Source organism: Parasteatoda tepidariorum, chromosome 9 (assembly GCF_982258835.1).
Source record: "Parasteatoda tepidariorum strain Cologne lab strain chromosome 9, Ptep-v5.0, whole genome shotgun sequence".
Classification (NCBI taxonomy): domain Eukaryota; kingdom Metazoa; phylum Arthropoda; class Arachnida; order Araneae; family Theridiidae; genus Parasteatoda; species Parasteatoda tepidariorum.
In genome coordinates this window covers 69,882,819-69,954,907 of record NC_141763.1, presented here as the reverse complement: position 1 = coordinate 69,954,907, position 72,089 = coordinate 69,882,819, and the positions used below count along the sequence as shown (strand labels likewise).

General features: G+C 30.5%; 3 protein-coding genes across 3 annotated transcripts; 2 read left to right on the top strand and 1 right to left on the bottom strand.

Moving 5' to 3' along the window:
- Window positions 1-29,411: 29,411 nt before the first annotated feature.
- On the top strand, window positions 29,412-38,322 carry LOC147804232 (protein SSXT-like). Its single transcript, XM_087152084.1, has 4 exons — window positions 29,412-29,684; window positions 32,471-32,547; window positions 34,775-34,850; window positions 38,076-38,322. The coding sequence occupies exons 1-4, from the start codon at window positions 29,619-29,621 to the stop codon at window positions 38,169-38,171; spliced, it is 315 nt and encodes a 104-aa protein (XP_087008210.1). The 5' UTR covers window positions 29,412-29,618; the 3' UTR covers window positions 38,172-38,322.
- A 10,678-nt stretch (window positions 38,323-49,000) lies between these two features.
- On the bottom strand, window positions 49,001-71,792 carry LOC107444779 (tektin-4). The gene is made up of 8 exons (XM_043052435.3): window positions 71,627-71,792; window positions 60,583-60,685; window positions 58,256-58,562; window positions 56,877-56,947; window positions 55,883-56,029; window positions 54,320-54,542; window positions 53,101-53,255; window positions 49,001-49,398 (listed from the first exon to the last, which is right to left on the bottom strand). The coding sequence occupies exons 2-8, from the start codon at window positions 60,681-60,683 to the stop codon at window positions 49,185-49,187; spliced, it is 1,218 nt and encodes a 405-aa protein (XP_042908369.2). The 5' UTR covers window positions 60,684-60,685; window positions 71,627-71,792; the 3' UTR covers window positions 49,001-49,184.
- Window positions 61,369-66,625, top strand: LOC147804231 (uncharacterized). The gene is made up of 2 exons (XM_087151463.1): window positions 61,369-61,392; window positions 61,685-66,625. Exons 1-2 carry the CDS (start codon window positions 61,369-61,371, stop codon window positions 66,623-66,625), a joined length of 4,965 nt encoding a protein of 1,654 aa, XP_087007589.1.
- Window positions 71,793-72,089: the final 297 nt, after the last annotated feature.

The window sequence follows — 72,089 nt, the reverse complement described above, 5'->3', positions numbered from 1 at the left end:
TTTAGATTATCAATTAATATTACCATTTAACTTAGGAATCTAAAACTTAAATTTATGCTTGGGACGACACAACCTAAGGGACATTGATTATTATGCTCTCTCCCTAATTTCAATAAATTTTAAGTGAACACTGAAACTATAATTTAAATTTAACTATCAATATTTTAATTTATTACTGTTATTATTATTTGACATTAAATTTTTTTGGATGTACGCGTTGCCTGAAGATTCATGTAAACAGTTCCAGAGACATTGCAAAAAAAAGCAAAAAGTACAATTTAAATAACTATTAAAAATGAAATTAATACTAGCGTTAATTAAACTTGCATTAATATGAAAATATAGCTCAACTATTAAAAATTATATTTCCCCAATTGGAGATTTATCCTTATTAAAATTTTTATGACGCTTCAGACTACTTATCAGGATTTTAAAATCCAAACTGTGTATTACTATAGTTTGAATCTGAGTTTTGCCAAAACGTAGCATTTATAATGCTTTCTTCAAGCACTTTCGAGTTTATTTAAGGCTAGAAGATTGTAATTTAAATTTCGGCAACTTTCCAATTAGCTTAAGCTCATTAATTTCTAGACAGAATAATATGTGTTTTATTCGTTTTCTTACCACTATAAGTAGAATTCATTGCTTATAGGAATAATCTTCTATCGAAGATTTGACTTTTTTCCTAGTAGCTGGAATGTTCAATTTAGAATTGGAACTCTGTGCTATATGCCAAAACAAATTTTAATCGCTTTCTGTCCACTATTAGCACAATTTATTACCATATTATTGGCTGATAGGAAGTCATCATAAACCGAAATGTTAACCCCTTCCCGACTAGCTAGTGCGCGAATTCAGACTAAACGTCTTATCGGGATGCATACACACCGTCGCTTAAATTAATTATGTTTATTAAATGGGTATTTAGATTGCATAACTAACAACTCAGAAACTTTTCGACCGTTATTAATTTAAAAAAAAATAATTATAAATTTTTTTTGCCAGAATTATTTTTGGTTAAATGAATTTTATAATTTTGCGTAAAATGTTTTGATTTATTTGAACGTGAAATACGCAAAGAATTAAATTGACATTAAAGGTTGACCCAAACTTTCGATCCCTCTCCTACCTAAACTATTGGAACCATATTTTTCATATTGTGACGACAACCAATTTAAAGGCAGGAATGGAAATATTACGAAAAGGAGGCATGTTTTTTCAGCGAAACACTTTTTTATTGTTGTGTGATTTTATAATTTAAAATGTAGTCTACAATAATAAATTAGCATATTTAAGATAAGGCTCTTGAACCAAGTTTAGGTAGCGGTTTAGAACAACAGATTTATAATTTTAGGGAACTACCCTTTTTAATCATGTTTTAAGTGGTTTATAATAATACTCTGTTATTATAAACCACTAATCATTACCATGTAATAAAATCCTAATCATCACCGTGCAATCAGTCAGGTGCAGTTTCTGCGATCATTAGTAAAATACCACGGACAACTCCAACTGTATCTAAGTATTAGATAGTATTGAATTTGTCTGTAATCGGCAATTTAATGCCCTGTTTTCATATTTATTTAAATACATAAAATTTTATTTAACCTTCTGATTCTGAAAAATTGTCAATTGTTTCCTGTATTTTTGAAGAAAAAACAAAATTTTAAAACAAAACGAGATATAACATTATATTTCTACGCTAATTTTCTGATACAATGTTGAATTTTTTTCAAAAATTAAAAAAGTGTCAAAGATTTTGTTTTTTGTAAATTGAAGGGCAATTCTTGAGTCAATATTTTGCATACTTTTAAAGGACTTTCTTTTTGGTTTCACTAGGTGTTTGACGATGTCTCGAAAATCTTATGAGGATTTGACGAGACAAGGCAAATTTAAAAGACTAAAATCTGTTTCCACAAATCCCAGATTAACTGTGAGTAATTGTCCAGATTTAAATAAATCAGATTCAGGATTAAAAAGTTTTGATCATGGTATTGAAGTTCCTGAAATAATTCAGATACAGGATCAGGACGAATTTCAAAGACAACAAGGAAGCAATTTACAAATCAATATAGAACCTACTTTCGAAGAAATTTTAAAACTTGATCCATCTGACGACGAAGATGATTTCGACCACAGCTTAGCTTTAACAGAATTAATCTCAGTGAAGGAAAAAATAAAGTTATGGGCGAATTCTTTTCGAATTAATCTTGTTGCAGTAAGTGCATTGCTCTCTTTTCTCCGTGAACATTCGTGTTTTTCGGATATACCGTTAGATGCTAGAACTTTTCTCGAGACTCCTCCTTGCGTCATTACAAGGGCAGTTCAACCAGGCCAGTATTTCCATATTGGAATAAAGAAAAATATCAACAGATTGTTGAAGACTGTGACAAAAAATATTTCAAATATTCAACTACTAATAAATATTAATGGTCTGCCTTTATTCAAAAGCACTTCCACAGAAATTTGGCCTGTTTTAGGTCTTGTAGCAAATATCCCTTCTTTGAAATCCATTGTATTCCCTATAGGCATATACGGTGGGAAAGGATAGCCAAATAATTGTTCTGTTTATTTAAAGGAATTCATAGAAGAGAGTATAAAATTAATAACAGAAGGATTCAGCGCAGCCGGAAAAAAATATCATTAACTATTAAAGGTTTCATTTGTGATGCACCCGCTAAGTCTAGGGCATACCGGGTATAGTCCATGCACAAAATGCCAACAAATTGGTGAATGGGTAAATAATTGTGTAGTATTTACTGCAGCTGAAAGGACCCACGATAAATTTTTTAATGATGAAGACTTTTATGTTTCAGAGTGCTGCTTATTACCCATCCCCAATATTAATTTTGTTCATAGTTTTCCTTTAGATTATATGCACCTAATTTGTCTAAGTGTGTTTATCTATGGATTTTTGGACCCGTACCAATTAAATTTTCCTCATGTATAATAGAAAGCATTTCTTCTGAATTAAATACCTTGAAATTTGTCAGAAAGATTAGAATTTGTCAGAAAGCCCCGCCATTTAAATGATATAAAGAGATGGAAGGCAACTGAGTTTAGACAATTTTTATTCTATACAGGGCCAGTTATATTAAAAAAAATATTTAAAAATGAGTACCTACCAAGATATGACCACTTTCTAAGCCTTTCTACTTCAATTTCAATCTTGCTTTGCCCAGGAATTTGCAGGCCAGAAAATTTAAATTACGCCAATGATTTACTCCAGCATTTTGTCAAGACTACAATCGCATTATATGGTCCACAGTATATTACACATAATTTCCAAAACTTAATCCATCTTTCCAGAAATAGAATTTATTTTGATTCCCTTGATTCTTGTAAATCATTTCCTTTTGAAAACTTTTTACAATCCCTAAAAAAAATTAGTAAGAAAGGGCAACAAGCCTTTGCAACAAATAGTTAAAAGAATTCTTGTTTCGCGTGCGGGTCGTTGGGCTACAGCAGCGAGGGTGCCATCCCCTCTGCAGAGGATCTAAATTGTGATGGCATGTCTTCGGATCATCCTCAGGGATGTTTCCCAGACCGTCGCCAATAGCCCATTCTGCAGCTCCAGTGCGACGTAAATGAACAACAACAACAACAAAAGAATTCTTGAGCAAAATAGATTAAAACCATTTATTTCAACAGCTAATAATTTTCCTCAATACACAAATCCTCATTTCCATGGTTCAGTGTTTTCACCTTCAGATACTAAAGATCAGTTTGGCACAGTAAAATTTCCTAATTTTACTCTTCGAACTGATTATCCTGATAATTGTTGTTACCTGAAATCTGGAAACATTATTGAAGTACAAAATATTGTTTCATCTAGAAGTGGAAAAAAAATGATGATGGTCGCAGAGAATTTTTAAACAGGGAAGACTGTTATTCATTTCCTTTCATTAATAGCTCTAAATTAAGGTAATATTCAACTTAAGATAGGCTTTATTTAAGGATTTTTTTCAATCTTGAAAACCTTAAGACGACCTCGAATTACTGTTGTTAAAAAAAAGCTTGTTTCCCAAGGTTTTGGATTAGGGTAATGTGCGTAGAATAGAGCAGATTGTCACTGACCTCGTTTTAAGGTTAGGCGGTTTACACGTAAACCGCATGAAAAACCTTTTTAGGTTTACATGAAAAGGTTTTTGTCTAAGTGAAAATAAACCTTACTTTGCTATCTGGGATGGCCTCTTATGATATGCTCGACTCCAAATGTTCACTGTATGCAGCTCCCGTCGCAATTTTCTCACACTAACAGGTTGGGATGGATCTTCATTCATTAACTGAAGCGATTCCTGTCGACCAGTCCTGTTGATTCCTGTCGAAGCGATTCCTGAATCCAGTTTAGAAGCGATTTTGATTGACAAGTCGAGAAAAAAGTCTCCGGTCCCTTTCATGCAGGATCTTTTTCCGATCACAATTCTGGCGTCGTCTTTCGTGACCACGTGTATAACATCATTGCTTGTAGACACGTTGAGCAGTCCACATCGAAACACCAACAAATCCAGCGACTTCATTCACCATGGGCACGGCCAAACACAATTGCTCCTTTCTGCCACTCTATCACATCCTTACACTTATCCATAATAACACGCAATTTCTCTTCAAACAAAAATTTTTCTCTGATAGCTACTTGCCTTTGATCACGTTGAAGCAGTGTGCACGTAGTTGAACACGTTACTTCATCACTGCGTCATCTAACGAAATTTAACGACTCGTCGGTGCTTGCGCACTTAGGGTGACTAATTTTTTAGCTTATAAAGAAAGTAATTATAAATTTACCAAAAATGTATGAATGATTTCCAATTTTAAAAAGGACAAATAAATTCTATTAAAGTTCAATTTGTTTTTTTCCTTTGCAGGTATCAGTTTAATTCAACAGATATATTTTTCAGAATAATTTATTGACATTAAATTAATAATTTATTTTTCTTGAAATTAAAAATACATAATATTTCAGTTTAAATTAAAAAATTATTTTAATAATTTTTCCAAACACATGTTTGATAAGTACACGTTTCATAAGTTTGAAAGTTTAAACAGCAATAATTCAATTCGCGATCGCAACGAACTATAGGGGGCGTTGTTGTATGAGACTAATACCTGCGATTTCTATATGAACAGTCATTCAGTTACTCTAGAGACGTCGTTAATGTAGCACGTAGCATTAAAAAAGAAAAATGCTTGATATTCTTTCTTATGCAAACGAAAACAAAATGGTAGGGGAGAGGGGGGCACATGTGAACAGGGGGCACATGTGAACATGGTATGTTTTACCAATATGATTTGAAATAAAAAATCTCGAAAAATTTTCAATTGATGGCAGTACTAGTCCTACCTCTCTGAAAAACTTTCAGAACAATGAGACATTTTGTTGATCTATTCTGATAATTTCTTTGTATCAGCTGGTGTTGCATATATTATAATCACTCGCTTCTTCAAGTGAAAGCATAATATAAATCAACTAATAAACTAAAATTAACTATTGCAGATCATTATATGAACATTCAGGTGAGTTTATGACAATTATTCTTTTTTTTTACTCAATTAAAAGTTCTTTATTTTTCAAGTTAGGTTTAAGAAGGATGATGGGGGCACTTGTGAACAAAACATCTGGGGCAGATATGAACAGTTCACAAGTGCCCCTACATAGTATTAAGATTATTATCCTCATGATATTATAAGTTTAAAAAATATGCATGCATTTAAAATTATCATTATTTAATTTTCCATAATTAATTTATTAATTTTTCCTTCAAAGAAAAATTATTTTTTTATTAAATGGTTGATCGCGCATCACGCATATTAACTGATACACCTGAGAAAATAGAATTGCTAAAGCTAAAAATGAAAAGATAGAAAAAATGAAAAAAAAGTATGAAAGAGTATTAGCGAAGAAAGAAAAAGGCCCATTACAACACTCGTGGAACATGAAGTTGCGAAAAACCCAATTACGGAAAAATTATTGTACAGCTGAAAAATTATTTTCTTATTGACAGTACTGTTGTACAATTTAAATTCACATAGTAAGCTACAACCCCCTCAGTATAATGCGTATCTATATCTGTTATATTAAAGATTTTTTTCTTTGAAATATGATGATTGCTTTGTGTTTTTAATCTTGTTCATATGTGCCCCAGGCCTGTTCACATGTGCCCCCAATAGGGGCACATGTGAACAATTGAAGTCATTTTTCTAAAATATTATAAAGTAAAGAAATATTTTATTGAAAAATCTCAAAAAATTCCACGGGACAAAGAAAAGACTATTTAAACATATGGACTTTTTTACTATGAAAAATTGATGATATTTTTCGAAAAGTGAAGAAATAAAAAAATTTGTTCACATGTGCCCCCCTCTCCCCTATCTCTTTTTATTAGAGAAGGAATATCCAAAACACATCGGAAAAATATTTGTACATTAACAGAAAAAAATTTGTATATTCTTATAAGAGTTAAAACCTAATGCCCGAGAAATAGTTGTACTAAATTTAATGATATAACATGAAAGGCCCATTTAAACTTTACATTCTATAGTTTTAAGAATCTTATTACTTCAACAATTAAAATGAACAAAAAGTATACATAAGCCTCATAATTTTATGAAATTTAATTTTGTAAACAAAGTTTTTTGACAACAATTTTTATCAAAAAATTTCAAGTTTCAATAAAAATCATTATTTAGAAACTAAGAAACGTAAAATAAAGAATGCTGACGAAACAAAAACAAACAATTCTTTTTTGTCGCCATTTTTAGTGCTACGAAAATTCGTCTTTGGGATTTGCCAAAAACAAAACAAGATGCAATTTTATTTTTTTCAGGAGGGAAATATTTGACCGAAAAAACGAAAATGTACCAATTCCCACAACATAAAACTTTATCTTGGTAAACGTACGTTTTGTAAATGTTATTTCATTTGGAATCTTATTTATCAGAGTTCATATGGCGATATGATTGTTTTGAATCTATGCTAAACTCTATATCGGCTCATTTTCCACCGAAATCCGATTGACTATTTTTATTTTAAATAAAGTGTTTTATTTAATGAATTTGCGCAAAAATTTTAAGTGTAGATTGGCGGCACTTAAAAACCGCCAAATCTGTAGCGGCGGTGGCGTTAATACGTCATAAGTACCGAATTTTTATTCCATACTTTTCTGAATCATATTATTTCAAACATTGGAATATACAAGAAGTATACATAAACACATAATGTTATACCATTAAATTTTTCAAAAAAAGTATCTTGAGAACAATTTTTATCAAAAAATTATAAACTAAAAAACGGAAAATAAAGAATTCTTAGGATAAAAAAACGATTTTAAGAATTCTTTACATTAAAATAAGAACTTTCATATTGTTTCTTTTTTTTATTATTCTTATAGTTCTTAATCAGACGTAAAAAACCATTCTGTAGAGAACCATCATCAAATGAAAAAAAAATATTTACAAGCAAATTTTTTATTGTAAAAATCATTTCACTTACCTGATTTATAATTCCCGGAGAATTCCAAAATGATAAGTTCCTTGTTTGAAAACTTTATTCTCAAATAAAAGATACATAGTTTATCCCTTCATTACTTTTAGATAACATACTACACAGCAAAATTTTATAATTGATATGAATTTGAATATGTAGCTAACAACAGAATAGCTGAATTCTAGTTGAACTTATTCTTTCAAAACTAAAAAATACTTACCAAGAAAACGATTAAAATTAATTAAGAATCAGCACAAATGGCACTATTTCAAGTAACTTGGATAATTTTTTATTGTTGTTTTCCGAATTATATGGATACAGAAATATATACTATTCTATAACGAAGAAGAATATGCTATAACTATTACAATTCTGTATGTTCTGAATCCATATTTATTCACTGGAATGACGAAAGCAATGTTGACTTCACTTTAATTCGTAATACTAGCCCTTGATTCCCACATTGACTCTGATTGAGACTGGATCATTCCATTTATTTCAAAGGTGGGGAAAGTAGAAATTGCTGCGCATCGTTTCGGCGCACGTGCTATACAGTGAATCCGATTGCAATATCTTCTTTGAAGACACATAGGCTCCTATTCTTTCTGTAAGCAGATTTTTAAAATTAAAATGACGGCGCCATTTACCAATTTCGGACTTAAATATACATTAACTTATACATTTCTGATAAGTTTTAAATTAATCTGATGTTTTTAAATATCATATTTTTTACACTCTGATTACATTTTTTTAAATCGTAACTAATTTTATATAGTGTCTGAAATATTATTTTATATATCTTCTTGTATTTTTATTAAGTTGAGGTAAGAAAATCTAAGTAAAATATAGAAAGAGCTTAATGAAATTAAAGATTTATCATAATATAGAATTTTTTAAAAATAAAGATGATAAAAACGCATGGGCGGAAATTATTTTATTTTATAAGCATATTTGTATATTTCTCTGTTCGCAAAAGATGTATTTTATTTTTTTATATATATTCCAATCTCTATGAATGGATAATCGTGACTATTCTACAAAAAATAAATAAATAAATAATCAAAATTTATTCTTTAAAATTTAATTTCTTATGCAATTAACAGATATATTTAATTACATAAAAATGCTAAATTAAACGTTATTTCTATCTTCATTTTGTTCAGAAGAAGTTTTAAATACATATTATTGCATTGCCATATGCTAATAATGTAGAGAACCACCAACAGGAATAAGATGAATAAAACATGAAATCCCATTATCCTTATGCGCATACAAAGTGTAAAGCCCAAAAGTTATTTTGGTACTAATTGATTTTAGGAACTATGTGTTGGCGACTTTTTTTCACATATTTTCGTCTATATGAACATTGATATATATATATATATATATATATATATATATATATATATATATATATATATATATATATATATATATATATATATATATATATATATATATGGAAAACATCACAGCTGTCCAGTTTGTGAGGAAACAAAAATTTAAAAATGCAGAATAGTTCTTTAATTTTAAGAATAAAAAAAAAAATTTTCCCACCTTCTATTAAATATCTGCTAAAATATTATTTTTTAAAAGCACCTTTTAGTTAGCTATTAAATATCACAATTTCTATTTAGAGGGAAATAAAACACACACCGTGATGGCGAACATGGCTACATGGTCCCTTTAATTGATAAGTACTTTTATAAAATAATAATTTTATCTTATGAAAGAAATTATACTTTTATATTATAATTTTATTTTATGAAAGAAAAATATCAAAAGAGTTCAAATACATTTATTTAGTGAGATTACCTCAAGAAAATGAAAATAACGCCACAAAAGTTTATAAATGGATAATTTTCACCAACAATCTGAAATGATATAGTAAATATGAAGAATATTATAATTTTCCAATAGAAACAATAAGTTATTTGTTTGACACACAGATTAAAGATGGCGCTATCACATTAAATTATGAATTTGAAGCGTAAGTAAAATAAATATTTTTACTTGTAACTAAAATACATAACATATACTTTTCTTATCTAAGTTTTAATTAATTATTCTACTGCACCAAGTTTTGAAAAAAAAGATCAGGAAAAAAAATCATCACCATTCATGGAATATCTGAGTTTTAAAACCTATTAAAATTATTTCACCAGGAGCAAAAAAGAGCCATAATTACTTTTATGCATTATCCGCCGACGATTTTCGCCAATTTAAAAAAATAATTTTGTCTGTCGTTAAAATTTAAATATTTTCTCATTTTTTGTATGAATAAGTTATATTTGTATTTTCTTTATTTCTTTATGATCAATTACTATGAAAAATAAATTTGAAATATACCAAATAACTTCACCAAATAATGGCGAATATGTATCTTTTTTTGGTAGAATTTCCGCAATAGCACTGATACTAAAATGGCTGGCTGTTTCATATTGTCAACAGCTGAACCGTGTCATGTTAGAAACTAAAAAAATAATCACAAAAATTGGCTAACTTAAAGCCTACAAGGAGGAAACAGCTATTTTTTATTTTTAAATTAATTGCCAGTACAGAAACCGTGCAGTTTCGCTTGGTAATTGGCCAATTTCACTGACTTACTGAAATATATACTGAAATTATATATTTCATATTATATGAATGAAAATCATAAATACCGAAATGAAAATATTCTCATCTTTTGTTTGAAAGATGAAAGTAATAGGCTATGTGCTAAATGAAAAAAAAATGTATTGCAAGAAATAAGCCAAGAATAAAAAAGATTAAGCATGAATGCTACATTAAATTTGCATAAAAAATTTCGAACCAAAATATTTACTTCAAAAATTGAGAAATTTGTGTAATGATTTCATTTCTTTTTACTATCATAAGAAAATAGCCTATTTGCAGAAAATTCGGGGAGAGTTTCATCAGGATACAAGCTTGAAGAAATTAAGGTTTAAGATTAAGGTCATACAATTGTTTAATGATGAGTATTATAAAAGTAGTTTAAATGTATGCAAATAAAATTAAGCATATAGTAGAAAGGAATTGCGTTAAAAATATTGAATTCTGAGTTCATTTATCCTTTTATCTATTTTTTTTGTTGTTTTCTTTTAGGAATTTTGAATTTCCTTTGAGGATATATTTTTTTATTGGAAGGAATAGCTTTCCATTCTTCAGAAGTGGGTAATTCTGAATTGTTAAACGCTTGCATTAGAGCACGAATATTTTTTAAACCATCTTCAATTTGTTGTAAATTTTCAAATGACTGAATGGATTGGGCATCACTAGATATATCCTTGCAATATTGTTCTATAGCTAATTTTTTCTCATTCATGTCTTTCCGAGGTTTTTTATTCATCTGCTTCAAAATAATGTTCTTTTCAGTATTCTTAGAAATTTCGTCATCAGTAACGTCAATAACCAGCATATTCTCCTCTGATGTACTAGGGCAAATATCCTCTTCGACTTTTTTACACACGTTTTTAAATTTTTGGCATACAAAGTGAATATGCTTGCAGATTACGTATCTTATACTAAAGTCTACACAGCTGCACGACATAGTGTGAATGCATATATTGCAATCTATGCATGCAGTAGTGCAACTACAGCTACTGCTCTCTTTTTCCACTTCATATGTAAAAATTTTTCCATCTTCCTCTTTTGATACGATATATTGTCCATCATTCATCTGCATAGCTGAATACATACTGGCATCCATTTTAGTGCTTTCCAAATGGCGTTTCATAATAAGTTTGACGCGATTCGTCAGCTTACCGCTTTCAATAGCGATAACCCTATTGATAAGTTTTTTTGCCATTGCCTTCATTACTGTCTGTAAGGATTTGTCCAGTCTTTTCATAACTACACCGCCAGATTCCTCATATTTGATTTGGCGGTGCCACCGTTCTAACTTCATATTCGTATTTATTTTTAAACCCTTTCTGAAGCAATATGCCCATTTTTCTACTCTGGACATGTAATACTCCTGAAAATAGCTGAGAAAAGCTTCTTCCTCTTTGTATTGTACAAAAAAGTTTTCAGCTAACTTTGAAAAAATAATTTCATCCAATTCATGTATTATCAGCTTCATGTCCTTTTTCATGTTTTCTCGAACCACTTCATTTTTTACTTTGGAGTTGAGGTTTTTATTTAAACTTTTCATAACATGCCAGGAACATAGCAAATGTCGCGGTTCGTCTTTAAAAGATTTCACCCAGGCATTCAAAAATGTTGTTGTGTCATCGGTCATCATGACACGGGTTACAAAACTTGACAATCTTTGTTTGATAGCATCAAAAAATGGTTCTAAACTCTCAGAAGCAATTCTCTTAGAGAAGAAAATTGCTACTGGCAAACCCTCGTGGTTTTCATCATGGACTAAAATTGTAGTTAGGTGAAACCCATACTGGTTAGTGCCATGGGTGTCATCTAACATGATGCACTCTTTTCCATAAAAATCCATTAACTCAATTTGAGATTCAGTGGCTATTCCTAGCAAAAATTCTTCTTCTTCAATTCCTGGATATTGATTTAGTTTTTCACCGATCGGCTTGTACTATAGTGTTCGAATTAATTGGGACAAGCAAGATTTTCTCATTCGAGTTGGTATTGGATTGCCAGTGATGTCCCGAACCGCTTCCTACCAGTTATATCTGCCTTGAGCTGCGGTGACGGATAGACCTTCACTATAATTTACTCGTCTGACTGGTTTTAGTGTATTTGTAGTTAAGTTGTGAGCATTTCAGTGTGGAAACTGGTGGTTATGATTTTGAGTTTAGTCTAACACAAGTTATGTGCTTATAAAAGATTGATATTAGTCCGAGGAAGCGCTCTAAAATTATTGCTCTTAATGAACACACTTCTATGACTGTTAGAGACATCGCTACAGCAGTTGGTGTAGGGAAATCTAGTGTTTCCAGAATTCTTAGAACATTTTAAGATTCCGGTTCATCCTCTCCAAAAAGAAAAGGAAAATGCGGACGCAAACGGAAAACTACTCCAAGAACTGATAAAAGTCTAATAAGAAATAGTAAAATTAATCCAAGAAAGACGAGCACAGACCTCCGAAGGGATTTATTGGATTGTGGTGTTGATGTGAGTACTTCAACTGTACGAAAAAGGCTTCTAGAAGTTGGACGTAAGGCAAGAAGACCAAGGAAAAAACAATTTCTAACTCAGAAAATGATGAAAAAACGTTTAGCATGGGCCAGAAAATACCAAAAATGGACTGTAAATGACCGGAAGAAAGTGGTTTTCAGTGATGAAACACATTTATTTGTGCAGGGACACAAATCAAGTGTAGTTAGACGAAGTGAAGGTGAAAGTCTGAGACCAGATCATATCCAACAGACTGTAAAACACCCTTCTAAACAAATGTTTTGGGGTTTCTTCACAACAAATAGCACTGGAAGCTTAGTGCCTCTCAAAGGCATGATGAATTCAGCCAAATACATCGATATATTACATAGTAGGATTGTTCCATTCATGGAAACATTCGACGGAACATTTCAACATGATTTGGCCTCTTGTCACAATTCCAAACTGGTCCAGAATTTTATGCGAGAAAACAAAATAAAAGTTCTTGATTGGCCTGATAATTCACCAGACCTAAATCCCATTCAGAACCTATGGAATATTCTAAAAAATCGCTTAGCCAAGATGAATTGCACGACAGCAGAACAAATGATAAAAAGTGCTATTCAAGTATGGTTCCACGATGATGAAGTCAAGAACATGTACGCTACACTAGTGGAATCAATGCCAAAACGTGTTCTTGAAGTCATATCTGCTGAAGGAGGACATACTTCATATTAATACAGACATGTATCAATGTAACTTAAGGTATGTAATGATTAAAAGCTAAAGTTTCAATAAATCACTTTTTTTTTCATTTGTCCCAATTAATTCGAACAGTATAGTATATTAGAACAGGATTACTTTCTTCCTGCATCATTTTCTTCACAGTTATATCAACTGCCATAGCATCATCGTTATGCATAATATTGCTAACATTAAAACCTTGAGCAACATTGTAAATATCCTGACGTGTAGTAAGTCCTAATCGCTTCGTTGGCGAGAACTTGGCTTGAATTTTGTCCATCACAACACTTATTGGTATCCCAACACCAAGCATATTAGCCAACGTTGCACGGTCTTCTTTTTGCAAGGGAAGTTCTCCTACTTCGCATTTATGACCTGCATGAGTTGATTGATATTGCACAGTTATTTGAGTAGCTTCGTGAACAGTTTCTTTAGTAGCAGTGATCATTGCTGGACAAGTGATGCTAGTTTTTATAGATCCTGCATACTTCGAACGTCTTTTCCTTTCTATTTCACAAGGTTTGTAAATACCACTTCTGTGACATCTGTAATACCGAGTTTCTGAATTTTCCTTTAGTAATGAGTTTTTTAAGATAAAAGAAGAGACAGTTTGCTGCTCGATGTCACTTTTCCACTGGTCAAAATCAGATTGACAAAAAAATACCTTATCATGAAAAGTTAATTTAATTTCAGGATGTTCCGTTTTTATATGATTATGGAGATCTATAATTGTTCGGGTTTTTAAACTGCATAGACCATAAACTTGGTTGCAAGTTGCATTGTTTATAGAGTGAACATTTCTTTCATGCCGGCGTAGATTACTGTTTTTGGAAAAAGTTTGAACACAATGTGCACAGGAAAATTTATTCACTTTTTGCGAGTTCATGTTGTCAATATTATTTTCGGAAGGCAATACTTTATCCTTATCCATGTGATCATTAACCAAGTTCTGTTCCGAGTCGTCAACATTATTTTCCAAAATCAATACTTTATCCGTATCCATAAATTCATTACCTAAGTTCTGTTCCGTGTCGTCAACATAGTTTTCCGAAGGTGGCCCTAAAAAGGGCTTTTTGTTTTAAAATCATTGGACATAGCACAATGTTAGCAATCAAACCAACGCGTTATGTATAAACTTGATAGCCAAGGATGAGAACACGAGAGTCAGGGTTGCCAGACTTTGAAATTAAAAAGTACTACAACTTTATCTGAAAAAATACCATAAAATACTACATATTTTTGAACGCCATCTGCTGCAGTAATTTAGAAGTATAAATAATATTAAAAGGATAAAATGCTATTAAATGGATAATAATACTATTTGAAAGATAAAATAAAAGGATATATTACTAAGAATAAAATAATTTTAAAATAGAAAAACAATTATATTTTCCCTTTTGTGCACTTTAACTTCAGGTGAACGCGTAGTAACAAAGATTTAAATCAACAATTTTGTCTAAAAAGAATTGTGTGTATCATAAATGTCTCTTGTGCATTGTAAATGATTTATAACAAATTTATAGAAAATCAAACATTAAAAAAAATCCCATTTTCATAACATATTCTACATAGGAAGAAAAAGCGTAAAGTCTGTTTTGGTTGCACAAAAAGCAAGTTATATTACATCATAATCTACAAACTAGGAATAAATCAACTTTTATTTCTTACAACCATCACTAGATAAAGTGACTAGTACCAGAGGCGTATCTAGAGAAAATGGCGCCTATGGCAATCCTCCTATCGGCGCCCTTTTTAAGATATTTTTATTCTCTATTGTTTCACACACACATGTATATATATATATATATATATACATATATATATATATATATATATATATATATATATATATATATATATATATATATATATATATATATATATATATATATATATATATATATTGTGTTTGTATCAATAAAATGCTAAAAATTCATTTATATAAGCAAAAAAATATTATAAAGTGTTACAAATATAATTTTGAACAAAAATACGCGCACACAAATGTTGCTCTGAGTTAAAGAAAACCGTAACATAACTGGATGCTGAAAATTAAAACTGAAAGAAGTTGATTTTTTAAGAGTAATTATGTTTTATTATCATCAAAGCAGTAAAATTATCGTGATATTATAAATTTATTAAAGATCACAGAGTAAATAATTACGTTTTGTTATGGCAATTATAAATTAAATAATTGTTATTAAATTATTCATTTTGATATATTTATTATTTACAAGTCATTAGAAACAATACGCTTTCAATGTAGGTCAGATAAGTTTGACAACCATATTATACTAAGTTATAATAATAAAAATGTCTGCTCATAATTACATACTCTAGATTATATAATGACAATAATACATTATTTGATACGATAAATAAGTCCCGCAGTGGACTGATCGATAAGACACGGTTCCCAGCAGATCACCGAAGTCAAGCATCACTGGCGGCGGTCAGTGTGCGGGTGGGTGACCACTTGGATCAGTCTGCGTAGGGACCGAGGGTGTGCGGTATTGGATCCTCGTTAAACTGTGCTACAGTAAAGTGCTCGACTTCGCGCGCAGGTCGTCGGGCTACCAAAGCGGGGGTGCCATTCCCTCCGCAGAGGATCAAAATTGTGATGGCATGTCTTCGTATCATCCTCCGGGATGTTTCCCAGACCGTCGCCAATAGCCCATTGTGCAGCTCTGGTGCGACGTAAATTAACAACAACAACAACGATACGATAAATATTGCAAGAAGTTTCTAAAAATAATTGATCCAAGTAATCAATTTAGTTAATTTATTTACAATTCATTAAAGAAAACGATGCTCTTAATATAACTAAATTTGGCAAACATTACATACTAGCAGATAATAAATTAAAAACATTATCTACTCATAATTATATACGAAACTCTTGATTAAATATTGACAATAATACATTCTTTCATGCAAAGAATATTGCAGGATGTTTCTAAAAATAAATGAACCAAATAATCAATTTAGTTAATTTATTTACAATTCATTGGGAAAAAAAACGACGCTCTTAATGTAATTAAATTTTGCAAACATTACATACTTATAAATAATAACAAAAAAGCATCTACACATAATTACATACGAAACTCTTGATTAAATAGTGACAATAATACATTATTTGATACAAAAAATATTGCAGGATCAATACAATAGTGCGAGGAACACTCAAAAAAAATTTTTGAAACAAAATAGAACACATTAAGTAATAAATATCACGCAAAAAGCAGAAAATGAAATGTAAAGAAAAAACTGAACAAAACACACAACAAAATCTATAAAGCGAGTAGCTAATTCAAATGAACTTACATGTACGGGAAAATTTTGAAAGAATGATTTAAAATATTTCCGTAATAAAATTGTCAGATTGTAAAATATAAAAACAGAAACGCAAATTGAGGTAAAAGCGTAAATAGAGGGATTTGTTTTAAAGCGCGTTCTTACTGAAGCGCGTTTAATTTGTTAGTTACCAAAGATTGGCTTGAAAATGGATGTGCGCAAGGTGATATTATACTGGATAATTAAAGAAGTTTATGATAATTAAGGTTGATATTTAGTCATACAATTTTAATGATTTTAGAAAAATAACATTTATATAACAGGGAAAGGAACATGATTTGCCGCTTTGCACATATTTTTAGCTATGAAATTGCCCGAAATGGATTTGCACATTATATAAATTATAAAATTATATAAATTAACCAAGAAGTTTTGAATAAACTTATTTATAATGACATACAATTAACTCAATAATTTCACATAGAATATTATTACTTAAGTTGGGTATCCATTGTTTTTTATCAAATTTTTAAAGAGTTTGCCACTTTAAAAAAAAAAAAAAAAAAAAAAAAAAAAAAAAAAAACTTTTTTTTTAATAAATAAACATTACTACATGTTCTTTTAATTCTATTAATTTGATTAAAAATGGTATTTAAATAGATATTTTTAGAAATATTAGAATTCTAAGAAATTTGTTTATTTATATTAAAATTGAAATCATTTCTGTTATCGTTCAAATCAACAAAGCAGATATTTTCTTCTTCTATAATAACCAAATCTAAAAAATTTAAATTAATATTATCATCATGATTACGAATCAAGATGAATTCTTCGGGGTAAATATTATTTAATAAAATTGTATAACCTTGAAAATTAAAGATAATTACATCATAAATAAATCTAAAACTAAATTTAATATTAAGAGTATATTTTTTTTTCCTTTCATAATAGTGCAAAAATAAGTTAGCTAAGAGAGATAAAAAATTAAATCCTTGTGATATTCCATCGATATTCTAAACTCGGGTGATTATAAGTGACAATTCAGGAAAAACCTTCTTTAATAATATTGTTAATAATTAATATTAAAGTAGTTAGAGAAAATGGAAACCACTATGTACATATTTTTCCGGCATTGTGCTTGAAATTTTTAAAAGGAAAATAAAGGCAGTTAAAGTCTAGACATTTCAGTTTCGTTTCGCATTTTTTCTTCTTTTTTAGGATAATAAAACTTTTTTTAAAAATCGTATTGTAGACTTGGAACTATTCAAAAGAATTATATGTTTAATAAAAAGTTTGTATATTTAAATTAAAAATTCTTATCTTTAATTCTTGTTTGTTCATTTTATACACTTAAGTCTGAAGGTGGTAGGAACCCATCAAGCAAATTAGAAAAAGAATTAATTTTGATAATCCTAATTATTAGTATCAGATAATCATGCATTATTACAATTTTAATGGTTCGATAGGAAAACGTTAAATCTTTTATTTTAAATTACAAAATATTACGATAAAATTGTAAGTTACTTTATTTTTCTTTAAACCCATAGAAATAAGCTGAAAAATTAGTACATACAGTAACGTGAGCAATAAAATCAAATATGAAAACGTAAACATACTTCCCCTTAATAAACACATTTTTTATCGAATTTAGGTTTTTGATCTTCAAAATATTCCCCAGAAGGTTAGATTAGAAAACAGGTCGAAATTCTGTGCATCGTAATGATGATACTCCTCCCCCCTAATATATTTCCCTTAAATTTGAACTAAATAGAATATTATTTTTATGTAAATAAACAAAAAACAAACAAAAGTACAATAATAACTGAAAACACATTTAGAAAATCTGCACTAATATTAAAATGTTAAAAACACACATTAATTTCTCTTGCTCATATTTGTCACACAATTTTCGCATATTTCACAAAATAAATAAATAAATAAAATGAAGGATAAAAACTTAAATTCTAAGCAGAAATATTCTGAATTAATATAATAAATAAAAACTGTTTTACAATAATCTTATTTTTCCAAATATAGCCATGGCTACTGTACCAAGGGTATTGTTAAAAAAATCCATAAAAGATATGATAAAAAAATTACTAAAAGAATTACCTAAAAAAATATATATTATTTTTCGTGGGGACAAAATGTTTTTTTAAAGGAAGGTAATGTAATATTATTATTAAATATTTTGAATAGTTCAAAGAAATTTCTATAATTACTGTTTATTAAAACCAAAGTAGGCTGTTATGTGACCAAATTACTACGTTAAACCTTAGTTAAAAAAAATGTCGTTTCTTAAATTTTGCACTCAAGCGGCAATTAGGTGAAAATATATTTAAAAAAAAAAAAAAAAAAAAAAAGATAGAGACGAAATGCACGTTTACAGAAATAACTATTTAAAATTCATATGATCAAATTTAATCCAAACACATAGATGGTCAAATACATAATTATTAATAACGTACATTTTTGTCTTAGCGGTTATTCGTTTAAACAATTAATGATGCACACACATTTTTCTAAAATTTAAATATTGTCTGGGGTGATAAGTAAGTTTAAAATTTTAAGCGGTTAAAAATTTACCCAATCGAAAACCTTTACATTAAAATACAACTTCAGTTTACAAGCAACAAATAATTAATATATAAAATAAAGGATTTAACCATCGATATTTTTTTTCACAAAGCCATTATCCGAATAAACTTGAGCCTAAGTTATTAATTTAAAATTAAAATTATGTGTGAATAATATTTCTGTGACTTGAAAGCAAAAAAGAAAATCAGTTTGAGCAATTAACAGATACGTTCCTTAATCCATTCATTCAATAAATAAATACATTAAAAAATAAATTAATTAGTTAAAAATAAATAAATTGAACTTTTATGAGTGTTTAAACCTAAAATCTTTTAATGAATGAAAAGAAATTTATTTTTTTGTAGTTGGCACTCTTAACAGAGCCAATGCTACTTAATTTACGCAAAAATGTTTACTTATTGCAATAATTTTTCAGGAAACTTGAAAAATTATGTTTCCAACATTTATAACATGTATAACATTCGTTTTTTTTTTCCATTAAGACTTTGTTTTTAATAATAATAATACAATAACGAGCATTTAATTACACAAAGTTCACTTTTTGCTACCAAAATATCATTGGACATATTAAATGATTTTTTTAATAAAATAATTATATACAAAAACAAAATATTATAATGTAGTAAACGCCCCTCTCAATCTACATATACAGAGATGCAAACTTGCTCTGCTCCGTGTAGTTATATTTATTGTATGATTCTTTGTTTATTTAATGTAAAACCATTTTCCCTTTCTACGTATAATTAATAAATAATTAAAAAAAATCATGTGAAACATAATTTTTTTCCAGGTTAAAATTATAAATTTTTCCAGAATTATCTTAAATTGTGCATGGTTTCGTTTTTAATTACCACTCAATAAAATATTTTAAAGAAAGTTGAGCATTGCTAGAAAATATATCGATCGCTACAAAATATAACGTGAAATAATAAAGTGAGCATTATTCATAATAAGAAATTCATATTCATAAATAAGAAATGATTACTTACAATTTAATCCCTGATAATAAGAAAATCCTAACACTTCGTTTAAAATACACTTATGACTGTCTTTTTTTTTTCATAAAAAAAGAATAGATGGGGTGTATTCATTGTTAAGTATTACCATTGGTTTAAGCAACAGAGGCACATCCTATTTTTAGTATTTAAATGTTTTGTGACAGTCATTCCCACCGTGTGTGGCAAAACCTCCCTTTTTGGAAGGATTTACGCCAATTTACAGCAAGGGTTCTATAAACTGGACAGGGACACCCCATGGTTTTCACATTTCTTTGCCCTCTGTCACCACCAAAGGGCTATTCTCTGCCTGCAGGTGTTCTATTCATACCCGGATAATTGCCCTTTTACATCCTGGTAATGTGATATGAAGAGATGTTTATCTTGTCTTTTTGCTTGTGGTACTGGAAAAATAAAGATTTATCTGAGGATCGGATCATTGGAAGTTTTTATTCTGCATTCTGGAGAGTTTTCTAAATGATTTTTTTCAATGTTTTATTTATTTTTTTAAAATTTGTATTATTGTTTTTAAAATTTTTATTTGTATGTATGTAAATTTTTTTTTTTTTAAACAAACAAAATATCAAAATATTTCGAAAAATTGAAAAAAAAAAAAAAAAAAAGAAGCGTTGGTGTTGGTTGATTTTGCGCCCTTTTCAAATATTGCGCCCTTTTCAAATATTGCGCCCATGGCTCTCGCCATACCTGCCATACCCTAGATACGCCACTGACTAGTACAAAACGAACGGTTAGTGGTACAGCTTGATTTCCAAGGCGACTGCTATTTAAAACATCGCCAAGCTTGAATAATTTGCATTTAGTTTGTGGCTTCCATATCTAACAGTTTATCATGGTCACTGTAAAAATCGAGATGTATCCAGTAGGCTTATTTCAAAAATCGCTTTTTACTTTAAAAAAACTAGAGGGGCACTTCTATTTGACATAAAAATTAATTTAAAAAAAAAAACATTTGTACAACACTTTTTAAAAAAAATACTATATAGAAATGTTATTTTATATTTTATTACTAAAATTATTTATCTTTAATTTTTAGTGAAACAATACTTACCATACGTATTATTGAAAATACTACTTATGGCAACCCTGGTGAGAGTAAATCCGGCGCATGCGCAGCAATTTCTACTTTCCCCACCTTTGAAATAAATGGAATGATCCAGTCTCAATCAGAGTCAATGTGGGAATCAAGGGCTAGTATTCGTAATGAATTGAAGACAGAAGAAATGCATTTTACCTTAATACACACATCTGTAACAATATCCGAAATCGGAAGTCATCAGTTGCAAGTTTGTTGATAATAGAAATTAAAAATTATTGAGGAATTTTTCTTCAAATGTTGGGCGTGTTCTGTTCCTGAAAGATTTACTAATATTCCGGAGATTTTTTTCAAGTTCTTCGGCCTTTTCCTTAGGGAAATTTTGTTTCGTATTTGCTGCTAAAAAATGGCGTCTGATTCAGTCAATGATTTTGATGGAACTAAATGAAAACGTGATAAATTAATGTCTGATATTTACAGGCTCCCGCTAGACGGCGTACTCGAGCGTTGCGATCGCGAATATTAAAAAACAGTTCAATTGATATTTCATTTTCTAAGAAAAAATTGCTTTTACGAACAGAAAATAAGAAGAGAAAAAACGCTAAGTGCTTCTTGGTAAAACGACAAAGGTTGTTAAAATAAAAATGGCAACCAATAAAAGTGGCATTTAACAACTTGAAAATCTTCAACCTTTGGTTCAGCCGTTCAATGTGAACTCTAGCGGAAGCAATCACTTTAGTCATTGAAACTTGATTTTCTGCAAGCTGTGTCTTTTGCTTCAAAAACGGGGGCCTAAAAAGAGTTATATTATTCTCTTTGCATACGTCTTCAATTTTAAAACCTTTATCCACCATCACAGCATCCACCAGGGGCTCTAACATGTGAAGCACGTTGCTTTGGCGAATGATGCAACTGTCACTGGTTCGCCCACCATATGCCTGGCTAGCAAAGCAGATTACGCCTCCTGGTGAACAGCCAACCAGAAGCTTAACTGTGTGGTCCGAACAATAATTTGAATCAGTCCTAACCCTACAATTCAGACAGCTTGGTTTATCAACAACAATCTCCGTGCAATCAAACACTACACGTACATTTTGAAAATGTTTAAAACAGTTTGGCATGTTCTCCAATACATGTTCTTTCGTTGGCCAAAATATGAAATTCTGAAAATGATCAGCTAAAGCAGTGATAACCTGTTAGGGATAAAAAATTTAAAAAATTACAAATTTGAAAATACAACAAACAGTCCCTGTATATGAAAAGCCATAAATTGATCCACGTCTTACCTCCTTAAAAATAATTTTAACCAAATTCGGTGTACAACCAAACAGAATAGCAGCATAGCTGTAGGACTGATTCTGCTTGATGATTTGAAAAGTTAAAAATATCTGATGTGTGGCATCAATCTTCCTTTTAGTCAAACGAGGCCCCACGTCAGCAACAATCTGATAAAGCAGTTGGAATGACGTTAAACCAGTAGCAGTATTTAGTTGTTTCTCCGTGAAACTTGCAACATTGACTAAAATAGGAGAAGCCAAATCTCCACTATATATTTGTACACTTTTATCCAACTTCAAAGGTGGTATATCAGGTAGCAAGCCACTGTCAGCCTCTCCTTCCAGTTGACATTCTTCCTCGGGAAGTGAAGGAGCCTCAACAAGGGGAGCAGCTTGTTTCTTCCTAAAAATAAAAAACCTTTAAGACTCTTGTATGGAATCTAATGAAAATCCCTTCTGCCCTGTAATACCACATTACTAATTATTAAAAGTCTTACATCTTTTAGGTCAACTTAATTTTCAATACATTTCAGGATTCCAATTATAAAGTTAGACATTTTAAAATTGCCAAGTACTATCTTGCAATTTAAAATAGACTGTAAAAGAAAAATTTGATATTAACTTAACAGTATAGTTGACAGTTGATAAAAACCTAATATACTTACGGCATTCACCAATCAATATAGAAAAAAATATTAAATAATTTAACAGTTCTAGTCCATTATTTTAACTTTGATTGAAAGTGATAATGTTAAAGTGTATTAAATAAAAAAAATTTTAAGAAGAGAGACTGATAAAATTTTGATAAGTGATAGCTTAATTTTCTCGTTAAAATTACAAAATTTATCATAAACATTTAAAAAGAAATTTATTATAGACACCTGCACCAAAATATTCATTAAGTTATGGTAATATTAAAAGCAGCATGCAATTTTTTAAAAAATAAAACAAACAAAACTTAATGAGGATAACTCATAACCACCACCAACATACATAATTCTTCATAAATACAAAAAAAATACTTGCTACTTTGGCAATTGTAGTTAACAGATGAAAAGGGACCTAAATACAAAAATATTTCCACTTAACATTTTGAAAGCACTTACAGTTCAAGAGCTTTTCGGCGCCTAGCACGCTCTATGGCAATCTTCTTCGCTCTTTCAACATAGGTGTTAATTACAGTAGAAGGCGGCAGATTTACAGAAGGAATCGCATCCTTTTTTAAATTAGGCCTCCGCGTAGGAATATCTGAAAGCAAGGACAGATCATTAATCAGAAGAAGAGCAAGGAATTTTAACTAATTTTTTTCTTGTAGAAACAGTTCTGTAATTCTAAGTGTAAATTAAAATTTCACCATTCAAATAATTTCTGGTTTTTATTTCAAAATACTGAAAACCTTTTAACATTCTCGCATGAAAACATGAATTACTTTGGTTGGTAGTATGTGATTGAATATACACATAATTGCTAAAAACATACACAGTTTCAGAAATTAAATTACACAATGAATTGATTTAAAAAAATATATAGTATACACTTATGATAAACACAATGATAAAACTAATAATTAATCTAGTTTGATTAAAATTAACCCTGAAGAATTCAAAATTGATTATATAATCGTAGTCAAAAGAAAATTATAAAAATCAAACACTTCTTCCAAAAAGTAGCTTCTTAAAATATGGAAATGTGTTTCACAATTTATTAAAAAAACTTGCATGGAAGACACATGTAAAACGTGGTATGATTGCATTTGCATATACTTTGTAAATAAATTGAATTACAATAAGCTCAATCTCAATTGGTGGAACACTGGGCATGAAAGATATTTTGTCTTCCTAATACGAAATTTTATATTTATAAAATAGTAAACTTATTACTCTTTTATCAACTTAAATTACTTTTACTTATTACTTTCTTATCGACTAAATCTGTCACTTGAAAATGAATCTGTTTGATTACTGTAGTAATCAACAAATGCATAGCTGTTTACGAAGATTAAAAAACGTTCTTTCATCAAGATTTCAAAAATAGATAAATAAAAATATAACACACAAATCATGCGAACCTTGGAATGTTAAATCAATAGCCACTGCAGCACACATCTACCCTTGTTTACGAATGCATTAAATAACTTAAATTATGCTTAAAATTGAAATTAAGAAAGGGCAAGTTTATTAAAGTAATTTACTTACCAGGACATATGAAGTCTGAAGCTTTAAAGTGTTGACTACATACTCGCATTCCAGAACTCACATCCTTTCCAATGCGTAACACGTGTATCCATTGCTGGCGTCTTTTTCCGTCAGAAATCTTTGGAAATATGTGAAAACTAACAGAAGGATTTTTTAAAGCGTACGTCGAACAAAGAGGGACATAACAGTGCGATTTATCTAACTTATTCAAATTTTTTCTAACAATTATACGACTCATGATAATTTGAGATACTAAAACTAGTTAGCACGTCTTAGGCTGGGATTCAACTGAAACAGTCTTAAGACACGCCACTCGACGTATGCGACGATCTTAAGTTCGGGAAGTTACGCCTATGGTGGTTTCAATTCAACTGAAACACTTACGCTGAAAATGACAAATCGGTCTTAAGACGGGTGGTTCGACTGACTTAAGACGCCCTAATCCAATATGGCGTTTGTGTTGTTTTGATATGATGATCCGTTGGTGTTCATGAAACAAAACTTACTTGTTAATTCTTAAATATTAGTGATTTAATCGTTCTCATTTATCAGTCTGCACTTGTTATTAGTAATAATGTCTACAAAATTTGTTTTAAAAAGATAAATAAATACGAACCTAACACCTTATTTTTACTCTTATTCCTGTAAACAAAAAAGTATGTTTAATTTTATTTTTCCTGAACTGAAGTAAAACGTAAGAGTTCTATTGTTTAATGTGTGCATATTAAACTCTTTTGTATGTAAATTTTATTTGACTATTTTTTATATCTTCATCAAAGTTGTTATGTTTTGAACTAAAGCTATTATCGAATATAAATTTTTCTTAAAAGTACACGTTTCATACGTAAGTAATTTATTTGGTTACAAAGCGAGTAATCTTACGAAATTTAGTTAAAATTGTATCGATACACATTTTGTTATCTTTATTATTGTACAGTTATAAATTATGCTTATTTTTTATTGATATGCTTACGGATAGTCTATTTGAGTTCTTAGGTTTATAAAATTTTAAACCCCTTAATGATTCTTGGTTTATGATAATTATTATTCATTTTAATTGTTAATAACTTTTAACTCTTTATCTTTTTAGATTTAACTGTTGCTAACATTTAATACTACAAAATGCACTAAATTTTTACCTTTTAAACTAAGAATAACTTTTTCATTGTTTTTTTAAAATTATTTATTTTTGTAGAAAAGTTGGTTTTGTATAAAGATATATTTATTGAAATCCTATCATAAAACATGTTTAACAATTTTAGAAATACAATTACTGATTTTTTAGACTTATATGTTCATTAAAAATATGGGATTATTTCTGTATCATGATTTGTCATGCCAACTACAATTGCTGAAGTCCCAAATAGATTTTAAACTTGCAAATTTTTGTAAGAAAAAAACATGTAGATGTTTGCCCGTGGGTGGCTACGAGTTATTCTTTTTGTGATGTTTTTGTTTCTCGTGGGCCGCTGCCCAGAAATTGCCGAGACTTGGCAATAAATTACGATCCGAAAATCTCCCAAAAAATATTGGCTGTGTGAACTTATTTTATTACAGACATAACTGCTGTTTATGGATGTAAACTTTACAGAAATTAGGAAGTGAAATGCTTACAAGCTTGGTAATTTATGCTTTTGTGATGGTGTAATAAAAAATTGCCATACACTCTAGCAGAAATTTGTTGGCTTGTTTTAAAACATCCAGGAGTGATTGAAGATCAGGATACAATTATTGCCTGTTTCTGAAGTTGAATAGACTGTCTTTTATTGTTAGGTAAGAGTGCTTACAATTAATTCAAACAATTATTTAAATTTTTTAATTAAATCCCAATTAATAAAAACTAATTGCAGATTTGCAATTAGTTTTTATTAGTTAGGATTTATAGGTCTCTTTATTGGGTTATGTTAAATCAATAGTATTTAGTTGATGACTTGTTTTATATGTGTATCAAAAATTTTAAAAATACTGTGATCAAATTTTAAATTGCCTTATCACATATAGTATGCAAAATATATGTATTGTATTCTCTGTTACGAAGAGCATACTAATTTCCATAAATAAGTGCTGTTATGTATGAGTACTTGAAACAAATCTTGGATAATATACGAAAGGCGTTTCTCAACAGATATTTTTTTATACACATTTCATTATTTATGTTACCAATTGGTAAAATTATAAAATAAAAATAATCTTAATGATTTTTTAATGGTGAATTTTAACTCTAATGCTGAACTCTTAATGTTGAATAATAACATAAAATTTTTAAAAACGAAAAACAACGTTAATATTCTAAACTCAAAATCATGGAAAAATTTAATGAGCACTTTCAAGCGCATTTACTGTTTCATGGTATTTAATTTAAAAGATGAGACTTGAAAATTTTTAACAGAATTATTTCCATATTTTGATAGCTATTCCTCTTTGATTTTACTTGAATAAATTTGGGTTAAGAAATTAGCTCTTGTAATTCTGTTGCTAAATGTTTTTTTTTTTCTTTTAAAAAATGACAAGTGGTGAAAACCCTAATTAATATTTAAAATTACTATTAGTATTAATATTTGTAATGAAAATTTCACTAATTGAGAAAAAATTTAAAGTTATATTACGTAAATAAGATTCAGAAGTAGTCTATCTTTTACTGTTAGGTACATGTTAATAGTAAATTGAAATTTATAATTTTTTAGTTCTTGCAGATTAGCATAAAGTAGTTATCAAATATGGTTTTTAAGTCAGTTTGTTTAGATACATAAAATAACTTGTATATAGCATTTAGGCTATCGAAATACATTTTTCTCGCAAAAAAGATCAATAATATATAACCGATTTTAAAATCTATTGAGTACTAACCTACTGATTCAAAGTCTATCATAATATGATTAAATCTAAGTTTGACTAACTTCAAAATATCTGTTAAATGCAGTTTTATTCTAAACCAAAAATCAAGTTTAGAAAATAACATAAATTAAGTCAGAATTAATTAGTTAGAAATTTTACTTTTCTGAATAATGATTAGTAGTATTGAATTAAAGTCTTTTTCAATTTTATATTTATTTTCATAGTTATTTTCAATTATTTTTAATTTATTATCTGTAAAGTTAGTGGTCTAAAGTTTGTTTTTTATTTAAAAAGAAGCAAGAAGCACTGATAGCAACTTTAGAAATAAACTATAATATGGATTTTACTAAATTAAGTTCCAGCTTTTTTGTTCAATTTATAATGGTATTCATTTGAGAATAAAGTGCTTTGAATCATGTTAAAAGATAAGTTTTTTTCTTCCAAAAATTATTCCCCTTGAAGTGCATTTCTGCTAAAAGAGGGACAGGTTAACTTAATGTGATAGAAATCGATATATAAAAGGCACAAGATAAATTAAAGCATACTGATAAGCTTATACTCATGAATGTCATTCTTAAGAGTAAGAATTTGTTCTAATAAACAATTTCACACTCAACTGACATATATCTCATATTTACTTTTGGCAAATGTAGGATTCAGTGTTACGGTTTAATCTCATTAAAAGTAGCATACGACAATGCATTTATTAAAATATTAATAGTCATTAGCTTCATTGTTTTTCTTTTTTAAAGTGATTAACAACAATTAATTCAAAAGTACACTCAACAACAAACAGCACTGCATAGATAATTAAATTATTATTTGTAATTGAGTTGTATAAAAATATTGTTTTTATACATATAAAATGTGCTATGAGAAATTATTATTCTCATGTCTAGCAAACTAGTTAAATATTTTATAAAGCCTTTCTACCTTAGAATAAGCATCAGTAATTTTTGAAGTTAATATTGATATTGTTAATTATTTGAAATATGTTACTTTTCATTTATAAGACTGCATTAACCAATAGGAAACTAAAAATTAATTCAATGCACAAAATAAAGGTTCTTTTTAATTTATTTCATAAATAAATGTTTTTTCTTTCTCTTTTACTACCATCATTAAATTTATTTATTAAAATTTTTAAACACCTTAGAACTAAAACTATTAATAATAAAAATAACAATTGTTATTAGATATGTGTATGATTTTATTTAAATCTTAATTGTTTTTCTTTCGTTGGATCACATTGAAAATTTCTGCAATCACTATTGTCTTCGTAGACATTTTTCGAATTTATATTTTTATTTTCAAATAAATTTAAAACATCAACGATTAATAAACGGAAACTAATCATGGAGCTTTTAAAGAAGCTTTATTACGCGAGATGCGATATATGCTTGTAGCTTTCTTTTCTTGTTTATTCACTGTGCAAAAGAATCTGATTGGACAAAAATATTTTGACGTCACTGCTGATCGTAGGGAGAAACAGGTAACAAAATCCCCGTCTTAAGCCAGGGTACATTTAAGATACGACGCAAGTGTTTCACTTGAATAGCTATTTAAGGCGATAGGCGTAACTTCCCGAACTTAAGACCGTCGCATACGTCGAGTGGCGTGTCTTAAGACTGTTTCAGTTGAATCCCAGCCTTAAATAGCTACGACATGGAATTGGTTTTTCTCCCCAGATGGCGTATTCGAGCGTTGCGATCGCGAATTAAACAAGAACCAAAATTCAGAGAACAAATATGATTCTAATTAGACTTGTTGCCAATCCGTTTATCAAAGTATTGGCGAAATGTTCAAAAATAATATCGATACCTGCCTTAAAAATAATTATCGATTGCAAAATTTTAGTGTTTTCTCTTTAAGTTCTCTAATCGAAATTTGATTTTAGCAGAAATAAGCTGTAAATAACGTTTCTGTTAATGTTAAGTATTAAGCAGAAAACACAATTCTGCGGAAAATAAATCTAGGTCTACATCTTTTGGGATGTAATCTTTATTTGCCAAGGAATAAATATTGAAATTTAGTTTAGCGTCGAGAGCAGTTTGCAGATAAAAGAAATTTGTAATGTCTTTATTGTTTACTGGATCACCCAAAGTTCATTCAATACCTCGCCATGTATTGGTTCAAAAGGTTTGTATATGTCCAATGTGTTCCACTTCTAAATATGTTATGAAAATATTTACCCCGACCTGCCCCAATTCAGGGCATACGGGTAAATTTTTATTAAAACCAAGTAAAAACAGAAAAGAACATAAAAAGCAAAAAGTGCAAAAATACGAGAGTCATATGCCAACAGCTGGGAGGGCCCACCCTTGTACTGAGCCAAATTACAATAGTATTGAAGACCCCAACTAAGTTACAGAGAATACAGTATGTGTTACAATACATAATGAGTAGTTACAAGATATAAACATCTAAAATAAAACAAGACAAAGATATGAATACAATTATAAAAAAAAAAAAATTTCTTCTTTTTTCCTTTCCCGTCTATTTTTGTTGATAAAAACGCTAAAAGCGAATATACAAGTGAGTAAAAACATCAAGATGAATTAAAATTAGTGTTGAGGTGATAGAACAGAAGACCAACGGAGTCCCACAGGATGCTCAAGTTTGAAAAATATAAAAGGGGAATGTCGCTTTAAAATAGAAGTGGATTGGCAGTTCAGGTATTGAGGGGAGACATCAAGTCAACCTAAGTGTATAGGGTCCATCGGATCGTCCATGATAATGGTATCTTCTAGTGTGCTTTTAATAATTTCTCTAATGATTTGTTGCTGTTGTTTTGTTTTTATTACAGGTACGAAGGAGTTTTTCTGGTTGTGATTAGATAATTATACCAGTAATGGTTTTTTTCAGCATTATAGTCATAATGTGTTGAGTAGTAATTAATGCTCATTCAAAACTCTTTCTTATTTATATACAAAATAGAGCTAGCTGGCATGTGCAGAAACAATCTCAAATGCTTGTTTAAAAAAATATATGTATTAGTGTTGTAGTGCCATTGGTGAATATTTGTACTGATTTATAGTTATTTAATAAATTTTGGAATCAATGTTCAAATTTTATTTCATTTAGGCCAAAAAGAAATGTTTTCCATACTGAGGGGATATTTCCATATCGTGATCTGTCGCGCCAACTACAATCGCCAAGGTGCCAAATAGATTTTAAACTTGCATATTTTTTTAAAAAACACATGTAGATGTTCGCCCGGGGCTTTGACTACGAGTTATACCTTTCGATTTGGTCCCTTTCTGTGATGTTTTTTTTTAGAGTCTCGTGGGCCACTGCCCAGAAGTTTCCAAGACTTGGTGATAATTCTGCCACAGATCACGATACGGAAATCTCCCTATTCATATTGGTACCTGTTTTTGCCTTTTACAATCGCCAAAGCATCAAAGGATTTTTGAACTTGAAAAAGTTAAACTAGTTTGCCTGGAAGTGATTATGTGTTATGTCTCTCCTTTAGGAATATTTTTTCTAGTTTCTTTCATGCTACTGCCTGGATGTTGTCAAAACTTGGCCATTATTTTGGGACTGGTACCAATGTAGAAAACATTTTCTTTCTAATCTTGTATACATTTAAACTTAGTGGTTTTAAAAGGTTAATTTTATGCCTTTTGGCCTATGATAATAATTTGAGTTTGATTGCTTAAAAGTTAAATTTTAAAAAAGATTTTATTTTCTTATAATGCACTGTGTTTTGACTTTATTTTTAAAAATGTCCAATAGTAAATGGTAATAAAAATGTCCAATAATAATTGATAGATTTTTGACATCTAATGTTAGGAATTTTTTTTTCTTCCCGGTAATAGCCTTCAATATTTTACTTACGATTGCTAGTTTATATGTTACCAATTTTTCTAAAGATTATTGAACCCTTCTGAGTTCACAAATCTGTTGCCCTAAGAAGTAAAATGTTATTTTTATCTCAAATTCTTCTAGACTACCTTCAGGTAAGTATTACGACGTGAAGACCATCCAAAGTCAAGCTAGCATTCAAACACATGTTAATTAGTCCTCTACATCACAGGGTTATCTTTCAACTATCCGTAGTAATATTGTAAATCCAACATTACATGAAAAGATTGCTTTCGCTAGATTTTAAATAATAAATGAGGTAACTTCTATTTTCCATTCTCATGTTAATAGAGCCTGGTGATATTAAGAGAATAAATTGAACCAAATTTTTCTTTATTGCCTATTTGGATCCAGTTTGCCCAAATTTATATGACTCTAAAGAATTAAGTTGGTATTTATAAATGTTTTATTTATTTTTTGTTGACCTATTTGTAAATGGTAGAGTTATATGCAGTATGATTTAAGAGGTATTTAGTTTAAAAATATATTAGGGGTCGTTCAAAAAGTAAGTACACAAAAAATGGAGAAATTTTAACTCCCTCCCTTCATACATTACCGTACATAAGGTCTTACTTCCCTCCTCCTTAGAGTACGTACATTTTATTAGTCTACCCCTCTTTTTCATAAAAATTAAAATAATTATGCTTTAAATTAAATTAAATATATATTCAAAATAATGTACGTACTTTGTATATTACCACCCCCCCTCTCCATCGTACAAAATAGCAAATCCCCCCCCCCTTCGGGATGTATGTACTTTTTGAATGGCCCCTTATAAGTTTCGCCGTGATGTCTCAGTGGTTAAAGCACTGAATTGTCATTTTGAAGAACTAAGGCTCGATCCAGAGTGGAATGTTTTCAGATCAACCTCAGAGATGTTTCCAAGTAAGTCAGTAATAGCCTATTTTGCAGCGCTAGTACCATGTAAATAAAGTATTACAACTGCTAAATGTATGTGTAAATATTAATCCTTTTTTCTTTTCATTTTGAATGAATATATTAAGAAATTATTTGTATAATATCTCTCATGTTTTGAAGTTAATGTATTTATCTTTCAGATGCTGGAAGAAAACAATTTTCTGATCAAAATCATAAAATACTATCAAAACAGAGGAAGAGCAATAGAAGTGCACCAGTAAATTTCATTTTATTTTATAACATTAAAAATTATTCATTCCTGTATTTTGCATTTTCTTGCCTTGCTTAATTTTTAATAATTTAGATGAAAAGTATTTAATCCCTTAATGTTTGAAATATCTAATTATGAATCTATCATACTTCTGTTGCTTATAATAGTGAGGAAAAAAAACTTCATTGTGGTATTCTTTAATGTTTTTTATGAATAAAAATGAACTATTATGGTTAAGATAGCTTATATATTTTTATGAGAAATGCATATTAATTTTTCTTTTTAAATAAATTGTATAGTTTCTTATGATAATCAAATAAAGTTTGCTAGGGATTTGCCTGAATTTCCGAACTTTGGAAAAATTATTTGAATTTCTTTTCTGTATTATTAAACTTTGAACTCATCTACAATTATTAAAAATTAATAAAAGGTAATTAAAAAATTTTATTTTTCATAATGAAGTTAAAATATTTGTTATAATAAAAGTTATTATTTTGAAGAATTCTAATTTTATTTCCAAATTAAGAGAAAATAAAATTAAATCTTTTAAAACACTTTTTAAATTTACTGAATTTGTTGCACAAAATATGGGAAACCAAAATAGATACCTGAGGCCTTTTACCAGTCTTAAATATAGGCATGAAAATGCAGAAGTTTTTTTTTTTCTTCTTTTTTTTTTTAAAGGAAAAGAAATGCTGTCTTTTTTTTTTTTTTTTTTTTTGACTGGCACATCAAAAACAAAAGGGGCAATCTAAGTTAATATAATGAAAAAATTATATCATATTGTTTAGTTTTTCTAACAAATTTAATTAGTTGAAGATAATTATTATATATTTTAGCAGCATCAAAAGTTTTTTATTTATCCAGAGAAGTATCTAAAAAGCGTACAATGCAATTTCTATTCACGCGATTAAAAAATTCAATTTCTCTATAATTTGTATTTACAAGATTTTAAAGTCCAGCATTGGGATTCTTGTAAGTAGTTTTTTTTCTTGAATTTGCTAGTCTAAAGGTGCGGCATATCTTCAGAGATGATTGTGATCCGAAAATCCAAGATCCAGAAGTTTCAAGAAATTATCAATCACATTTATGTATAAAAATTCTTGTATATTTTATTTAAAAATATTAGAAATTGAATTTATACTTAGCATCTCTTTCATGTGTAAATATTTTTTCTGGTAGAACAATAAATGTAATTAGAGATAAAAGTAAACTTATACATAATTATTAATTTAAATTATGCTGCATGTAAGTTATTTAGAATTTTATGTTGTGAAAATATCAATGATTTATTTTTAACATTGATTTTTTTAAATGCGTCATTAGCACGTTGAATGCCTCGCTAATTTTACATGGCTTGCCTGTCCTGCCAAAATGATTTTCTCACTATGCATTGAAATATTATTTACAACAAAACAGTTAATTTTTGTAATCATTCGTGATGCATATAATTCACTGAGGTCATCAGTGACCCCCATGGCATTCAACATGTTAAGGTTACATGTCATATATGTATATAAATAAAACTATTTTTGTGTGTTCTATATTGCATTAATTTCTTCAAACCATTTTAGTAACGATAATATAAAAAAATTAAAAGTATTGAAAATTTACTAGAATTATGTATTTCTAATAGTCTTGGCTTTGTTAATAACCGGTGACCCCCGTGGCGCTACGAACAAACTCAGTGCCTGTCACCGCTGACCCCCATGGCATTCATTGTATTAATTTCCCTCAAATCACCCCTCACAATCACCCCTGTATTTTGTATTAGTAAGTAATTTAATTATAAATGTTAGTTAAAAAAATTGTTAAATAGGAAACATTTATGGTATATAAAATTGATATTGATCTTTCGTGCATCAGTTTTTCACTTTATGCCACAATTATTCTGGCACAATATTGTGTTATTTATTATCACTGTCTATTTTAACACAAATATTTGGCCTTTTTCTGAAAATGGAACTAAAGTTACTTTTTGTTTCATGATTTATTTCTGCAGCTCAGAATTTTGTTTAAATTTTTTTTCAACATCTGCTTTCAAAGTTTTTTTTAAACTTTGAATGCAAAGCCATAATTTAATTGAAGCTTCAAATATAATTTGCTCATTCTAAGATGTTTGTTTCTTAGGTAAACACAGGTACATATATTATATTGTATGATTTTGCTACTGTCAGTATCTACATTTATTCTAAACTAATCAAGTTTTTTATTATCTGTTTACTTTTTATAGGCTTTTGCAAGTCTTGCATCGAAATATGATTCTTTTGGGAAGCATTGCTGATGAAATATATAATATTTCCTCAAATGTATGTACAAAGATGTTTGTGAATATGTAATTTCTTGTAAAGTTGACCATACAGAATTCATGCATCTCAAAGATATCCTTGAAAGTTATGGGGAATTAAAATTAGCTTAAACTAAGTGAAAAGAAAAATTTTTACTAAAAACTAAGATAAATATAGCAAATCTAGACTCAAACTAGCACTTTCACAGACAAGTACTCAACATTGAAAAGTACGTCAATGTACCCAACAACATCCAGACGGGAGGATTGCATTTATCCAAATATATGGTTGATTACGACCTGGGTAATATTTCGAAAAAACCAACGCTTGTCACCATGTCAGTTGGGGAAAAAATCCCGTCGAATTGAAATATGCTGTTAAAAAATTTTTTTTTTACAATTACAGTGTTTTCATCGTATAAAAAAAATGGGTGAGAATTCCTCACCCTTTCTCAAAAGCAGGGTGAGATTTCAAAAAGTTAAGTGAGATTTCTAAAAACTAAAAAAACGCAAAAACTCTTGAAAAAAAAAATCATTTCTTTAATTATAATACATTTTTAACGTCTTCTATTTTTTTAAAGCATTGAATATTTTTGGTGCATCATCATAAAAGATTTTGCCTTTACAAGGTATTTGTCCATCTTACATAAGTGCATAAAAAATTTGAACGTCTTACATGAAGAAACCTTACCTACGGTAAACACGTGGCTGCAGAGAAATTTGTTCTGCAAGGGGTTCCGTGGTTGTGTTCTGTTGTTCGAAAAGGTTCTGAACAGTATACTGGTAAATAGGGAAGCTAGATAATGGGGCAGATGTTGAAAATAATGAAAGATCCAGAAAGAAAAGTGAAACAGATTTCATTCTAAATGGCGTGATTTGAAGCTTTTTCCAAAATGCGAGAAATTCATGAATTTTGAAATTGAATTATAGAATGCGCGAATTTCTCTCTAATAATTTTTTAATGCGAGAAAAGAAAAAAATATGCGAGATTCTCGTGCTGTAATGAAAACACTGAATTAATTATCCTTCATTTGTAAAGGAAGTTTAGAAACGGATGTCGCTGCCAATTCTTTTATTCCCAATAATAAAATTGCTTCCGAGATCATAAAAAAAATTTTTTTTTTATCTAAAATACTGAGGCGAGAAATATCATAACTATCTTTACAACCGGAAGAATTGGTCATTCCCAACAAAACTTTTTTAAAACATATGCCAGATATTGAATGAAAATCGGTCTGATCTATTCCTATATCCTTTCTCTCTGGTGTTAAAGCAGCATCTATTTGTTGATCCGGTTCACTGGGAGTCTGTCGAATCTCCAAGCATATTATAAAACATCCCGATAATGCCCTCGCAAAATCGGTTCGAGAGTTGCTCAGAGAAGCCTTATTCTGTGCCATGGATGAAGATTTATTGCCTGGCGTTATTAGTGACGATCCTTTGTGCATATTTCATGAAAACTTAAACATAGTTCACGAACAAATCAAAAAAGTTGAATCTATGAAAAAACGACAGTAACTCGTAGATGTATTTGAATAACTTTTATCTCTGGTCATACTCGATAAATTATGAATTTCGAAAAAATTATCTTCCAACCCCTACAAAAGAATTTTTTTTTTTTTAATTTGTATCTGAAAAATGTAGAATTGGAAAATGAGCTGTGGAAATAAAATTTAAAAACACATTTTGAACTTTGATTATTAAACTTGTATCAATTTTTTTACAATTTTCATTGTAACAAAAATGCTAGCTCTTTTTATTTTATTCTTTCAATCACATAAGTCATTCATATTCACAGGGCCCAACTTAGAGTCATTGGGGCCTAGGGCAAAAACTTCTTTCGGGGCCCCCTCTGCTTCACTACTTCAGTAATTAAGGTATTTAATATGGAGGAATTTAAAAGTATTTAATTTTAAGGTATTTAAATTTCACCTCATTATAGATAACTAGAAAATTGACTAGAATCTAAAATAGCTATGAAGTCCCTCCCCCTGCAATGGTCTGACAAAATATTGTTCTGACCATTTTATTGATTTTCTGTTAATTCTATGTCCATCATGCCGAATGCAGTTTTCTGATTGTTAACTTAGACATCTAGCAGCGAAAATATCCTTGCTGACATTATGGCTACGTTTACACTATTACAATGGCTCAATTAAGCCAATCAGAAGCCTGTATTTTTGTAAATATATTGCATTTTGCTATATGTAAAAATACAGGTTTTTGATTGGCCAAATTTGTCAATCGTAATTTTGAAAATTTATCTGAATTCCGCCTTAATAAACCATGGATTTACGTAAGATAGATTGTGTTCATACGACAGATTAATGAAGAAGCTAACATAGAACTGACTGATTTTACACTGTACTGATATATTTTTTAAAAAAGTTCATTAAAGAATGTAACGTAAAATAAACTTTCTACTGGATTTGGGGGTCCCCTGTAATGTGGGGGCCCGGTGCAACTGCCCCGTATGCCCCTGCCTTACTCAGACTCGGCATATTCAGCTTGTGTACATACATCAAAAACAAATTCATAGCTAGAATAGACATTGCTCCAAGACAACAAATTCAACTTATGAACATAAAATCTAATTTACGATTACTAATGATATAACACTGAAAAAATTTCGATCCTCTTATTTTATAAGTCTTTGGACAGCCGACCCAATTTTGGTTTTATGACTACTAATGTTCATCAACTCCGTAGGCTTGTAATTTTGAACTCAATCCAGAAGAAAAGGGAAGTATTGGGAGAAATTCGCCTTGGTGGAGGACTTTTTGATGGAACTAATAAAGTAGTCTTTTATTGGTTAATGTGTTCACAATTGTCTTGACATATTTAACATATAAAGTGGGGGATCCGACTGAAGAAAGTTTATTATTTAGGGTTCCATAACTGAAAACAATTTGGGAACTGCTGATTTATCTGACCATTTATCTATTTTTTAATTATTTATATATTTTGGTGTGAAAAAATAATTCTAATTTATTAAAATAATATTAATTTACCTTTCTTACCGTAGGTAAAAATATTTTCTGAAACAACGGGAATTCCATTGTATTTCGAGGATATAATTACATATGTGACTAGTAATACCACAGAGTTCAAGCACTGATTCATTAGAAATAATTTTTATAATAATTTTCTTAAATTTTTACAGGATGCGCCTAATAATTGTTATAATTTTTTTAAATTTTTACAGGATGTGCCTAATAATTGTTATAATTTTCTTAAATTTTTGCAGGATGCACCCAATTCTACCACTAGTTCGGATGAGCAGACTTCAGGAACCCAAGACACTGGGTCTTCTGATGACCAACAGGTCCAATCAAATACTTGAATAATACTTATTTAATTATATATTTTCTGTAACTTTATAGAAAAGGTGTAAATATATGCAGCTGTAACATATTCAATTGTATTTGAAATATCTTCATGGCATTTTTTTGTAAATAGTGTACATACATTTTAAATAAATATGTATAAAAATGTTTTAGCTTTTATTTTATGTATGATTCATATAGCATGTAAAAAGTTTTCCTTGCTCTTTTTCATAACTAGATCAATACTGTGTTGTAGACAAAATCATGGTTTACTGACCCACACAACTCTCAGGCCTCGCAGCGCTCCTATATTTCCTATTAATCTAGAAAAATTGCTATATTTCCTATTTTTTCCTATATTTTCTGTATTATTTTCCTTAATTTTCCCTTATAATCCTTTCTCAACGTCCGCTCTCCCGATTTGCGCTAGTCTGATGTCAATCATCAAACCACACCTAAAAATTCTTTAACCAATCATCCGTTTGCAATGTCTTAACCCAGCTGCACCAAGTACAAGTAAAAGGGAATCGTCAGCAAGTGAAAGAAATATATGTGAGGTTTGTGGAATAAGATTAGTGATGGGCAATAACAGGTATTTTCAAATAACAGGTTCCAGCTGTTACGATGCAAAATAATACCTGTTCCAAATACCTGTTCCAAAATAACAGGTCTTAGAAAAAAATCTTCAACTTTTTTATACTTGAAAAATAGTTTAAAATGGCAAGTATTTTTGTAACAGATACATATTTTTCTATTAATTTCACAATATTATTAGGAAAAGTATTTTTTGTTTCCATGGGTAAGGTTTTTTCTAATTAATTTTTAAACTATATGAAAGCAATTATATATTAATTTCTCTTTTATTCTCTATTGTTAAGTGTTTTTCAATAATAAAAAAAGCAATTAATCAAGCTTTTAACACGTCATTTGCCTGATAATGTTTAAAACTTCAGTCAATTTTAGAGAAGATTATGAAGTCCTTTATTTTTATCTGCTACAGATTTTGAAAAAATAATGTTGAGACATTTTTCTGTGAATTCATAAATAACATCTGTATTTCTTAAAGACAAGTGTTATAGCATATTTCAAAAGTGTGTTGTACTTCTTCAATTCAGTATCGTTTTTTTCTTCAGTAAAATATTTACTTTTATGAATTAAACTGAGGTTTACTGGGGCTTTTTTTATCATTCAAAGTATTAGTTTTGAGTTTTCGTTATATTTATTTCATCAAATTTTCAGAAAACATCGTTTGACTCACAAAAAAGTACGCATTTTCTTTTTAATGCTCAAACGTGACAAAAGAAATATAAAACATATTTGCTTTATAAGTCTAATCTACAAAATATAAATTCTATACCATTTATACATTATGTAGCCAAATGCTCTGTTTCTTGTTCTCAAAGAATTCTAATAAAAAAATTATAAATCGATCCGTGACACACTGTGTATGATTTATCACAAATGCTTTAAAATATCCAGGAGAACCTAAACATTTACAACTATATTTTTTCGTAATATTCGTCCTCTAGAATTTAAAGTTGACAAAAATTCAATTAAATATAAGCTTAAATTCTTTTACTGTGTACACTTTTTTACGAAATAGATTATACAAAAACTTGCTTTAAACAAGATGTTTATTTGATACAAATTACGTTTTGTAGAAAGCAGGGAAGTTAGTGCTTATATAGAGGTTCCAGTTGCGTAACAAAATTTGTAAGTTCAAATATATAAATAAAGCTGATTAATTTTAAATCATTTGTTAAATCGAATATCTAGTAAACAAAGTTGTGTTTAAATTACTCTTTTTTTCAACTCCTGCAATTTTGGCAGGAGCCCCTATTTGCTGCCGCTCACCAGCCCCCATGTTTACTTCGCAACCATCGTCGTTTCTTTTTGCGAAACAGATCGTTTTCCCAGATCTGAAGGTACTCGCTTAATGTAAATATATTCTCGCCTTCGTTTAACCCTCTAACTACTATTCCTCAAAGATTTGTTTTGTGATTATTATTACGATCCCTTTGTTTCCTAATCACTTCATTCTAACGCCACTTTCGTAAAATTATTTATATTTTCTGACATAATAAATTTAGTGAAATTTACTGATAGTGATTTATAATTTCATTTACTTAAATACCTAAAAGTAGTCTAACTGCATACATTGCAACCCAGTTCAATGCAACTTTTTAAATATAATTCGAATAACATCAATTTATAGTTTTAAACTAAGAAAAATATATGTTTACTAAAATTTAATTGATTCAGCTTTACCAATTTGCACGAGCTAAAACATTTAACAAATTAAATACAGCAAAAGCATAATCCGATATTTTTTTAAACATTTCTAAAACAAAATTAAATATTCAAAATAAACACCAATATACGAATTTAGCATAATTTTTAAAGAAACAAGCCTTTTTATAACAATTCGAAACTTTTCTTGGATTATATAAATAATATTTTCATTTTAAAACAATTGGCACATTAATTTAAAAATATCACATACTATGTAGCCGTTAATGATAATTTTTATATCAAGTAAAATTCAAACCATTAAGGGACAAAAATTCGCCAAATTAACTGTAACAGATTTTTTTCCTTTCCTGCAGAATATTATCATTTAAAAATATATTATTTACTTTCTTCAAAAATTCAAAATAAATAAATCTCTTAAGCAACAAAATAATAGGCAATGCCAGAGAGACATCTATTTGTATGCGAGTGGACGAAATTCAGCGAAATAACAAATCACTCTTCACGTAGAACATTGAATGAATTACCACAACAAATAACTACGACGGAAGTAAAGGACACGCCTTCATTTAAAGATATTGAGAGTCAATTCGCGACCTCGAAGGTCACGGTCGATCTCGACCTCCAAAACGAAAGCCGAAAAAGAAACCCGCAGCGAAAGCTAGGGAGGTGGGGGGCCAACGGCGTAAAGAGGTGTCTGGATTCTCCAGGTAAAACTCCTTCCCCCAAAAGACGATTGTAATTAATACAGTAAACACAGTAGGCAGCAGAAATAGCCATTAAAAAAAATGTGGAGCACTTTCAAGTAAATGCAGGCACAGTTACTCTATTGAAAACAATTCACTATTTCAAACAAAATATTCTGAATTTTTTATTAAATGTATAAAATTTATAAATTTAATTACCTAAAACTTCATTACTTAACTTCCTAAATAGGTTCCTAAAAAAATAATAGCTATGTAATTAGTTTTTGAGTCCTTAATCGCTAACTGTAGGCTTCCTTTGTTAATATAGCTTGCATGCATATAAAGAAAATATAGTGTTTAAATATGGCTTGAATAGAACATACTAAACATACTAAGATGTCTAGAACATATTAAATATAGTTTTAATAATTTTAACAACCCCTTTTTATATTGAAATAAAAAGTAAAAATATTTATTGCTTATCATATGCCCGAAAATCCAAAGAGCATGGAAGACAGGTCACCGTGCCCAGCATTGCTACAAATTAGCTTAAACTGCAAAATACTAGGAAAGGCTGTGACAAAATACTAGCTGTTCCAAAATATTCCCTGTTCCAATACTAGCCTGTGACAAAATATTCCCAGTTCCAATACTAGCGCCTGTTCCAATATTTGCGCCTGTTCCAATATTTGCGCCTGTTCCAGATACTAGCTGTTCCAAAATATTCCCTGTTCCAATACTAGCTGTGAAAAAATATTGCCTGTTTCAAAATATTCCCAGTTCCAATACTAGCGCCTGTTCCAATATTTGCGCCTGTTCCAATATTTGCCCCTGTTCCAGATACTAGCTGTTCCAAAATATTCCCTGTTCCAAAATACTAGCCTGTGATAAAAATAACAGGCTGTTCCGATATAGCATATTTAAAATATTAGGTGGTAGTTTTATTAATAATAGGTTGTTAAGACACAGAAGTAGAACCACAAGCGGGGGGGGGGGGGGGGCGAGCAGTGGACTAGCAATAATTTAAATTTTTTTTAAATTTAAACCATAGAAACTCTATTTTTTTACTAAGAAATTTAAGACACCCTAAACGTATTTTAACAATATAATTGCAGAATAATCATTTCCTTAGGAGTGAAATTAAAAAAAAAAGGCATTTAATGATTTACTTCGGGCGCAAAATAATTTTAGCGAAACGAAATTTAAGTACTATTATTAATTTATGATTGAAATTAATATTTAAGTTTATAGAACGACATCTAGTTTTATTGGAACTAAAATTTATGACTTCTATTACAGCTCTTATATTTTTTAGACTATGAAAACACAGATATTGAGATTCACCATAATTTCACATATACGTAACAAAACTTATCGTATGCTACTCACGTCCCGCAGTGGACTGATCGTTAAATTCTGCTACACGGTTCCCATCAGATCTCCGAAGTCAAGCATCACTGGCTGCCGTCAGAGTGCGGGTGGGTGACCACTTGGATCAGTCTGCGTAGGGACCGAGGGTGTGCGGTACGGGTCCTCGTTAAACTGTTTTACCGTAAAGTGCTCCAATTCGCGTGCAGGTCGTCGGGCTACCGAAGCGGGGATGCCATCCCCTCTACAAAGGATCAAAATTGTGATGGCATGTCTTCGGATCATCCTCAGGGATGCTTCACAAACCGTCGCCAATAGCCCATTGTGCAGCTCTTGTGCGACATAAGTGAACTACAACGTATGCTATTCACTCGAGAAGTTTTTAATTCTTGCTGCTGCAAGTAAACAGTTTTTAAAGTCTATAAATTGCTTTTAAGTTTAGAAATATCATGCTTACACTTACAGGGAGGGGAAAAAAAGACTGTTGAAAACATTTTGTTCTATTGATCGGATTTTCACGTTTTAAATGCTATCTATAATAAGTCAAATTCTTTGACTAAACCGATCTTTTGTTCGTTGAATTTGGGTTATTTGTTTTTCCTTTTAATTCTATTTAGGCTTGTTAATTTTACTTTTTACATATTCCATGCAACAAAAAAAAAAAAAAAAAATAATAATAATGATAATAATAAATAAAAAAATAAAATAAAAAAATTTAAACGAATTAAAAATTTTTATTCATTGTTATAAGATTTGTTTAACTAAGAGAAATACAATGTATTTTTGAAATTATTACTTAATTTATACTAATTTGTTTAATAATGGTTGACACAATTTTGAATACCAAGGCACATTAACTCATGTATCATTTTAAACTACGTAATTTTAAATGACACAATGCAAAATTCGAATGAAGTCATGTCTTTTTGAAATTTTTTAACTTAGAAACGACTTGATCAATAATGTTCAAATTTTGCATTTTAAAATTGCACAAAAATGATGTAAAATTTACATAGCTTAAATTTTAGTTTTCTTCTAATTTTAAATAACAAACAATAATAGATAATTATTTAAAATTAATTTTTACATTCAATTTTCTTTGGATAAATATATTTTTTAATTGTGTGATCAATATTTCCAACTAGCTTTAAAATTTCTTGAGATATGGCGATCTATACTCGTTAAATTATTAAATTTAAAACAGCTCTAAAAAAATTATAATACTAGAAATACAAAACTTGTATAGACTCTCGCAATGTCTGGCTACGGCCCTGTAATAATAAATAAAACGTGATTTTTTTTTCTCATTGTAAACTGTGCAAAGATTGCCAAAAAACAGTTTAGCATTTTTTTAAAAAAGTAGAAAAATAAATTTTTGCCAAGATAATTGAATTAAAATTTTTGCCTAGTATTTTGGAACAGGCCTTTGGAAGTAACCTGTTATTTTTATAACAGGTATGATTAAATAACAGGTTCCAAATACCTGTTCCAGAAAATATTGGACATCTCTAAATAAGATATAGAATAGAAAGGGTGTGAAAAGAAGGAACCCAGAACGGAGCAATATATTTTAGTGTAGTCATGCGGATTCAATAAAGTGATTTTCGTTTTCCTTTTAAAAGTTTTTTTTATTATTTTAATGTAATTAAGTGATTTTTTCTCTTTCTCGAGTTTAATTTCGAAACATATCACGCGACGAACAATCATTAGATGAATTACGAATCCGAAATCGTTAGCATTTAAGAGATTTGGTTTTCAAGAACATGATTTACGAATGTCACACTTAATGATTTTGGACTATGAATCGCGATTCCTATGTAGGTAACTTACTTAAAAATCATGATTTGCAAAATAATTTCCGAGCTATACTCGTATTATATATAATTCGGTCTTCAAATCGCTATTCATTTTTATGCAATTTAAAAATTCAATTACTTGATTAATATCCAAACAGGTAGAAAAAAAAATGCAATTCATTTTAAAGCATTTATGTTAGTTATTCTGTAGTCTAATTTTAAAGTCCACACAGGTGCAATAAAATGTTTGGGAGTTAAAATTAAACAATTTGCAGCCTACGTAGGTGAAAATTAATATTATTTCATTTTCATAAATCTTTTTTTATTTTTTTATTTAAAATCAATGTGAAACTGAAGCTTGCATTAAAAATTCTGTTCTGAAATGTAGATAATTTTTTTTCTTAAAAATATTGTTTAACATAATTTTAAAAAAATAGGGTGTCTGACTTAAAAATATCTGATATGCTTATACAAGTACAGTACAGGACCACTTATTTGGTATCTAGAACATCGGGATAAATTTTGCTCAATTTTCCCGCCGTTTTGAATTATATCGATGTGCGGAAATTCTGATTTTTGGAGTTCAGTGAAAGAAAAAACTTGTGTGGGGGGGGGGAGGTGTTTTTGAAAGAGAAAACTTCAATATATTTCTTCTGTAACCTTGAAGTTCTTCAGAGATGGAAAGAAACGGTGCTTTTCTGATAAGCTGCCGTCAATCAAACATAAAGGAGCGGCTTTCTGATTTCGCTTACTCTCTGATTTACGAGGAGGTGAACATAAGTTTTTTATTTTCTTAATTTGGCAGTTTTACTATCATAATTTATGTATTTTCTTTTATTTTTAAAAACTCTCGCAGTTGATACGATTCTTTTCTATTTTCTTTTATTTTTAAATATGATTTAGTTTTTTTTTTTAATGTGTGAATTTTTTTTTTCTTATCTTAATTTGTAAATGTTTTTATTGATTTAAATCTTGTTTTCTTCCGATTTGTTTAACTAAGGAGAACTTTCCTTATTTATTTTTCATATTTTAAACTATGTTAGTATTTTTCATTGTAATTTGGGTTCGCTGAAACATCGATCTATAATGTTTTTTAGCATATCCCGAAAACAGGCAAATTCAGACATCTGGGATAGCGATGGTCCCGAACATGCCGGGTTCTCTACTGTATTTCATTCTTAATAATTTTAAGTAACCCTTTGTTCTGTTGAGTTTTTCTGAGTTAAAAGAAAAATTTGAAGTTTATTTTTTCTTTTCTTAATTTTGGAGTTTTGCCTTCATAATTTATCTTTTTCTTTCTATTTATGCAGCTTTATTTGTGTTTAATTTTTTAATAGGCAATCTTAACATATTGCAGTTCGGAGGCATGATAATAACATTTTAAATATTCCTATAACTTTCTCATTATTGAACTCTGTAACTAAAGCACATTCAGCATATGAAGAAGATAAAGAAAAAGAAGCTTCCCAAGCTAAGATAGACGCAGAAAAACGATCTCTATCAGAATCGGAACAATTGCGGAAAAAACAAAAGAAAGATGCAAAAGAAAAGTTGCGTGATTTAGAAAATCATGTGAAATCCTTAAAAGATGAATTAAGCCTTTCCCAGAATTTACTGCAGGAGAGTAATGCCCGCCTACAAAAAGCATTAAAAACTAAAGACTTTAATGAAATGAGAATTGCTTCTGCAATCATAGAATCCGCAACTAATCAGGTTAAAATATTAACTGAAAAGCTTGCTGAAACTAATAAAAAAATAATAATTCTACGTATATGTATTGATTCTAACTGAGTTGTTCACTCTTAGTATATTCTAGTGTATTATATTCGTATAACTTTGTTCTAAATTTTAATTCCAGTTGCACTTATTATTTTCGATTGTATATATTGTTTCGATTATGTTCATGTGTTGCAAAGATGGGGAGTTAAATTTTCATATAATATTAATTAGTGTTACCAACATAATTACTAATAAACTTTTTTTCTTAACTCTAATGCTGTGTATTAATAAACTTAATTGTTTTTATTCAGATTTTCTATTTGAAACCTTTTGCTGGTCCTCAAAAAATTTTAAAAATATAATTACTTTATTAATTATTCTTTTATAAATGCATAACATTATATTCTGATATAAGTCTACGGTTTATTCAAATATATTAAGAAATATATTCCAACCTACTCCTGGACAAGAAAGCTAAAATTTGTCTACAATCTGTGTTCTTTTTTTCTCCAGTTAGATTATCTAATAAAACATTTAGTTTTAAAGCCAAGATAGGGTTTTGTAGAAATGTTTTTTCATAACATTAGTTTTGAATAACACATAAATAAAAGTTGTACATGTTCTATGCAAATTTTGAATCTATATTTTTTAAACAAAATATTAGGGATTCTTATATTATTTTCAAAACATTCCTATAAAATTCCTATAATTTCTTAAATGAATTCCTATATTTCCTATTATATTTTTGCTCTGAGTCACTTCTAGGCCTGAACTCTTTAACTCCAATTGATGAGGATGAGTCAATCCATGTGAAATTTTTAGTATTTGAATCAATCGAGGATATTTAAGTTAAAACAGGTTTTAACAGGTTGAGCTTAATCAGTTTTGAACTTTAATATATCTTAAATTTATTTGTTTCATTCACTTTTATAGATGTCTTAGTACATTCATTCATTAATATATTATAATTATCCAGTATTTGCTATTAAAATGAAGTATGAGTAAAAAAATGTCATCTGCTTTAAAAATTTGGGGACTCCCATAGGTCAGTGAGAACAGGGAAAATCTGAAATCATCAAGGAATTTTATGTTGATTTCAAAAAACTAGAAAAATAGCATTATTTTTCCTTTTTTTAAAAACCTGGAAAATTTGTGCATCATACCTGGAAAATAACCAGTCTTAAAATTGTCAGTGACAGTAATCAGTTATTGAGACTTGATTTGGTCCATGTTAATTTTGTTGAACAGGTTAATTTAACAGGTTGCGCTTAATCAGTTTTAAACTTTGATTTATCTTAAATTTATTTGTTTCATTCGCTTTTATAGATGTCATAGTACGTACATTCATTCATCAATATATTATAATTAATTAGTATTTGCTATCAAAATGAAGTATGAGTAAAAAAATGTCATCTGCTTTGAAAATTTCAGGACTCCCACAAGTCAGCAAGAATAGAAAAATCTAGAATCTTCAAGGAATTTTATGTTTACTTCAAACTGCAGAAAAATACCTTTTTTTTAAATACAAAAACGTGGAAAATTCTTTCATTATATTGGAAAATAATTTCTCATTATACTGGAAAATAACCAGCCTTTGAATTGTCAGTAACAGTAATCAGTTATTCAGATTTGTAACATCTATCACAATTATTTGTTGTAAAAATTCCACTCTTCATTCAATGATACATTTTTGCTTGCAAACTCTAACACCATTACAAATAAAATAATAAAAGTTTATCGATTAAAAATTTTATTGTATAGATAAAATGTCTGGATTTAATTTGAAATTTTCCTGATATACCTTAAAAAATCGGGGAATTTTTTTTCTAAAATTTTTTTTAAAAAGGTATTAGAACTTGTAAATTAATTTGAAATTATTTGATTTATATTTTAAAATATGAAAGGAATAATCAGGAAAACTTGTTTTAGTTTAAAAATCAATTACAAATTTTATTTGATTTTAGAATTTCTAAAGTGTTGATCTGAATGCATTAAGTTATATATTTTAAAATTTTTTCTATAATTCTCTTTAATACTAGTCAGAGATGTTTTCAGGGAAGCATTTCACAATTTATCTGTTTTGTTTGAATAAAATAATATTCTAATGTGTATTTAAAATGAGAATTGCACTGAAATATTTAAAAAAAGATATATATATATAAAGAATAATTTATTGCTGAAGGTCATTAACTTATAAGCCATACCTTGTCTATAAGTAGTATTTCTAGAATGAACTGTTTCTTGTATCGATTCCAAATTGGTGCTTATTAAGTTTCCAGAATTTTGCTAGATAAAAGCACAATACACTCTGAATGTCTTATTGATTACGTGAAAATCATTTTTTTTCGCCAAAAACATTAATAAATTGTTGCTCATTACAGGTTCATAAGAGAGCAGAGTTTGTTTATATAATTATTAAAAAAAAAACTTTATAAATTAAAAAATAGTCTAAAAAAGTTATCATTAAAAAATATTTTTAAAAAATTACCATATCTAAAATATTTAAGTCTGTGCATTGAGAGAAGAAAAATATCAAAACCAACTGGATTGCCTGAGATTTGATTGAAACAGTTGATTGCCTTTCAACTGATCTCTTGCCATCAAATAAATTTTCGTGTTCTTCGTCCCGTTTTCCTCATGCTTGTTGAAAAACAAAAAATATTCCTTATTTCCAAAACAAATCTGTTTTGCTAACAAAAAAGTGGTTTCACATTCAGGATATTATAAATTTAAATTTTTTAAAAAAAGCATTTTTGCCTTTAGTATTTACATTTGCCAGTTTTTATTCTCAAGAAATTAGTATAAAAATTATACAAGAAATTATTACATGAATACAATGATATAAAAATTAGACTGACTAGCTTTTTAGTGAAGTGGAGTACAAAAAAATGTTTTCACATTCAGGATAATTATAAATGTAAACAAAACTTTAAACATTTTTACCTTTGATACTTAAATTTACCAGTTTTTATTCTTAACAATTAGTGTTTTACTAGCTAGCATTCACAAATACAAGTTAAACTGCTTATAGTTTTATAATAGCAATCTATGCATACGAACAGTAACAATGCTAAATTAAATCAAAAGTTTTATTTTTTCTACCATTTCTAACAATAGTTCTCCTCTAAAGCATTTCTTTATTTTAGTTATGTGTATCTAAGAAGTTTTCTGGAATGAGCAACGTTTGCTCTGACATTTCTTTGAGATCTTCTTAATGGCCCAATAATTTATGCTGGGCTGGAAATTTTTTCCTCACTCCTTGAACTCTGCCTTTATCAACGGTCATGCTGTTCTCTTTGATGGCTATTTCTCGTTCTAGATCTCTCCTTGTCTCCTGTAAGTTACTCAGAGAAGCTTCTGCTCTGGCTAATTGCTCTTGTAGAGACTGAATGGTCGCTGCCAGTTCACGAGATTCTGTTATCAGACTTAAAAAATAAAACTTTATTTAAAATATCTGTGATTAATTAATTTCAAAAAATAAAAAACTAGTTAGCAAACATTCTATTCTGCTAATTTTTTAAATTCTAAAATTGTTTCTAAATTTGTCACAGTATTTCAGTATTAGTTTCTGAAATTTACGGATTTAACACACGATTTTAGTGACACTGTTAAATTCTTTAGTAACCGTCATTGAACAGCCGACCCAACCCAGAAGACAAGGGAACTCTTAGATCAAATATTGGGAGAAGTGCGTCTTCGTGGAGGACTTTTTGATGGAGCTAACCCGCATTTGCGTTACATGGAGAGGAAAGCCTCCAACGATTAGCCCGACTCTAACCCATAATGCGTCTACCACTAAGGATATTTTACGTCAACACTGTGGTCGGTACAAACAGGGTGCGGAGTTCGTATCTACAGGAAATCGTTAGGATTCGAACCTGGTTCCTGAGCCACCACTGCTCTCTGTTATATTTTTTGTAAATAAAATAGGCATCCAAAGGTTATGATTTCCTCACTTTTACCCTCTCCATTATAGTCTGTCTATGGAAAGAACTACCCTCGCCATTCTCCAAAAGCAGTGACTATGGTTACGAGGTTTGACTATTTAAAGTAAGGTTGTTGTGTCACTATTTAAGACAGGTTTTGCCACGGGTCGGTGAGAGAAGCCACTTTTTTAAAATGCGCTATTTCTTGTTTCCATGGCAGCCGACGGTCTAAGACTTTGTGACAAGAGGAGTCCTTTCTATAGACAAACTATATAATGCTTTCGAGAAATTTTGCTTTCCGCACAAGTATATTCCCACTTCTTACTGAAACGTAAAAGCAATATTTGTAGAAACTATGATTACGAAGAGGGAAAAAGTGTAAGACTTGGGAAATTGCATACATTTAGAGATATATATTCTTTGCAAATATAATAGGTAAGTTTTAAAATTTTTATCATTCTAATGAACTTAACAAATTGTTATTATCTGAATTTTATAATAAATATTTTGTTAAAGTTTTGTGCAATCGTTTAGTATTTATATACCTTCAAAACCGCTATATAATTTTCTGTACCTATTATAAAATCGATACGTAATTTATTTTGTACGTGACAGACGGAAGAATTGTATACCCAAATATTATATAATGGAGTTATGGAATATATAAACTTTTAGACCTGCTCTTATTACAAAGGAGAACTTTTTAAATATTTGAAAATGATACACGGTTAAGAATGTTTCACAAAAGAGTTAACAGAAATTATTGATTTAGTAAATGAGTCATATTAAATTATATAGTAATATTTTTCAAAGCAATATTCCATGTTTATCCGCTCCACTTTGAAAATAGGATTTCTGATAGACGTATTAGAAGTACACCTCAAAACAAACCCACAAGAATACTAATACAGTCAAACTCCGGTATAGTGAACCTTCAAGAGACCGAAATTTTGGTTCACTATATCCGTTCCGCAGGCAATTTAACTAATGGTTCCCAAACTCCTCCCTTTTATTACACATTATTTAAATAAATGACTGTAAAATATTATTTAGTAGCGAAAAATGTGTTATTTTTTATTACTCTTCGTCTTGCTTACAAAAAAAAATTAAATAAAAAATTTTTAATCTTTAGCTGATGAGCAATCCTGACAGAAAATGCATATTGATCCCACTGACACCTTACAGGTGCATTATCTGCCAGGGTTGGAAATATCTGCTTGGTTTGTTTAGGGATGGGGCAGTGAGATAAAAGAAGCTTATCGCTAAATTCCCCTCTATAGATGGGTTTAAAAAGCGGTATATGTATTTATTTTAAAATAAAAATTACAAAAAAAATCAAGAAAAAAATCAGTTGAAGACAGAAAAAAGTTCATTATATCAAACTTCCTCACTTTTTTGGTTCACTATCGCCACAAAAAATAACATTATACGTGTATAGCAAGGCACGGGACTTAACATTTCGTTCACTATAAACCGTGTTCACTATAGCGGGGTTTGACTGTATTTATTTTGTCATTTTAAAATATATAAAATCAAAATGCCAACTTAAAAAAAAAATAGTAATTTTTTTTACTTAAAATTGTAATTTTGATATTTAAAAATAAACACAAATGTTTTGCATTTATAATTTTAACTAACAATTTAGCTTATGATCTGGGAAAATAAATTGAATTCTAAATTTTTAACTTAATTTCAAGTCTTAAATCTTCAAGGCTATTCTTATCTCGTAGATAAATTTAACATTCATGTTATTTTCCTTAAGAAATATATATATGGAAGTGAGCATCTAAATTATGTGAAATTTAGAGACTATTTATGCACAACATAAATACTTTAAGGAGCTCTATTTTAAAAAAATTACGTAGGAGAATAGAATATCAATAAAAAATTATACATGCAATTTATTTACATAATGATTCGATAAGTTCAGGATTTTAAGAATTTGAAAAGAAATCAAGACACTTTTAGTAGTAAATCGTTCTACTACTATAGTTTATAAGTTGTGCAAAGTTTGAATGCTGATTTTAAGGTATCCGTCTGGGTAAAAATCGGCAATTTCAATTTTTTTTAAATTATCCATATTTGAACTTTAATTCATTAGCTTTCCAAAATTCTTTAAATTTTTGAGCTCCGATTTTTGGGAATGAAGTTTTTTCGTATGCTGAAAGACGAAACCGAAAATAAACTCCCGAAAACGAAACTGGAATTTTTTTTCCATGAAAATTTTAACCTTTTTTTTCATTTGAATAAATTATATTTTTAAGACAAATTCATTTTTAGAAATTAATTTTTGAATTATTGATTTCTTTGTTATCAGAATTTTCTTACATTTACAGAAAAACGCTGATTTTGAGAAAAATTCCTTGTACTAACACGCATTACTAAGAAAGTTTATTATAGAATTCTTTGAAATTTTGCGTCTAGATTTTGTATAAAGTTATAAAATACGTAGATTTAGAGTAAATTTGTAACAATGTACTGAACTAAAAGCTAAGGTGTGAGTGTAAATTTGTTATTTTCATTAAGCTTTAAGTAAGAATATTTAGAATTTCTCTTTAAAATTTCGATACTAAACAATGAATTTTAAAGTTTTTGTTCAAAACACAGGTAATCATATTAATGATCTACTAAAAATATTTATTTTGAAATGTATGCATTGCAATTTGTTGTAGAGCTGTTAGCGTGACAGGAAAAAAATTGTAGTTTTTAAATTCAAATCTGCCCTTATTTTGAAAAATATTTTGTCATTTTTTACACTTCACTACATTTAGGACACTCGTTTGCCGAAAATAAAATTAAAATTTTAATTAAGGCCTTTTTTTTAAAAGAAATTTGTCATTTTCCTACACGATGTATGAATGCATTTTTTTCCCCTTTGACATTATAATTATTTGGATGTGTTAGCAGGCTGTTAAAAATTTTATTGCGTGTTAAACAATAGTATTGTTCAAATTTGCTGTAAACATAATACTGCTAAGTTGCGAACGGGAATATGATTTAATTTAACCTGACTAAATTTGTAAGGTACATACAAAGAGAAATGTTACAGATTTTATGGCAAAACGAAGTGTTTCTGAGAGAGTAAGAGTCATCAAATAATGTAAAAAATGTTTGATTTTTTTTTAAACATCGTTTTTTTTCTTCTTCTTTTGATAATTTAACAATTGTGTTCTAGAAAGTAAAAAATGAAGAGCCACATACCCAAGATGTGCTTTATCTTCGCAAAGTTCAACGTTTGGGCGCTCGTTTCGTAAGTGAAGTCTAGTTTGAACTTTTTTCAAAGGCGCTTCTTTCTCTAAAATCTGTTTCTTCAAAAAAGTAATGAGTTTCTCAGCTTCAGCTATGTCTCCCATTATCTAAAAGAGAGACAGTAAATAATAATCGAGGGACTGAATGAAATGAAGGGCTCTAAGTGGCATTCTAATGAATTAGTTTTGACGCTCATACGTTGACAACAGGAAATAAAGAATATGCCTCGAATCTGTTCCTTTTTCTTGAGCCTCTCATTTACAAAATTTATGAATCTCTAACTATTTGCGTCGGTAGCATTCGTACCCGTGGCTTTTTAATTTACCGCTTTCTTAGATTATTCGTTGACTAATTGTGAAAAAATGCACTTAAAACGGTCTTCCACTCCAAAAACGCATAGAGCCTTTATCCACTAATATCTGAGAAATTGAACAACTTGGCTAAATACTGTATAGTTAAATAAAACTAAAAGAAAATATTTCTCTGAGAAATCTCAAAAAAAAAATTTTTTCCACTAAGTTCTTCAACTATTAACTTATTTCTTTAACCATCTTGAGAGCATTGTTTACATACATTTGCAAATTGATTTAGTAATTTCCTTTTCTAGCGTGCCCTTTAAAATATAATTTTGAAAATGTAATAATATGGTGAATAAATCTTAAATAGAAATTGTCTGATGTTTTTCTCTTAAAATAAATTATGGAATCATAACTTCTTCGTTTTAAATCATACACTGATAATAATTGCTAGTTGATTATCTTTTTTTTTTTAAAAAAATACATATGGATAATTTATAGATCTTAATATATTACAATTTCATGAATGCTTCCAAAATTAAGAGGAAAGGCATTTGAGAAGAACAACCAACTCTATCTAGAAAGTGAGTTTTTAGAAAGAAAAAAAAAACTTTTAAGAGTGAAGGAAGTAAACCCAGTAAATCAAATTAGAAATAGATTGATTACAGAGTAGAAAAATATTTAAATAAATAGTTAAAATATATAAAGACAAAAACGTTTTTTAAAAAATATAGAGAGAGAGTAAAATATATTTTTCCTGTCACTGAACTTCCATTGAGGAGTCGTGTTTTATTCACGAGTTAAAGATATTTCACTTCGAAGATTTTTTTAAATTTTTCGAAATTAATTCGATGAATGGCAACGCTCGCTCTTACCATTTCCAAGTGTTTCTTCAATCTGTAAAGGCTATCAGCTGTTTCATTAACGCGTCTTGCCAGAGCACTTTCAACCATATCAGCTTGGTGTCGTAGATCTCTGTACCCATTCATCAAATGAGAATTTATTTTGTCACGCAGTATTCCTGACGTTCGTATCTCGTCTCTGGCATAGAAGAGTCGGTGGCGTGTAAATTCAATCCAATCTTGAGGAGATGACCATCTGTAAAATAGAGCGATTTGTTTGTGAAGGATTTTCAACAAAAAATACAGTTGTGTTAGTCGAACCGTTTTTCTTTTCTTCCAACATTGGTTTTATACAAGGTGTTCCATAATATCCGTTTTAATCTATATTTTTAGAATCATTTCAAAAATGCCAACACACCACGATTTACAAATTTATATTAAAGCTAGGATGAAACGAAAACGTAATAGGAATTTCTGGAATCGATGGGGAAGGTGAGATTAAACATAACGAATTAAATTTGATTGCCTTATGAAGCACAGAGATGTTTCTAATTCTGAGATAATCGGCTTCTGATATTCCTAAATTCTAAAATACTCCGCTCTGCCTCCTCCGCCAATCAAGAAAGTATTTGACATTTTTCAGTTTTACTTGCCACGATAGTGATTTGTTAAATTTTTATAACTTTTTTGCTTTTCCTCTTTTAACTCTTTCATTACGAGTGCCATATTTAGCAGGCATCCACGTGATGACCTGTGTATATGAGCGCTGTATTTAGTCGGCATCCGCGTGAAGACCCGTGTGTACAAGAGCAGTATTTAGCCTGCATTCAAGTGATGACCTGCATGTACGAATGCCGTATTCAGTCGATGTCAGCGCAATACCGATTGATAATTGGCCCAATCTGCTTCAAACTGCCATTGGCTAATTTTCCATTAAACTATAGTATGTGTAAGCTAAGAACTCCTCCCGCCATGACCCGACCCGAGTCGAAACTACTCCAAAATCGTGACCCGCACCCCTACTTGAAATAGCCATACCTCGTTACCATAGTCACCGCCACAGATCCAGACGAATGTCTGGGGGAGTTCTTAATTTAGACAAACTATATATATTGGATTAATACCACTAAAAGCATATTGTGAACATGCTTAACATGTTTTGTATATTGATTGCATTTTTGCTTATGATGCTTCGAAATCATCACTTCTAATATTATGTAAGACTTGAATAAGAAGATCTGAGCATCAGCTTACTGACATGCAATGTACACACTTCGCAGCTTAGAGCACCGTTCAGTGGCGTGTCTTCAGCAGAGCGGCTGACTACGGCGACGAAAGGGTTAAATTGTAAGCTGCAACTCCTAGTTTGTATGTTTTGTCACGTAACAGCTCGTTCAATAAAACTGAGAATACATATTTTATCGAGAAGTGCTTCTGGCTGTGGTTCAAGATCTAATCTGCATGAGATATGATTGTTTTTCTTATTTTGTTATTTAGAAAGATCCTTTTTCAGTCGACCGATTCTCTGTTTTCTATATTCGTGCGTTAAGTTTCAGGGTGTGAAATGAAGTGTGAAGGGTGTAAAATGAAGCTTACTTGTTTGGAATCTTCTGTGGTCCAGTATAGAATGCTATTTGTTCTGATGAGGTATTATTCATGTGAGCACAAATGGTATCTATATTATAAGCTTCCCATTTGTCACTCCAATCTCTTTCGAGTTCCACTTTAGACTGCTGGTCCCTCCTGATAAAATAAATGCTTCTGTTATTTATTTATTTATTTACTATTTTTATTTACTTATTTTTTAATATTTTATCCAAATGATGTAACACAATTTTAACATTTATGCAATGTTATAATTTTAATTATACATTAGTCAAGTATTTTTCTTACACGCATTTGTTTCTTCTTCAAAAGCTTAGAACAATATTAATTACAAGTATATACGCGTCTCAAAAATTAATAATATAAAATGAAATGAATTTAAAAAAATAAAGAAGTAAACTTTAAAAAATATATATATATATATATATATATATATATATATATATATATATATATATATATATATATATATATATATATATATATATATATATATATATATATATATATATATATATATATATAATGAAGTAATTAAAATAAATAGAGTTAAGTATGCAAATAACTTTTTTAATAAAAATTCTATACTTGATTATTAACAATGTTTGGACGCATTTTTAGAATATTTTTTCTTTCTTCTTTTTAACAATTCTACCGATATTCATATTTCATAAAAAAATTCTTTATAATATCTTATTTAAATATTATTCTTAGACTTTAATCTTTCAAATAAAAGTACCTGCGTGTTGTTATTTTTTAATGAAAAATAATAAGTATAATGCACAAAAGCGGCGAAATTTGAAATAATTGTTCAACTTTTATTTCTGAATAATTGAAATATTTAAAAATTGCTTGTTTAGAGAACATGTAATCTTCTTTTCTTAACTATTTATTTTTTGAAAAAAGAAGCTTTGAAATGGGAATAAAATCATGAATACAAACAATTAAATCTGCAATGCGTAACGTATAAATGAAATGTGCTTACTTTATTTGATTTTCTATCTCTCCGATTATCATCTTTGTTAAATCCTGATACATTTGAATGATTTCAATCTCCTACGAAGAGTTTTAAAAAAATGAATGAATAAAATGTGTTATCTGTTGTTTTAGAAATAATATTTTACATAATGCAAATAAAATTAATTACTCCCTGTTAAATGTTTTTATAATATACGATGGATGCAAGAGAACGTGAACTTTAATTGTATATAAAATATTTGGTATTATTCTTAAATAAAGTAAGGCTAGGTTTTAGGAAATGTATGTTATTGTTTCTAATGCCACTTGCCAATACCAGCAAGCCTGTTTGGTGAAACCAAGAGAATTTCAGACAGAAGATGCGTTTCTTGTTTTTCAGTGGCGCCATCTATGGCAGAGAATACGTCTTCAACCACACTTACGTCACAGCCAGTTTATTGCATGGTTGCCTTTCAAAGGTTGAAAAAGGACCTTGAACACAAAAACACGTATAGAATTCATTATTCATTTTTAGTGATACAATTTCTCTTCAGAATTAATCCAACACTATTAGCTGTACAAGTTACTAACTTGTAACTTGAAGTTAGCTGCAAATTTAATAATGTTAAGTTGAATCATGTTTTAGCTCCATTTTAGACTCTAAAAGGCTTTCACAGCTCTTAATATATGTACTTAAAATCCTTGTCAAAGAAAAGTAAAAAACTATGCATTATGGGTCGCATATCAATATTTCAGTGAAGGAAAAAATGTCATCGAAATCTCGTTAGGTTGATTAGGAAGACCTGAGTTAAAGCATCAACCTGCTTAATTGCCGGGAGAAACTGATGGACATTGGAAATCAACACCTTTTAGAAGAGAGAAAGCCTCCATATGAATCAATTTAGTAGTCCTACTTAACGAATATTGTGTAGTGAGGGGAAATAAGAAAGATTTCACAATGTCCGATCTAGCAAACTACACAGTGAGGGATAATAGGTAAGATATCACAACATTCAGACTACGAAATAATCGGATTTCTTGTTAATGGTAACCAATACGGAAGCTTTCCCTCTTCTAGAAAATGTTGGTTTAATCCAGCTATAAACTTTGTTTTTATGTATTTAATCCCGTTTATAAATGATCCATTTTTGATTTTCCCGTTTATAAATTCATTTGCGACACCAATGTGTGAATTTTTTAAAACTTTTTTTTTTTTGCCAAGGATATTAAGTCCATACATTAAGGTTAGGGATAATGGAAAACTTTCTACGATACCATAACATTATACAATTTATTTCTACTAGAGTTAACTCGAAATATTTGTTTGAAACACATTTTTGAGGTTCGACGTGCACCAATAAATATTTTTACCAACTTTTTATTTAGTATTCAAAAAAGGGAGCTTACCCTATGAAGTTCATCCTGTACTTTATCATGAACCAAATCAGACGAAATCCTGTGATCTCGAAGATCAAGACTCTCTTGGGCAACGATCAGACTCAATTGGGATTCGTTTAACGAGTTCTCGAGCCTCTTCTTCTCCATGTGCAGCTTCTTGATTTCAACTGTCAGATCCTCGATCGTCTTCTCGAGGTCTTTCTGGCAGTCGAAAATGTCCTTCGCTCTGTCAGCAATCTTCTTGGTGACGGCATCCTGTAAAGTGTCGGTGAGAATCTTCTTCTCTTTGGCGAGCTGTTTACTTTGTTGGTTGATTCTGAAAAGTTTCAAAAGACGAAATAAGTATACAAGATGAGACAGATGAGTCAATACAGAGGTAAACTTGTAGATGTTTGGCATGTTTAGGTATACAAGGTGATTCATAATTATGAGGTGATAACAATAAGTATAAAAGGTGATTCAGCACAGAGATTACAAACTTGTAGATGTTCGGCATGGATAACATACCATGACCAAAATTGTTATCGTAGGCGAAAAAGACGCCGGAAGCGAAACCCAGTTATGAATTTCTTCTTCATCTGAGTTCAAACTGTTATTTTTTACCTTTCTATATTGTCATAATTTTATGTTTTCTAATAACTGATGTGGAGCCGTGGTAGCTCAGGGGATAGAGCACTAGCCTCCCTATGAGGTGACTGGTTGATACAAATTCTGTTCCTGGCTCAGTGTTAATATAAAATATCCTCTGTTGTAGATGGATCGTGGGTTAAAATCCCCATTGCCGTCGGACTAGCATTAAAATGTTTGATTGTTTTTCCTCTCGATGTAAAGCAAATGCGGGTAAGTTCCATCAAAAAAGTTCTCCATGAAGGCTAATTTATCCCAATGCTTGATCCAGGAATTCACTTATCTTCTGGGTTGAGTTCAAAACTACAAGTCTGCGGGATTAAACATTGATAGTCATAAGCTTTGAATTGGACCAGCTTTTCAACGCCAGTTAGTAAAATAATAATGTCAAAAAATGCATTCTAATAAGCCTAGAAATTGCTGTTCTATCGAAATTCAATGATTCGATAGTCAAACTGGGGAACTCTGCAAGTTAGTTCAAATTTCGGTATAAATTAAGGAATAAACGTACCTTGCTCCTAACATCGGTAAACTGGGAACATGCCTGCTGGGAAGTCGTTAAATGGGAGACATATGCTCGATTTGATGTAAAAATTGAGGACACAGTCTTCTAAGAAATTGCTAGATCTATTTTCAAGGGCTTTTTTTAAAAAAAAAAAATCTGAAATCTCTTTGAATTTCCTCAAACTTTAAATAATTTGGTAAGTTTTCTTTTTCTCAAATTTAGAATTTTTTTTTAACGGCAGGCACTGAACACTCGTTCCTCGCCTCGGAAAATGTTGGAAGTATTGTTCTTTAACGTTACCCGGTGGGCACCTGTAAACCGAAGTCACGGAAGCAAGCAGCATTGCCTACGTGATTCATTGCCACAGATAGCCGTTCCTAGGGTGAGCCACATTCGCACATCACAGAGAGAAGCATCCGTGCCCTGAGCGAGATTCGAACTCGAACCATTGACTTCGCAATCAGGCACGCTGACCGCTCTGACACCTGGTTTCGCAAATGTGACTTTTAACATTAAAACATTAAAAAAAAAATTTGACCAAAAATTAATAAATATAAATTTTTAAAAAAATTTCCCGGTAGAAATTTGTAAATTACACAAAAATAATTTAAAATGAGCAATTAAGAAAAAGAAAAAAAAAGAAGATATTTTTGAAAATTCATTCAGTAGTTCCTAAAAAAATTAGTAATTGCTACATTTTATTGCTAAAATAACAATTTTACTTCAGTTAAACAATGAAATAGACGCCCGGTGGCTGAGCGGTAGCCCTTCGCGCTGTCGTGCCACAGGTCCCTGGTTCGATCCTCGGACCGGGCAAGGTTGACTCAGCCTTTCATCCCTTCAGTGGATCGATAAATGAGTACCAAGCATACTTGGGAACTAAACACTGGGGGTTCCGCTTTCGGCTGACCACCTTACCGGAACATCTGCTCCTGGCACCCCAGAGCCCAAGATGGTCAAGAAAACTGAGATGGGCACAGTAGGCCTTGGCCCTCTATGGGCTGTCGCGCCACTGAGTTTAGTTTAAACAATGATATATGATTAGCAAGTGAAATGACGCTTCGTCTGCGTTAGACCATTTCACTTCTAAAGAATTTTTTTTTAAATGTAGTGAAAATAGAGAGTGAATAACTATGCACTGTATAACACATCAAATATTATACTTGCAACAAACAATATGCATTAGACTATATGAAATCTTTACCTAAACCACTCCGCTCTCGTTACGTCAGATTGATTAAACCTTCTTTGATTGTTTTTGTACCATTCATCTATGCTGAGTATTTGAGGTGTCGATGGATTCATTCCTAAAAAGAGACAATACCTTTTATTAAGTAACTTTTCGGTTTCAAGTATGCTCTTATTGACAAACAGAAACCACGTAATCCATCCACAAAATAACAACTCGTAGCCTTAGAAATGGAAGTTGTTTAATACTACAGTCCACAGATGGCGCTATGCGCATCCTAATTAATTATTCTTTGAGCTAAAGAAAATAAATAGTGTATGTGTATCGATTCCTGTGTGTGGAGTGTTTCAATGTTTTCGATGTATATTTCAATATTCTAAGTTCATCTCCGATTCCAGTAAATTGTGGCAAATTCTAACTGAATTGTGAGATATCTAAACGTTCCACCTTTAATTTTATAGTTCCAAGTCCATACAACAACCGAGTCAGGTAAAAATTTATGAAACATTCTTTTTCCCGCTAATTGCTAAATCATTTGGTCAAGTCTCGCCGGAACCCAGCTGAAATATTCTAATTCAAAATTCCTGGCTTGTTGTTGTTTCGGCAAATATTTTTTCTAAAAATTGTCATAATTCAATAAAAAAGTAACATTCGAATTTTATTCATATATGCTAAGCTTAAAACGAAAGAAATGTTCGAAGTGTAATATTTCAAATTCAAGTGTATTCAAAAGGGTTTAATCTGCTTAAATGTGCTTATTTACTTATTTGATTGATTAATTACTTATGTGCTAAATTACTGATGTATTATGCCATTGTCATTCCTGTAATATATTTACAAAAAGTTTCGTTTTACCCTTCCCTTTTATTATTGTTCTCTTTTCGTTTTATACCGCTGTAATTCTTTTTGCAATTTCGCATTCTCCCCCGTTCACGTTCACAGGCGTCAGTGGAATCATTTTTGTTTGGGCTAGACAGTTAGACTTTTGTAAACAGCTCTGTTCTGTGGTTTTTGATATAATAAATTATTTTTCTTATTCTGATATATTCTAATGGATATGGAAGCCTTGTTAAAGAAAAAAAAGAGTATTAAATCATCGATTACTAAATTGCAAAAGAAAACAGAAGAGGAAATTGGGAATTTAAACAATGCGGGTTTATTGGCTCGGAAAAATAGATTTTTGGAATTTAGAACTGAGGCAAAAGATATTTTAGATTCTATTATAAGTATTTGCGAGGAAAAGGATGAGGAAACTTATTCTACGGAAAAGGACGACATTTTAGATGCGTTAGAATCAGTACTTGTCGATATCGACACCCGGCTTTTGCCTCCCGTAGTGAATTCCAGTTTTGAGGTTAAAAACCAAAGTTCAGGCCAGGCTTCTGTCTCATCTCAGTTTGCTGAAGTGAAACTTCCTACGTTATCTTTACCTATATTTTCTGGTGCAAATGAGGAGTGGCTTGCCTTTTCCGATCTTTTTGAAGCTGCAGTTTCGAACAATCAAAATTTGACGGGAGCGCAAAAATTGCAATATTTAAAGGGGAGTTTAAAATCAGATGCCTTAAAAATCGTAAACTCTTTATCCATTACCAATGATAATTTCGAAATCGCTTGGAAATTGCTAAAAGATAGATACTTTAACAAAAGAGAAATTATGTCCTCCTTAATGAAAAAGTTTATCAATATAACGCCCTTGAGTGGAGAATCATCCACACAAATTTTAAATTTGATAGATTCCACTAAGGAATTCGTAAGAATGTTGGAGTCCCTGGAATACAAGGTTGATCCAACTACCGATACCCTTTTAATGCACATGATATTGTTCAAGCTTGATGCAAATTCAAGAACTTGGTTTGAGAGAACCTTTCAAACTGATGTCATTCCAAAGTTGGACGAACTGTTGCAATTCCTTGCAACACAAGCTAGATCTATCCCGAGTTCAACTACTAAGAGAAACATTCAAAGAAAGGTGACTTTGGTCGCGTCCAACGCCCAGTCACAATGTCCTCTGTGTAATGGAGATCATACATTGTTGAAATGTGATACGTTCTTAAAATTATCCGTTCAAGGTCGTTTGGATTTCGTTAAATCGAATAATGTTTGTTTTAACTGTTTAACTCGATTTCACAGTGTGAAAACTTGCAACAGCAAGTTTAGATGTAAAAGATGCAAAAAACCCCACCACTCTTTACTTCATATCGAAAATGTTAGCGATAGGGGAAAACAGGGTGCTATAAATAAGTCAAATTCTAGTGAACTTTCTATCAACGCTCCTGCGTTTTCGCCTGCCCTTATTCCAAGTACTAGTCAATTAAGTGATAATTCTAGAGTGGTAGATGTTACATCGTGTATTTCGGGTGTGGGGCCAGACGTTCAAACTCTCCTCTGTACTGCTCTGATTCAGGTGAGAGATATTTGGGGTAACTATCAGACCTGTAGATGTCTTCTGGACAGCGGTAGCCAGGCTTCGCTTATTACAAATGAGTGTATTGAGAAATTGGGCTTTCAAAAGGAAAAGGCCAATGTTCGCATTTCGTGCTTAGGCGCATCCAATACGCGTACAAATGGGGTTGCTGAGATTCAATTCACCTCACATTTTTCATCTCAAAATTCTTTTCATGCATCCGTCTATGTGATTAACAAAATTGTAGGCATGATTCCACATCACGACTTAGATTCCTCAATGCGCGATTTATTTGTGGATATTTCTCTGGCTGATCCAGCATTTTACAAGAGTGCTCCGATTGATGTACCTCTTGGTGTTGACCTTACTTTGCCATTGCTAAAGGGTCAAACATTATCGTTAGGTAAGGATAAGCCATTTGCCATTCGTTCAGAACTGGGTTGGATAATTGGTGGTAAGGCAAATTCTGATGGTCAAAATTCTCTACATGTCAATCATATTCAGTTAGAATCGGATCTTCTAATCAATAAATTCTGGGAATTAGATTCTGTACCATGCGTCAAACCCTTAACTTCTTTAGAAGAGGCTTGTGAAGATCATTTCGTAAAGACACATTCTAGGGATGAGAATGGCAGATACACAGTAAGGTTGCCTTTTCACACTTCTCCCTCGCGGTTAGGTAATTCAAAACAAAATGCAATTCGTAGGCTAATCAGCGTGGAACGTCATCTCATTTCTAATCCTGAGAAATACAACCTCTATCGAAAATTTATGAAGGAATACCGTGATTTAAATCACATGGAACTGGTTCCGGACTCTGATATTAATAAAATCAAAAGTTTATACCTTCCTCACCATGGAGTTGTCAAAGACACTAGCTGCACAACAAAGCTTCGTGTAGTTTTTGATGCTTCCAGTAAAACTTCATCCGGACTCTCTCTCAACGATCTGCTCCTGGTTGGTCCAAGAGTGCAACCAGAACTTTTCCCTATTCTCATCCAGTTTCGACTTTTCAGTGTAGCCATTTGCGCTGATGTTGAAAAGATGTTCCGCCAGATTAAAGTTCATGAGGAAGACGTAGACTGGCAAAGAATTCTTTGGAGAGATTCTCCAACCGAACAAATAAAGGAGTATCGTCTTGTTACCGTTACGTACGGTACGTCCTCAGCACCATTCCTCTCCACGAGAACCTTACGACAGCTTGCCATAGACGAACAAGAAAATTATCCAAACGCTTCAAGAGCCACCCTTTGTCATTTTTACGTTGATGATTTGCTGAGCGGGAGTGCAACAAAGGAGGGAGCCATTCAACTGGTGTCCGAACTGCAGGAGATGATGAAGAGAGGAGGATTTTCTCTACGCAAATGGGTGTCAAATGATCCTGACGTACTAGCAACCATTTCGGAAGAGTTAAAGACCGTTGATTCCAAACACATGATCAACGACGACCAACCGGTCAAGATTCTGGGAATAGCTTGGCTTCCAGATGTTGACACTTTCACTTTTACCATCACCGTCAATGAGAGCGACGTATGGACTAAACGCAAGGTACTTTCCGAAGTCGCAAAAATCTTTGACCCCTTGGGCTGGTTGGCACCTACAGTTATCACTTCCAAAATCTTCCTCCAAGAGCTTTGGAGTCATCATCTAGGCTGGGATGAGGAGCTACCAGACTCTCTGGCAAGTCAATGGAGAGTATTCCAGAAACAGCTTCCTCTACTTACAAATATCAAGATTCCACGCTATATCCTCATTCCACAGGCTACCGATGTACAAGTACACGGATTCTGTGATTCTTCAGAAAAGGCCTACTGTGCTGCTATATACATTCGTTCCAAAGATACAAACCAAGCCGTGACATCTAGACTGCTAACTTCCAAGACACGTGTCTCTCCAGTAAAACCACAGTCTCTACCTCGACTGGAACTCTGTTCTGCCTTACTTCTGGCCAATTTGTTACAAGCTACCTTGCCGACACTAACTGTGCCAATCTCTGAGACATTTGCATGGTCTGATTCCAAGATCACACTGGCATGGTTGAAGTCCGAACCAAGAAGATGGCAACCGTTCGTAGCTAATCGAGTAGCACGAATTCAAGAGCTGACTCCTAACGTGCACTGGAACTTTGTGAGCGGTTTGGAGAATCCTGCTGATTGTGGAACGAGAGGGATACCACCAACTAAACTAGAAAAGTGCGACTTGTGGTTCAACGGACCTGATTGGTTAAATAGTTCTACTTTTCCTAATGGAAGGTTTGAAGATGATCCACAATTAAAAGAAAACATGACTACCGAAGCCAAAATAACCAAGCTGGTAATGTTGAATGTAGTTGATGCTACTTTCAAGGCAGAGTTTTTTCAAAAATTCTCGTCTTGGAACAAACTGAAAAGAGTAGTTGCCTATTGTTTTAGATTCATGAAGAACTGTTCTGTCGCTGCAGATAAAGGAAACAAATCCTTCTTAACAACGGCAGAATTGAATGAAGCCGAGAAGAGAATTGTCAAATTCATCCAACAAGATCATTTTCCGACGGAAGTCTCCTATCTTTCAACAGGCAAGCAACTTCCTTCGAATAACAAGCTTATTCCCTTGACTCCGTTCTGCGATGATTCCGGAATAATTCGTGTCGGTGGTAGACTGAAAAATTCATTGCTTCCAGAATCAAAGAAGCATCCCATCCTGCTTCCTAAAACCGACCATATTGTGAACTTACTTATCACGGATTATCGCTTGAAACTTCTTCATGCCGGACCGCAACTTCTCCTAGCAACTCTCAGAGAGAAATTTAGGATTCTTTCAGTCAGAGATGCAGTTAGGAGAGTGGTGAGAAAATGTATCCCATGCTTCAGAAATCGTCCAAGGCTCGCCGAGCAAATCATGGGAGATCTTCCAGAGTCCAGAGTTTGTCCCTCTTCTATTTTCCAACGAACTGGTCTTGACTTCGCCGGCCCATTCTTAATACGGAGCTCCAAGGGAAGAGGCAGCCGCAATACTAAGTGCTACATATGCGTCTTCGTCTGCCTCGCAACGAAGGCAGTTCACCTTGAAGTCGTCAGCGACTTAACCTCAAAAGCATTTATTGCTTGTGTAAAAAGATTTGTGGCACGCAGAGGTAGACCCTCAGATATCTTCTGCGATCAAGGGACAAATTTCTACGGAGCTTGCAGAGAGCTCAAAAAGGAGTTCCGGCAGTTGATGAAGGAAGATGCCCTTCAACAATTCCTGGTAACGGACAACATCGCCTTTCACTTCAATCCTCCGTCTGCTCCCCACTTCGGAGGCATTTGGGAGGCTACAGTGAAATCGTTCAAATTTCATTTGAAAAGAGTTGTTGGGGATGCTAGTCTCACCTTCGAAGAACTGGCCACGCTGTCATGCCAAATTGAGGCATGCCTGAACTCAAGACCACTATGTGCATTATCTAGCAGTCCAGATGATCCGTCTGTTCTGACACCAGGACATTTCCTGATAGGAAAGGCATTAACAGCTATTCCACAACCTACGATTCCAGACGACATCCGTCACTGCGACCGTTGGCGATTACTTAATTATTGTTTAACTAAATTCATTAATTTTGAAACCCCTCCGTGTTTCAAGGGGGGCGGTATGTTTAATACTACAGTCCACAGATGGCGCTATGCGCATCCTAATTAATTATTCTTTGAGCTAAAGAAAATAAATAGTGTATGTGTATCGATTCCTGTGTGTGGAGTGTTTCAATGTTTTCGATGTATATTTCAATATTCTAAGTTCATCTCCGATTCCAGTAAATTGTGGCAAATTCTAACTGAATTGTGAGATATCTAAACGTTCCACCTTTAATTTTATAGTTCCAAGTCCATACAACAACCGAGTCAGGTAAAAATTTATGAAACATTCTTTTTCCCGCTAATTGCTAAATCAGAAGTATTTATACTGAAATTATCTTGCATTCTCTTATTGATTGGATATAAACTCTACCTTCATCCACAGTGGTTTATATCCATTCAAAGGATATAAACCACCTTTTTTTTGTTATAAATTCTACTTACATGAACTATTATGCGAAGAAGAAAAAAGTTACCTGAACATGTTTTAACTCATTGATGGGGTTTTCACATAATAACATACACTCTTAATCAGTCGAGGGTTTGAACTGATTGTGTGCTAATATAATGTTATGCTAATTAACCAGTACTGGAGATTCTTTTAAATTGCGAAATTATCTAAAAAGATTTACTTTCTCTGAAAGAAACATACCTTAGCTTTCGACCAAGTCGAATTCTTTACTTTAAAAATATTTAGGAGAATAGTAGCAAATAGCAAAATATGGTCCCGATAGAGTTAGGAGAGCAGTCAAAAGTTTGGACCTCCTAATATTCATTTTACTTTATATTTAAGCTTAACGCAATGCCTCTCTGGCAAAAACTTTTGGTACACAATTGTAATTCTTGTTTATCCAGATATAATTGCATGAAAAATTATCTTTTAATTTTTTTATTGTTTACATTATTAATTGTAGAAAAAATTCTAAATTTTACATCTCGTTAAGCCATGTAAATTTTAAATGACAAAATCCGAAACTTTAATATAATTGGTTAAAGAGTTCTTGAAGAATGAAAATTTAAAAAATATGACATAATCAAAACTATATTACTCAGAAACTAAACGGGCAATTTCGTTCATTTTTACCACGTTTATATCAACTAGCCTTCGTGTATGTCTGTTCGGGTGGAATTTTGTAATCGATTTTAAATTAACTTCCCGACTAGCTACAGACTTCAAATTTGGCACATAGTTCAGAATTGGATGACAATGCATGAAAACGAAGAGAAAAAAGACATACAAAGTAAAATAAAATTTAGATTAAGGAAAATTTAATATTTTCGCGATTGTCTTTTGCTGTTGATTCGATTATTTCAAATTAGTGTCACATGTCAGTTGAAAAGTTTTGTGTACAGTGAGTAGAAAAATTGAGATTTTGGAAGTGAGTACAAAAAAAAAATAATAATAATAATAATATGTTTAAAAAACACGTTTTTGTAGTGGAGAATAATAATTAAAAAACAAAAATTTGAAAAACGAAAAACGTGGGGTGCATAAAATACATAACAGTACATATGCACATACATGTACACATTTTCTTACTCATACACATGCACAACCACATTCACATATACATACACATGCATATACACAAACATATTCAACATCCACATTCAGATACAATTACAGATATACATACACATATTCTCATGAGCACACATACTGTTACTGTAATGTATTTCATTCGCCCCACATTTTTCGTTTTTCAAATTTTCGTTTTTTAAATATTATTCTCTACTACAAAAACGTGGTTTTTAAAAATATTATTTTTATTTTTTTTTTTTAATTAGATAGTTTAAGACAGTGTAAGAATCTGTACTCTTACTATTAAAAAATTAATGTACTCTTACTACTAAAAATTTATTTGATCATAATCAAATAAAATATTAAGAAAAAGAATGTTTAATGATTTTAAAAAAAATAATATCTTGCAGGAAATGATCTTTAAATAAATGAGTTACATACATTGAAATCTGACATTGAGTTACATTGAAATCTGACAAATTAAGCATAAACGAAATTATCATTAAGGAACTCAAATATTTATTAGCTCTCCTAATGAAGCAATCGAAGAGAAGTTTCCTCCCTCCCCTATATTTTAAGAGTCAGTAATCCAAATACGTCCAAAAAAAGTATGTTTATTTAGGGAATGAATTTTTAATGTCTGATTTCGTAACCTAAAGTAATTTCGCAAATTAATTAGCATATTTAAGGTTAGTCTCCCAAGCGATTAAGACAAGCTGAAAAGACAATTGAATTAAAAGGGAACTTTTTTTCTGTTGCATGAAACATATTTTAGATACCTTCGTATTGCTGATTTCAAATCTACAATCGGTTTCTCTCTCCTATCTACGGTTTTTTTTAATGACATTTTTAGGCTATTTGTCCAAATATACAAGTTTAGAAACGTTAAATATAACAGAGGGGTGCATAAATGTTGCAATAAACTAAGAGAGTTAGGGCGCATCATCAGGATTAAAACTGAATCTCAAACAATGCTCTGAATTGTCGTCATACGCCGCTAGGGGCACTTCGCTATTATGAACTATTTCCTTGTGTACCTCTGAACAATCCATAATAAAGAAGGGTCTCTAGTTTCGTACGACGATGTTTCCGGGCATAGGCTCCTATGTAATTTTAATCCTGATAGATGTTTCCTAACGCTTCAAGAAGTTTGATAACAACATTTACTCGATCTCCTGTTACTTATAACATTTTTAAACTTGTTCATTTTGACAAAAATAGAGTGAAAATGTCATTTGACAAATTGCAGCTTTAGAAGAAAAACTAATTTCAGATTTGAAATCCCCCACCCGAATTAGGCAAGATGAATTATTTGTTAAAATATAAAAAAAAAATTCCCCTGGGTAATTTCAACAGGTAACACCACTTGAATCTTACATTTAGTAGAAAAGATGGCTTAATCCCTTCGGGACAGGCTGTTGCAGAAAACAGCATTTTTTCTTGGTCCACTAGCTCGAGATTTATACGTACTAGAGAGTACGTATATCTTCTAATGCGACAGGAAATTAGAGAGTGCCATACTGAGATTGAGTCGGTGTGACCTTAGGCCGCTAGAGTAAGAAAGGCACGTTTTATAAATTATATTGTGGGCAATGGGAGGGAAAATTACGCGATCACATACATGTGTTCCCAGTGCTTTTGTATGCTTTTTACAATTTAAATAATGTAAATGTTAATATAGGTGTTTAAGTTGCTTTCAATACAGATCATAAACTGAACATTAGTTTTCCCGATACAGCGGGCAACTCCATCTAGAAAGAAGTTTTAAAAATCAAGTTTATTATATGCTTAGTTACTTTGGCATTAATAAATTCTTGTTTATGTCCAGCCCAGAATGATTTCAAAGGTACACAGCAAGGTTAGTTTCGTCCTTGCTTTTATTTATTTACTTATTTTTGAAGCTTTTATGTACTGCAGGAAGAAGAAAAAAAAACTTTAATATCATTTTTTTTATACTTTTGAATAGCTATCAAGAAATTTTTTTATGGTTTTTTACTTGTTTGTTACTTATATTTTAGAACTGCAATGCACAAAAATATTGTATATTTTTAAATTGAAGAATTACATTGCGAATTAAAATGTAAACAATAAAAAAACGAATAACTCGAGTTGTTTTTCAACATAACTTTTTATGTCTCGATAAAAAAAATAAAAAAATAGAGGGAAGAAAAAGGAAAAAAGACAGAAGAAAACTTTCTGGAGATTGCTATAAACTTTCAATTGCATCCCTTTCTACTTTTTTGTATTAAGTTGTTACTCGTGTGACGCTGCCCTCGGTAAGTCGCAACACTTGGCACCATTTTGAAGCAGGATCTTACACGCATTTTTGCCCAGTAAGCAGGAAGGTACTAAATTAAATAGTATTTCAATATTTGAAATAAATCTTTTTATACCATTTCCTTAACCAAAATTAACAGAAATAATTTCGGTACGCTATTTAATCCTTTAGCATGCATGCTAGCATAAAACTTCCCTAATCAGGGTTAACAGATAAAACTATAAAGGTACACTTTGAACTGACATTGATTATACATGCGATTAGACTAACAGTGATTAAAGCAGAAGCAAGCTTAGTTTGTAAGACCTGCCTTGTCAGCATTTAAGATACTACATCTTATTTTGTATTATCCTGAGATTGATTTTGTATAAATATCTTTATAACTCGTGTGGCGTATCTACCACTATAAATATTGAATACCAATTGACTAGTATATAAGACATGTTAACTTGATTCTCTCTAGACTAGGTACCTTTTGATAGATGAAAGTTGACACAGTCAATAAGTATAAATTCACCACAATGGTGTACCGGACGTATCAATTGGTACTCAATATTTAAAATGGTAATTACGCCACACTCGTTCTATAGAGGTTAATAAACAACATAGCGAGTGTTAGTAATCTTGACAAGATATGAAAAAGTTACTTTTGATGTGGGGGGGGGGAGGTGAAATTTAAAAGAAATGGGAATTAATCTTTTCTTTTAATTTGTAAATGGGCTGAAAGGTAAACAAATATCTTCTTACCGTTAAACTTCTATTTCAGCTCAGGTTTTACTTTTTATTTATTATAAATTAAATTATAGTGCAATATCAGATAATAAAATGTAACGTAGTATGCATAATTGTATGACAAATTAAACAAAATATTTTTACTGTTCATGTCATTTTGTTTAATAAATATTTTTCTTTCATTAAAACGTCTTGTAACATTCTTTTACTAGAGAAATGATTATTTTCTAAATTTTCGTCAAATTATAAGTAACTAAAAAGATTGATACTTTAAGTTAATTGGGTGCAAGTGTATAGTCGTCAAAAAATTTAGACTCCAGTAAATTATTTTTTATTTTATTTATTTATTAAACACATTAAAATTAATAAATAGATTAATTTTCTTGTACCTGGTTAAACGAAAAGCACCAAAAGATTTCCAAAATCTATAAGAAAGATCTGATTTCCTTGAAAGACCTTATTCTAATGATGGTATAATAAACAAAATGTTGACAATTACGCTTTCTTATTTCAAGAAATGTGTAAGGATAACTTACTTTAGAAATAAAGATCCAATGTCATATGCAATTCAAAAAGCATCCATAAATTTTAATAATCACATACGTATAAAGAAAAATAACTTTGAGAAAGACAAAATCTTTAGAAGTTAGATTGAATTTTTTGTTGGGAGTTGAGTTTGTGGATAAACGTGGTTGCCATGGTAACCAGTAACCATCCAGAAAGTTAACATCTTTCTCCTTGTTTCTAGACGAGGAAAAAGGAAACAAAAGTGCTTAAAGTTTTTTGAGTGCTGATATAAGTGTTCTTTGTAAGAATTTAAAATTATACTTTTTAAATTTAATTTATTTCAAAGTAAGGAAAATAAATTTCAAATAATTATTAATGAGAAAATTGTGAGTTGGCAAAAGCATAATCAAAAGGAAAGCCGGGCGGAGAAAATATGTGTTTGTCATCCGCAATATACAGTATTTCGCTGTGTATAGTCCCTCTTTATAGAAA

Coding starts and splice junctions, on each gene's coding strand:
- LOC147804232 (XM_087152084.1), top strand. CDS start 29,619: ATGTCTTTATTGTTTACTGGATCACCCAAAGTTCATTCAATACCTCGC. Junction 29,685..32,470: donor GCCATGTATTGGTTCAAAAG/GTTTGTATATGT, acceptor TTTATCTTTCAG/ATGCTGGAAGAAAACAATTT. Junction 34,851..38,075: donor TATATAATATTTCCTCAAAT/GTATGTACAAAG, acceptor AAATTTTTGCAG/GATGCACCCAATTCTACCAC.
- LOC107444779 (XM_043052435.3), bottom strand. CDS start 60,683: ATGAATCCATCGACACCTCAAATACTCAGCATAGATGAATGGTACAAA. Junction 58,563..60,582: donor ACGAGAGCGGAGTGGTTTAG/GTAAAGATTTCA, acceptor GAAACTTTTCAG/AATCAACCAACAAAGTAAAC. Junction 56,030..56,876: donor GAGATAGAAAATCAAATAAA/GTAAGCACATTT, acceptor TTATTTTATCAG/GAGGGACCAGCAGTCTAAAG.
- LOC147804231 (XM_087151463.1), top strand. CDS start 61,369: ATGTATTATGCCATTGTCATTCCT. Junction 61,393..61,684: donor ATTATGCCATTGTCATTCCT/GTAATATATTTA, acceptor AAATTGCAAAAG/AAAACAGAAGAGGAAATTGG.